The sequence below is a fragment of the Hibiscus syriacus genome, unplaced genomic scaffold, assembly GCF_006381635.1.
Source record: "Hibiscus syriacus cultivar Baekdansim isolate YM2019G1 unplaced genomic scaffold, ASM638163v2 tig00117002_pilon, whole genome shotgun sequence".
NCBI classification, from domain to species: Eukaryota; Viridiplantae; Streptophyta; class Magnoliopsida; order Malvales; family Malvaceae; genus Hibiscus; species Hibiscus syriacus.
In genome coordinates, this window is record NW_024063518.1 from 329,794 (window position 1) to 401,882 (window position 72,089).

A 72,089-nucleotide genomic window follows, 5' to 3' on the forward strand; every position below is an offset into this window, starting at 1 on the left:
GCCGATGCGTTTAATAAGATTTTTTTTAGGCTTTTAGTTGGACTAGTTTATGTTTCTAACTTAATTGTTGGAATGGGCTTAAAAAGCCCATATTCAATTGACATAAATCTCTAATAAAATGTCACCTGGTTGCTACTTTCCTCCATCGAGCTTTCCCCCCTACTATTGAAGATATGTCTGCTGAGTGCTACCATTAAAGAAACTTGAAGGTAAGTCTCAATTTTTTTTTTACATTTATCCTCGATTTTACTGTTTCTTTTCATCCCTGCCACTCGCAATAGACTTGACAAGAGGCTGCTGCTATTTTTTTCATCCCTAAGTTCTTATGTGTACTAAAACAAGTTGTTTTTTGTTGCTTAAATGAATGAACTGTTTTTACGTCCTATAGATAAGTTCTTTTTGTTGCAATAGCTTTTAGTTGCAAAAGCTTTTAGCTTTTAGAAACATAAACAAGTTGTTTTTTGTTGCTTAAATGAATGAACTGTTTTTACGTCCTATAGATAAGTTCTTTTTGTTGCAATAGCTTTTATTTGCAAAAGCTTTTAGCTTTTAGAAACATAAACAAGTTGTTTTTTGTTGCTTAAATGAATGAACTGTTTTTATGTCCTATGATTTTACTGAAAAAACTAAATCAAGAAGCTTTAATGCCGCAATAGCTTTAAATTGATTTTACTGAAGGTTTAGCGAAGAACTGTTTCTTTTTGTTGCTGGGGTGTGTGATTGTTTTGCTACTTGCTACTTGTTTAAGCTTTTATATGTACTAAAACAAGTTGTTTTTTGTGATTTTTAGTATGGAACTAACTCCTAGTGCTACCTCAACGGGTTCAAATACAAACACAACCAACAAATCAACTAATCCAGCTATGAAATATTATACGCAAGAGCCTAGCAACAGAAACAATTTCCGTTGCCATTTTTGTCCTAAAGTAGTGAAGGGTGGTGTGTATCGAATGAAATGGCATTTCATTGGTGGTTTGTCGGATGTTACTAGTTGCCCAAACTGTCCAGAGCATGTAAAGGAAGAGGTGAGGTCTTTCATGCAAAAAAAAAAAGAAATGGAAACCATAGAAAAAAAGATGAACTCAACTTACTCAAGAAGATTCGACTATAGTGACTATGATCTTGATGAAGATGATGATTATGTTGAAGTGCAAGGGGATAGTACGAAAATGTCTCAAAGGAAAAAGCCAAGACAAAAAGGTCCTATAGATAAGTTCTTCGCTCCTAATCCCGAAGAAGTTGTCAAAGGAGGAAAAGTTGGAAAATGAGGGAAGCAACAAACTATCAATGTCACGGTTCAAAAAGAGTTGAGGGAAAAAATTTGTAAATATATAGCACGGTGGTTCTATGATGGAGTCGGCCCATCAAGAAATGATAAAGGAAAAAGACCCGCTCTTGTTGATGAAGATGAGATAGAGGAAGACATTGGAGTGACTGATGATGATGAGGGAGATGGAGACGTGCTCGGGTTTGATGATGAGGATCTTGGAGACATTTAGTTTGTGACTATAGAAAGTTTGGAAAACTATGTGGGGGAAGGGAAGTGGGAGCTATTGTTGATTTGTCTTTTGATTGTTTTGATTTTCCTAAGCGTACTTGTCTATTATGTTATTTAACATTTATGAAGTATTATTAAACTACTTTTGGTATTAATTGATGTATTTTTTATATATAAGTATTTACAGGGTATAAAATTAGTTCAAAAGTATTTTTTTTTGTGAAAATTAGCACATCGAGTTCATGATGCGAGCGCATCACACATCGCGCATCACGCATCGGCTCTCGGGACACTAAACGCATCAAAGCGCATCTCGCATTTTAAAACCAAGGGTACGAGACATGTAGTTTACCTTACATTATTAAGGCCAAAATAAAACATCATGGAATTAGTATGATTTTTTATGCGTCAAGTGAGGTTGAATAAAAGAATGGATTAAGAGGCATTATGAAGTTAGTATTTTTAAAGGAAGAGTGAATAGGCGCATGTTATACAAACAAATCCATGAATTGGGATGAATAAATTTATATTCAGATCCTAATTACTACATTCCAATTCCTTTCTTTGCCACTTAAAGTACCTACGACATCTTATGGTCGTTTCAAAATTTCATACCTTATAAAATCGCTTAATATCGGCTTTTAGCCATGCTTGATCGATCGCCCCAAACAAGATTCGACTCTCATAATTTCCGGGGTTGTGAGATACCCCTGAGATGCTATACATAATCCATACACATTAAGGACCATGTAAGCATTTACTTTTCAGAACCATTCTCGACGAGGGGACTTTCATCGGCAACAATGACCTCGACTGGGTTCTGCTCTCCCCATACAGCTGCATCAAGATATCCCATCTGAAAGAGCCTATCAAAAATTTCATCTTCTCCCGGCTCCCTAGCCCATTTCAAAAGCTAAGAGTGATTGTCAACAAGGATTCATTGGCTTATACTAGAGCAAAACAATTAACATTTGCATATCTATGGGATTACCTCTCTTCTGGTAGCCCTGTTCTCAGGGTTGCAGTCTGGACTAATCTCGATTCCTTGCAATCTGAACCAACTGGCTGGAAAAGCACAAACTCGGACCTGCAAAGACAACATCAGCAACCATAGCACGGTATCACCATTAGGAGTAAGTTTGAGTAACCATTTTTTTCATCATTGCTTGATTTTAGGTCCAGTGATAAGAAAAATTAGATAAATAAGAGCAATAACACTAGAGATAAATTTAAGCTAATCTGTCCCTATAAAACTTAACCACTAATTAAAAAAAACAGTGCATTATCATACAACTATTTTCAAATCTTAGCAATAACCACGGAGAATGCGATATACGGATCTTAAAACAGGTTTCACTGAATCCTAGTTTTGTATTCTACAGCTACAAAATATTTCAGTAACTCTTGAAAACACAAATATTATTGAAGTGATACTCTATATCAAAGTGACACTTTGCAACCTTGCAATTCAATTCAAACCCGTTTATGATATCCTTGTTTCAGACCAGTATCCATTAAACATAGAATATCTTAGGACAAGTAGTTTCCCAGACATTTTGGAGACAAGTTCAGCTCTAAATGTTCTCAAGAAAATACCGTTTTAGAAGCAGATGTTGGGGGCATAAATAATGTCAAACCCCCATCAACGCATAGACGATTCCGAAAAATTGTTGCTGGGCGAGGAGCAGCATACCTGCAAAGACATGTTGTATTGGGTTCAGGTAACTTTATAGCAAGCGTTTGAATACAGAACTGTAACTAAATCAATTACCCGGGAATGAAGGAAGACGCAACCACTGCATTGATTAGATCTTCTTTAGAATCAAATTGATCCACAAGTAAACCCCTAGGCCTCCACAGTATCTGAGTTATAGCAACTGACATAATAGTTGCGAATAAAAGGAATGTTAACATTTCAAAGTGGTGGAGCTTGGCAAGTCAAATTCAGACATCCATGTTATGCAAATCTCCTTATAAAGAATGTCAGACATTAAAGAGAGAATTTATCTTGGAAAGGAGAATGGTGAATCATGTAAAGAAAACTGAAGCTATTGGGACACCTCTCCTTCACCTTGTTTTTTTTTTTATAGGAATGGCAGGCCTCGTTAAAAACCCCCTTCATGATTGATGGATCATAAAATGCTCCTTAATCAGCGGAAGGAGGAAAAGAGTGCCTTCTAATTCATTAAAACACATAAATTACATAATACTTAGGGAACAATCATATAGACTCCCTATACACACCAACCCATAGTAAAAAAATAACAGACCCAAACATAACCAAAAGGCTAAACAGCTAGCCAATACCAGCCTTTGCTAAGGCATCAGCCTCAACATTAGCTGACCTAGCAACCCATTGAATGATGCCTCCCAAACCTCTTAACTTAGTAATAATTTCGTACACAAGGTCTACATATACATTGGGACATCTATCATAGTTCTTGATCCAATCCACCGCAACTTTACTATCGGATTCAACAATCAAGCGATCCTCAAAACGCCGCTGGATTGAAGCAAAGAAAATCAAGCCCTTCTTAATTGCCATAAGCTCTATCAAAATGGGAGGACCCGGACCAGAAGCCTCTTGAAAAGAACCCACCACCGAGCCATTCTCCATTCTTAGAATTCCCCCAACTCCACTTTTCCTCCAATCTGCAGTAACAGCTGCATCCACATTCAATTTAATATAACCCTTTGGAGGCCGAGTCCAGGCCTTGATTTTAATGATTGAAGATCTAGAAATAGCGCAACAATCCCCAAGCGAAGGATCACAAATAAGACAGTCCTTTAGAATAGACGTCTCCTTATAGACAGCTAAGAACCATGCAGCCAGCCTACATCTTGCCATGAAGAACAAATCAATCTGATCTAAACTCCCCTTATCAAACACAATCGCATTCCTACATTTCCAGATTGTCCAAAACACCACTCCCGGAATGAAAGTCCAGATTATAAAATTAGGCACCAAATCTCCCCAAGCTAACAAGAAACTTTTAGCATCAGCTTGTAACACTGAACAAACTCCCCAAAATCTCAAAAAATTATTCCAAACAGACCACGCGACCGAGCAAGTTAAAAATAAATGAGAAGAGGATTCATCCACCTTCTTACATAATGGACAAGCAACATCAACAATTGCTGAAACTCCTCTCTTCTGTAATTCAAGTTTAACTGGCAACCTTTGATACACCACCTGCCACATGAAGATCTCCACTCTAGGAGGCACCAAACCCCTCCAAATGTGCTTCATCCAAAAAGGATCTGCTGTCAAAACAGGACAACAAGACTTCAAACACGAATTAACAAAAAAAATTCCTTCCCCATTCCCTCTCCAAACCATACCATCTGGCATCTCATTATAAAGAGTGAAGTTATGGATTACAGCCATTAACTCAGCAAACTAATCCAATTCCCATTCACTTAAATTCCTTCTCAATTGAAAATGCCAAACCCAACCTGAAGACCGAAACTCCCCAAACTCATTAAGCTTCCCATTTTTGTTTATCGAAAGAGCAAACAATCTTTGGAAAACCACTTTAAGAGGGGAATCAAGCGCCCAACGATCAAACCAAAATCTGATACTCCCACCATTCCCCGCCTTAATATTAAACAAACTTCGAAACTTAGTTCCAAAGTGATCCTCATTGAAATGGTTATTGACCATCGATTTCCAGATCCAAGAAGCATTAGTAGGTAGTTTTTCATTGATCGACAAAGAACTAGAATCCAAATTATATTTACTGCAAATTACCTTTTTCCACACTGAATCGCAGTCATTAGCAAACCTCCAACTCCATTTCCCAAGTAGAGCTCTATTCATATAATTAAGATCCACAACACCAAGACCACCCACCCGTTTATCAGAGCAAACTGTTGACCAATTAACCCAATGAATTTTTTTGACCTCAACCCCTCCTCCCCATAAAAATCTAGCCATGATAGCATTGAGTTTATCATATACCGAAACAGCAATCTTGAACAAGGACATATAGTAGGTTGGTAAAGAACACAAAACTGCCTTTAATAAAACCAATCTGCCTGCCATAGACAGAGTCTTAGCCTTCCAACCTGTTAATTTGTTGTAAAACTTCTGCACTATCGGATCCCACATCTGCTGAGAATTTCGCTTAGCACCAAGAGGAAGCCCCAAATATTCCGACGGGAAATGACCTACTAAACAACCTATAGCATTAGCCCACTGAGTAACCAATTCCTCAGTAACATTAATCCCAAATAATTTACTCTTAGTGAGATTCAATTTAAGGCCTGACATAACTTCAAAAACTCGAAGAACCCTCTTAACATTAAGAATCTGAGTCTTCGATGCATTGCAGAAGATGATGAGATCATCTGCAAATTGCAGATGAGACAAATTTACAACATTCTCGTCTTTGCCAATTGTCAGGCCGCAAAACAGGCCTGACTGGACTGCTTGGATAATCAGAAGATTAAGCAATTCGCCAACAAGATTGAACAGCAATGGGGAGAGGGAACATCCCTGTCTAAGACCTCTAGACAACAAAAATTCATCCGTAGGAACACCATTAACCAGCACTGACATCGAAGCAGTAGAGACACACATCCGAATCCAGCTACACCATTTTGATCCGAAGCCCATTTTATCCAAAACTTTAAAGAGAATGTCCCAATTTACCGTATCATAGGCCTTCTTAAAATCCACCTTAAAGACACAAGCCTTCAAACCTTTCTTCCTCCATAAGTCGATACCTTCATTAGCAATAAAAGAACAATCCAAAATTTGTCGACCCGGAATAAAAGCAAATTGTGAGTCACTGATAATATCCTTGATGCAACCTCTCAATCTTCTCGACAAACACTTGGAAAGAATCTTATACATCCCTCCTACGAGAGAAATAGGTCTGAAATCATCCAAACCCCCAATATTAGAACCCTTCGGGATTAAGGTAATGAAAGAATGATTAATGCCATTCTCCCACTCCTTCCCCAAAAAGAAATTATGGAAAAACTTAAGAATATCCCTCTTCAAGTAAGGCCATAATTTTTTGAAAAAACCCATATTCAACCCATCCGGCCCAGGAGCTTTGTTACTATCACACGAGTTTATGGTATCCCAAATCTCTTCTTCCGTAAACTCCTTCTCTAGCAACAGACTCTGCTCCAGAGAAATTCTTGAAAAATTCAAATTAATATCCTCCACTTCCAAGGTAGAACGATGATTAAAAGCTTTAAAAAAATGTTCTCTAATAGTAGACTTAATAACCGGATCTTTGATAATTTTACCCTCAACGTGAAGTGCATTCATATAATTCATCCTCCTCCTAATGGAAGCACTTGTGTGAAAAAAATTAGAGTTCCGGTCTCCATCTTTCACCCACTTTTCTCTTGAATTTTGAAACCAAATTTGCTCCTCAACTCTATAAAGTCTCCACAGTTCATTTCTCATTTTCCTCAACTCTGCCGCATTGACATCTACATTGGCACTCTGATTTTGCTGCAAACTTAATTCAAACTGTTGAATTTTATCTTCCAGAGCAGCAATATCCAGCCGTGGAAACTGTTTCCTATCCCCAGACCAGCTCTTAATGGCTGACTTTGTATTCCTTAGAATGCTCAAAATTCCAGATTTTTTCTTCTCCTCCTTAAACTCCTTAATAGACTCAACAACCTTCTCTTCAAAACCATCCTCAGACAATAAATAATTGAAAAATCTGAAAGGCCTCTTCCCCCAATAATCATCCCCACTCTCAAGAACAATAGCATTATGATCCGAGATGGACTTTGGCAGTAAAAATTGGTTGATACAGCAAAATTCTTCTGAGAAACTGACATTAACCAGGAACCTATCCAGTTTAACAACAGTTGGAACATCCCGATTGCTGCTCCATGTAAATTTCCCCCCCTATTAAAGGCAAATCAATAAGTCCCGATTGCTGAATAAAAAGCCTAAAAATTTCCATCGAGTTCCTATTTTGAGCCATATCATCCTTCTCATCTTCTGTTAAGTAGGCATTGAAATCTCCTCCCACACACAAAGGGACATTGGAACCATTAATGAATAGTCCCAGTTCTTCAAAAAAACCTGCCTTCTCTTCTTCCACAGAAGGACCATAGACGTTAATAAACCCACATTTAAGTTGGCTGGACTTAAATTTCCCAAACACTGCTAAAAACCTCTTATGAATATGATGCTCTTCTAACACAAAAACAGTCTCATCCCAACAACTAAAAATACCTCCTGAAGAACCTTCTGCTGGAGACACAACAAAACCTTGCAACTTATTCAGTCCACTCCTTCTTAAAAAAGCAAATGGTAAATTCTCAAGTTTTGTTTCTTGAAGAAAAAGGAAAGATGGTTTTTTCTTAGAAACTAATTTCTGAACAGCTCTCTGCTTTTCTTTTTTTACCCAACCCCCTAACGTTCCACGACAAAATAATAAGCCTTTGCATTCTAAACTTATATGACAAACCCAGAAAATCCTATGAATTGCCCCCGACCTCAGCTGACCGCACTCGAGCCTTTTTCCAAGTCCATAATCTTTTGTAAAAAAGCATCCTTCCCTTCCTTGAAGGAAACACCCAGAATCTTACTGATTTCCCATGTAGCAACAGCTTCGTCCAACAGCACAGGAAAAGCTGATGAGGATAATGTGGACACACTGGCATGTTCCACAGCTTCCCTAAAGAGTGATCTTCTAAATCTCCTATTAAGACTCCTCATCCTTGGGCCATCATTGTCCCTTTCTGACAAACCAGCAACTACTGGAATTTCAGAATTACCACCCTTAGAACTTGCAGCCCTACTTAACTCCTTACTGGACTCCCCTCGAGAACCCTTCTTACAAGCCTGCACGTCTTTAATCCACAACTTTCTTCTCTTAGACCTGCAGTAAAACCTCTTGAAACTCCTAACTAACTTCCTGCGAACCGGGCCAGACTTCGCAGAACTTGCAGACCGAGGCTGTGAACCACCTGATGAACTTACCACCTTAACCACTTTAACAGACCCCATACCATCTTCATTCCCAGCTGGATCATTAATATTATCTGCAGCAGAACAGAATTTTTAACCAATATCTGGGTCCAGACCACTCATAATGGGTTTGTAGCCACTTCGGTATTTTAAAATGCAACGTAAACTTTAGCAGGCATCTCTCTAACATTATGATCTGAACAATTTTGCACGTTACCATCCCAATAAGGCCTATCTACTTTCTCTTATTACCAACTTGATCCAAATTCCATAAGTCTAAATGTGTTCATGATCTAATGCATGATTCAAAGATTCCGATTGTAGGATGATAAATATTATTTTGTCATATGTTTCAAAGTAAATTAATCGTCAGCTGTGTGTACTCCTCATTTAAAATAACATGCATAAAGTCTCTAGTTTGTATTCAAATTATCATACTCAATTACTCACCACGAACCCTCCCATTGGACTTGGTATGAGTGTCATCAGGTAGATGCTCAGCAAGAAGATCTCGAAGAGCAGCCTGTCGATTTTAGAAAAGGATAAGTTAACATAAAACTTGATCAGAAGCTGATGAAGAAATATGAATTCTTCAGTGAGATATTAAGCAAATGGCCAAAAAAAACATTACGCTATGCCTACACATACCCCAAGACGGAATGCAGTCCCATTAAGCCGGCAATCATTACCCAGGATTTTACCAACTTTTAGGGCTTCATCCATTGTAGCTCCAGAAGCAATCACCGCGGATACTATGGCACCAGCAGATGTACCAGCCAAGGGTGTTGTCTCCTGTGTCAGTGTGGAAAAAGAGTGCCACTATTGTCAGTAACTCAAGAGTGTATTTGCCTAAAATCCAAACTTTCCAAAGCCCTTTCTAAGGTGAAAGCTGTACTCCATATCTAAACTGGACCCATTTAAATTCGTATTCTCCTTTCATATAGACGCCAACAGTGGCTGTTTCCAAAGCGCAACATAATTTAATACTAAACTTTATATGGTTAAGCTAAAGATTCTTCAAACTGAAGTGATGAACAATCAAAGAAGCAATTTTCGTAAAGGGAGAAAAGATTAAACCTTTATGTAACCCTTTTCAATGAGAAACTGGGCAACTCCAAGATGGTAAGGAAGCAAGAAGCCACCACCAGAAAAGCTAAACCCAGGGCTTGTAATCACTCTTCCTTCTTTCTCGGCTTCAATATCCTTGACTCTTTGTTCCCATATCACATCTGGTTCTATCTCATTCTCCATCACTGCCCCAATCCTCTCCCTCTTCCTGGATCTGCGAGAATCAGGGATTGTTGAATCTTCATAACCCGGACTGCTCTTGATGAATCTCGATGCAATTCCCAAAAAAAATTTCCCCGTGGCTGCGGCTAAAGACACTTTTTCTGAAGAATCGTTTTCATTTTTATCTTCTGAAGGTGGAGCTGTGAAGTTATTGTTGTTTTTGGAGTAGTTGACGGAGGGAACGAGGGCGTGTGTGGGAGAGGGGAAAGGGCGAACCCACGGCTGAGGCCAGAGTGGCAAGGCAAGCCGTGGAAAATTAAAAGACAAACCATTGAAGGAATCGATGAGAAAAAAATTGAAACAAGTCGACAACTAATGGCTCTGTTTCCCCATACCATTAATTGAAGAACAACGTAGAAAATACTTAAAATGTAGGCTTAAACAATTCAATTTCACACGTATTTATTTACAATATTTATTACTCCTTACAACCACGCAATCCAACTGTAGTTAACCACTTGTTCTCTTCTTAAATAGTCTACCCATTCATTCCACTTTTAAGCCTTTTACATATTCTTTGTTTATTACCCTCATTCCGAACTCGAGATTTTTTTATTTTATTCTTTTCGTATTATTAAATGTGTTTGTTATTAATTTTTAAACAATTAAAATTTTTAAATTTTAATTATGATTATTTTTAATATTTAAATAATTAAATTTTATAAAATATATATTTAGAAACTACTTGATTTAAAGTTTTTAAAATATATTTTTTTCATATTTTTATCAATAATAAATTCATAATAATAATAATTTAAAGTTAAAAAATTTGATTAAAAAAAGTCAACAGTGAATATATTTAATAAGACAGAGAGTATATATTTTACTGTTACAACAACTTAATAGTGGTTAAACAATACTCTTATTAGCTCTGTATATTATGTGTAGAATATATAAATGATGACTTTAACTCGATTAACATTACATATAAAATTAAATATATTTAAATTTAAATAATATAAATATCATATAAAAATTTAATTTTTAAACTAACTTTAAAAATGTATAAGATATATGAGTATCATTTTGTTAACTAATTATTTAAAATATTTTTGGTAATACAATTATTGATATTATTTTTAATTTAATATTATTATATGTTAAAATATTATTATTTTATCAAATTTTTATTAAATATAATTATTTTATTGTTCGTAATATATGTATAATTTAAATAAAGTAATTTTATTAAGTTGAAATTATTTAATTCCGTAATCATTTGTGTTGAGTTAATCGATTAACGGAATCGGCCAAGAGGGGGGTGAACTGACAATTAAAATTTTGGTGGAAGCTTTTGCAGAAAATTGAAAGTAATTGCACAGCGATTTAGAGTGGTTCGACTTTATCAACCAAAGTTTATGTCCACTACCTTAGCTATCCACACTAAGGATTTTCCAACAAATTCACTAATTTGTTCTTTCTTTTGAGGACAAAGAGTAACCTTACAGCCCCCTCAATAATTATACTCCAAATTCTTGAGCACACTCTATTTCAAAGAGAAATACACAAATTTGCAAACTTACAAGGAAAACCTCACAAGGTAAGATGTTTGCACAATTCTAGAACAAGAAAAGAACACTCACAAATAATTACAAATGAGCACAAATGGTGTTCTTTGAAAGCAAAATGAAATATTGAAAGGGAAATTGGCTTGATTTGCACAAACTTGGTGTTTGATGCTTTCTCTCTTGTTTCTCTATGATTTCTTTTTTGATCAAAGGCTTTAGAACTTGTTTAAATACACCTTGAATCACTTCTGAACGTTGGGTATGATTAGTGAAGATCATATAGCCGTTTTAGTGTGAAAACAATTAATAAAACAGCTTGGAGCGTGGGGGGAATCGGTTCCCCTATAGGGAATCGGTTCCCTAAGTGTAAAATTCAAATATTTCGACCGTTATACAAGGGGGAATCGGTTCCCTCCGAGCATGCTGGAATTCTCGGAGCCAAACCATTCAGGGGGAATCGGTTCCCTCTGAGCAATCTGGAATTTTTGGCTTTGAAATAGTTCGAAATACTTTGTAACATTATTTTGAAATTGTTTTAAGATTAAAACTTAATTTTACACTTGAGTAAGGATTAAAAATGATTTTTGAAAGATTTGGAGTAATGTTTTGATATTCGAATAGTTATATCGAATATACTTAGAAAATCATTTGGAAAATCTTAAAATTCATTTAACTTAATTTTTTATATCGAAATATCAAAATGTTTTCAACAATCTCCCCCTTTTTGATATAACAAAACATTTTAGTAATTTTAAGATTTTGAAATCAAGTTTTGAAATTACTCCCCCTTACTTTAATACTTCTCCCATTTATCATTTAAAACACAGTTAACACTTCTCCCCCTTTTTGTTAAATCAAAAAGACATTTTAAAGAATTTAAACAAGGTTTTGAAATTATTTAGCCAATTGATTATATATAGTATAAGCTGCTAAGATCACAAGCAAGAGAAACGTTAGCCATTAGTTTCATAATCAATATTCATAATTAATGTGACATGGCAAAATTGGTCATATATCTAACATGAAGTAAATGATGCAATAATTAATAAATTTAACCACACCAAATAGATAAGTTCTCACCATTCATAAATCCAAACAAATTCAAAAATCAATCAATCCATAAATTCAAACATTCCAAAATATTCAAAATGTTAAAATAATAAGTTTGGAGTTCAAAGCAAAACATAGAATCACATATCTGGATCAGGAGGAGGAAAACGACTCGCATAGCGGCCATTTCGTGAGTGAGTTCATTAATACGCGCGTTGGTTGCTTCGTTGTTTGCATGCATCTCCCGAAGAATTTCTAATTGTTGAGCTCCCATTGTGGATAAATGAGACTCTATAGAAGTAAAGCGCGAATCCATGGTAGCATATCGGAAATCGAATGTCTCCATAAAGGATTGAAAATATGGAGGCATTTGATGCGTTTGTTGTGCTTGCTCCTCGGGCTGCTCAGGCTTATCTTCGGCTTCATCGATGTCTCGCATTAATTGCTCAAGCTCGGGATCGTCATCAGCTTCTGGTGGAGTTCGTGAAGAACTAGCTCCCGGAGTATTTGCAGAAAATCGAACCCATTCACCGGTTTCCTTATCCTTTATTCATCCCGCTCTCGTTAAGGAAAGAAGATTAATTTGTTTCTTAAGGGGGAAAACGGCATCTAGACCGACTCTAAGCCCAGCTTTGGAAAACAGATTACTCAAAATGCAACCGTAAACTAGAGATGAACATAGTTTCTTGTTAGGAACAAGATTTACGGTTTCAATAATTTTAGCAAAAATAATTTGAGGTAGGTTTATTTTAATATTGTTTTCGAAACAATGTAACCACCAAAGATCTAAGGCTCTAAGGGTAGAATAACGACCTCCGGATGGTCGAAACCACCAAGAAATCATTAGATGAAGAAAACGTTCATGAAGGTCTAAGACACTTGCACTATCCCTTCTTTTATAACGAGATCCTAAGATTTGTTTTTCATTTGAAATACCATCGTTATCTAATCCAAATGTATTGGCTATGTAAGCCGAGTCAATATATAAGAATTGTCCTAGGAGGTAGGAATGAATTCCTATGGTTTCAGTTTCAGTTTGGTTTTTAACACAAACGGCATTAGAATAGAAAATACGAACAAGTTGATGGTAGACAATGGGTTCAAGATCAAAAAGTTTGTCAAATTTTCACTCTTGTAAAAGAGGAAGATATTTAAAATTAATATCTAACATAGCTTGACGAGAAGGAATACGTTATTCCCGTATTTTGTAAGAGTCGAAATATTGATAATACCAAAAACAATGATTTCTAGGACCAGGATGATTGAAGCACGAATTTTGGATAGTCAAATTAGGATCAATGGGATTAGGATTAGGAATTGTATTTTGAGGATTTGGAGGTGGATTTGATTAACGGTGTGAGCGACTAGATGATGACCTAGCACGTTTAGGATTGGACATGGTTTAGGAAATCGGAATAGAATAGATAACCTGCAATTTAGAAAACACTTGTATGCAATTCAATCAATCCCAAAACTCAATTGAGTCCTCAATATTTCAAGGTTCTCTAAATCAATCCTAATGGGCAAAGTTTTTGAAAACTTTTGAAAAATACGGTTTTGAGAAACAATATATGTATAGTTTTCATAACAACAACATAATTCAATCAAAACACAATAATTTGAAAATCAACATTTTTTTTATTTCAAAAATTTTTAAAAATTTTGGAAAATTCTTGTGTTTTTGATGAAATTAGTTGTAATATCTAGTTTCTAATCACTAAACAATCAATGTTCGATCTAAAGTTCATCCTAGAACTAATTAAAACTAGTTATATGTTCATAAATTGATGAAATAGAAGTTTTGGAAAAATACCTTGAAGGATTTCAGATTTGAGTGAGATTAGATGAAGTTTGCACGTTTTTTATGATTCCAACAGGTTTAAAAGATGATATTTGAAGTGAATTCAGATTAAGAACGTTGATTTGAGGCAAAATGGAGATTTGAGAGAGTAAAAGAGTGATTGGCAGCAAGGAAGAGAAGAGAAGAGGGTTTAAAGGGTTCTGCCCGTGTATATCCAGAACCCCAGGGGGTATCGATTCCCCTGTGGGGGGGAATCGGTTCCCCTTCAAAGGGGGAATCGGTTTCCTCATGGGGGGGATCGATTCCCTCTGCACCAAAATGCTAAAATCCGATTTTAAACACCCAAAATGCTAAATTAATTTCATCTAGTGGTATTGGCAACTCATATATTGAAAATTAATCATGTTCAAACAATTAAATTAATCTTTAAACGATATTTGAACATAAAATTAATTTTTCATCAAGAATCATAAACTCCTCATAACTAATAGCAATGAATACAATCAAAAATTACTATTATAAGCATTTTTCATTTATTCTTAAAAGTGCTAAAATTATTTTAAACACTAAGTGAAGATAGGTTGGTCAAACCTTATTCTCTCCTAAGTGTCCAAAATATTTCCTTGTCTAAAGGTTTTGTAAAGATATCCGCCAATTGGTGCAAAGTATCAACAAATTCTAGAACTACATATTCCTTAGTGACATGGTCTCTAATGAAGTGATGTGTAACACCCTTAACTCATATCCGACCCGAATACAAGTCCGAGGTGTCACATTGACTTTTCAAATCTTTGACTCTTACAGAAAATCCTGGGAATTTTTAAAACTTTCATTAAAACGAAATACATTAATTTACATAAGACCATAAAATACAAAATCGATCAGAGTATTCGTAATTAACACTTATTACATACCAACACTCTATACATAATTAAGTACATACTTTGTCAATTTACTTCTGATCTGATCTCTTAGTAGTATTGCTGCCTGTGCTACTTCTATTTCCACTCTTCCTGATTCTTGGTACCTACGTGTAAATCACTTACACGCTAAGTCATAGACTTAGTGAGGCAATAAATGAATATGCAACGATAAACTTATGAATGTTCATACTTACCATTGGATCATGACATTTCAATGTGCATTTATTTATCACATGATAACATATAAAATCATATAATGCACATACGAAACTTACCTTCTTGTATCACTTTCACTGTAAATCGGTATTTCAATTGCATTGCCCATGTATATTATTGAGAATAGAGGTATGTGAGTACATTGAGGTTGTGCACTAATGCTGTCACCACAGCTCGTATCAATTCCCTCATGGGGCACCGAACCTTAGTTCAGTATTCATCCCGTAAAACTATTATCTATATCCCGTAGGACCATTACATCCCGAAGGACTACATCCCGAAGGACTACATCCCGAAGGACTATTATACCCTCGACTCTTGGCATGCCAACTACACCTATAGTTCTCATATCGTATACTATGGGCATTATTCTTATTTTTCATATGTTCATGTACCCATCTCATTTCTCTTGTGATCATGTATCTCATATCACTTCATATCGTGTTCTCATATCACATGTCATATCACATATCATATCACATGAACATATACATGTCTTATGCATGTATTACAATAATTATCATGTATGCATGTTCACCACTATTGTATTATAAAAATCAACATAGGGATTAGACTTATCACAAGTCTTATTCCATTATAATATACATCTAGTATGCACTCACCTTAGCTTTGCTTTGTTTCGATTCTAATCCTTTGATCGTTCCGGAATAAGCTTACTTTTAGTATCTACATAATCGCACATGGATCTATATCAGTATTATAACCAATATACTCTAATGATTCACTCTTTAGACTAAGAGAAAAGTCAATTTCATCTTTTAATGAAGGTATGCATCGATGCACTACTGATGCATCGATGCATAAAAGGTATTCGATGTAGTATTATTGCTGGGATGCATCGATGCACTCCTTATGCATCGATGCACCAATTGCATTCGATGTTTCATTATTAATGGGATGCATCGATGCACTACTTATGCATCGATGCATGAATTGCATTCGATGTCTTTATTTTAAAAGAGTGCATCGATGCACTACCAATGCATCGGTGCACATTCAAATAATTTCTGGGTTTTAACCTTGATGCATCGATGCACCATGAATGTGCATCGGTGCACTCTGCCCAGAATCCTCTTTTTGAACCCGAAAGTTCATTCATTTGGATTAAATCCTTCATGTTTAATCCCCTTTTTCATTCTTAACTCTAGTACACATCCTTAAACCAATTTATACTCATTTATTTCATCTTAAACCTCCAAATCCTATCCTTCATATGTAATTCAATAATTACATCGATTTTCAACATGTTTGAATTCCACTTTTAATACTTCGTATGTCTTAACTAGATTGATGACAAGTCAAATTTAACTTTCAATTCTAGTTATAAACTCTAATCCAATATTTCATTTAAGAACTTCACATCTTAAATCTCTCCTAACTCCATCATCCTTTGATGTTAAGATAACTTAAGCTTTACTTAAGCTTAGTTATCATCTAATAATCAAAACCCAATATTAAATTTAACAAGAAACTCAATAATCAAAAATCTTACCTTTGCTTTGGTTCACGCGTGCAAGGAAGAAAGAAGAAGAAGATAAGTCTGGAAGCCTTTGGTTCTCTCCTTTTCAACCCACTTGTATTCATATATATCCTTATCCCTTGTTTAATTAATTGATCCTTGCAATGACTCTTTTGCCCTTCCATTCCTACTTCCTTTCAATTCAATCCTACACAATCATTTACATATATATCTTTATACTATTCATTCATTCTATTTTAATCACCAAAATTTAAAACTTTTCAATTTAGTCACTAACCCGGTATTGAGGATGTTACAATTCTCTCCCCCTTAAGAAAATTCGTCCTTGAATTTTCATTATGTAAAGAGGTAGGGATACTTAATCCTCATGTCCTCTTCACGTTCCCATGTTGCTTCCTCTACTTTGTGATTTCTCCACAAGACTTTAACCAATGGAATAGTCTTGTTCCTTAATTGCTTGACTTCATGAGCTAATATTTGAACAGGTTCTTCCTCATAAGTTAAATCTAGTCGAATCTCAATTTCTTCAGTAGTCACAACGTGAGATGGATCAGATCTATATTTCCTAAGCATTGAGACATGAAAAACATTGTGTATCTTTTCCATTTCAGGTGGCAAAACTAGCTGATATGCTACTGATCCTACCCTCCTAGTAATCTCATAAGGTCCAATGAACCGAGGACTCAACTTTCTTTTACGTCCAAACCTCAATATTTTCTTCCACGGAGACACTTTCAAGAACACTTTATCTCTGACTTGAAATTCAATTTCTTTCATTTTTAAATCGGCATACGATTTATGTCTATCAGCTGCAGCTTTTAGATTATTCTGAATTACTTGAACTTTCTCTTCCGTATTCTGAATCAACTCAGGACCAATAACTTCTCGATCCTTAAGTTCATACCAGTTCAAGGGCGTACGACATTTTCTTCCGTAAAGAGCTTCATAGGGAGCCATTTTGATGCTTGACTGATAACTATTGTTGTATGCAAATTCAGCAAGTGGTAAATATTTTTCCCATGATCCTTTGAATTCAATGACACTCGCTCTAAGCATATCCTCCAGAATTTGGATAGTTCGCTCGGATTGACCATCAATTTGAGGATGAAACGATGTACTGAAATTTAACCGAGTTCCCAATGCTCCATGTAATGACTTCCAAAACCGTGATGTGAATCTAGGATCCCGATCAGAAACTATGGAAATAGGTATACCATGCAAACGTATAATCTCTCTTATATACAATTCAGCATACCTATCCATGGAGAAATCAGTTCGTACTGGAATAAAATGGGCTGACTTAGTCAATCTATCCACGATTACCCAGATTGAATCCTTTTTGTTCTGAGTTAAAGGCAAACCCGTCACAAAATCCATCGTTATGTTTTCCCATTTCCATTGAAGAATTGAAATTGGTTGTAACAATCCTGACGGAACTTGATGCTCAGCTTTGACTTGTTGACAAGTCAAACACTTTGATACAAATTCCGTAATGTCTTTCTTTATTCTCGGCCACCAATATCGACTCTTGAGATCCATATACATTTTGTTCCCTCCTGGATGCATTGTCAATGGGCTACAATGAGCTTCCGTCAATAATTCCTTCTTTAATTCATCATCATCTGGAATTACTAATCTTTCTCGATAATACAAGTTCTCGTCAGACTTAATCTCATAATCCATACCCTCTCCATTCTTTATCTGTTATATCCTCTTTAAACACTTTTCATCTTTAACTTGCAATTCTTTAATTCGATTTAGCCATACTGGCTTGACAGTCAGTTCTGCACAAATTGCACCATCTCCTCTTAACGATAATCTAGCATCCAGAGCTCGCAAAGCTGCAAACGTCTTTCGACTCAAGGCATCAGCTACCACATTTGCCTTTCCAGGATGGAAATCAATCACCACATCATAATCTTTGAGAAATTCCACCCACCTTCTTTGTCTTAGATTCAACTCTTTCTGAGTCATCAAGTACTTTAAACTCTTGTGATCCGTATACAAGTAGCACTTTTCACCATACAAGTAGTGACGCCATATTTTTAGAGCGAACACTACTGCAGCCATCTCCAAATCGTGTGTCGGATAATTCTTCTAATGAGGTTTTAATTGCCTCGAAGCGTAGGCCACCACCTTGCCTTCTTGCATTAACACGCATCCCAAGCCATTATGAGACGCATCACTATACACTACAAAATCCTTGCCAGACTCAGGTTGAACTAACACTGGAGCTTCTGTAAGAATCTTCTTTAACTTTTCAAAACTCTCTTGACATTCTTGAGTCCAAACAAATTTTATTTCCTTTTTCAACAATTTAGTCAGGGGTAATGCTATAATCAAAAAGTTTTTAACAAACCTTCGATAATAACCAGCTAACCCCAGAAAACTTCTAACTTCCGATATATTCTTTGGAACTTCCCACTCCAGAATAGCTTTAATCTTTTGGGGATCCACTCGAACTCCTTCTGCCGAAATTACATGTCCAAGGAATGCCACTTCATTCAACCAGAATTCACATTTAGAAAATTTAGCATAAAGCTTTTTATCTCGTAATATCTGTAAGACAATCCTCAAATGCGAACTATGCTCTTCCTCTGACTTTGAATATATTAAAATATCATCAATGAACACCACAGCAAACTGATCCAAATACGGTTGGAAAATTCTGTTCATTAAATCCATAAAAGCAGCTGGTGCATTCGTAACTCCAAACGGCATCACGATAAATTCATAGTGACAATATCTTGTTCTAAACGCCGTTTTTGAAATGTCTTTTTCTTGAATCTTTAATTGATGATAACCCGAACGTAAATCAATTTTTGAGAACACTGAAGCCTCCTTTAATTGATCAAATAAATCGTCGATTCGGGGAAGTGGATACTTGTTCTTGATGGTTACTTTATTGAGTTGTCTGTAATCAATACAAAGACGCATGGATCCATCTTTCTTCTTAACAAATAAAACTGGAGCTCCCCAAGGTGATACACTTGGTCTAATAAACCCTTTGTCTGATAGCTCCTTTAATTGAATCTTTAATTCTTGCAATTCTTTTGGAGCCATTCTGTATGGTGCCATTGCAATGGACGCTGTTCCCGGTATTATCTCAATCTGAAATTCTACCTCTCGGTCAGGAGGTAAACCTGGCAACTCTGCAGGAAATACATCGAGAAACTCTCTGACTATAGGAATCCCTTCAATCCCTTTCTCCTTGGTTCTAACATCCAGTACATAAGCTATAAACCCTTGACATCCCTGTAGCAGTAACTTCTTTGCAGTCATCACTGAAATCACATTTGTTAACGGATTCCATCTTTCACTAAATACAATAATTTCTACTCCTTCGGAACTTCTCAACGTCACTCTTTTCAATCTACAATCGACATCAGCGTAATAACGATATAACTAATCCATACCCAATATCACTTCGAATTCATCAAAAGGTAATTCCATCAGATTAGCAGGGAATTCTATTCCCTGAATCCGTATGGGACACCCTCGGCTCACCATATTTACTCGGGCACTGTGCCCTAATGGATTCGTCACTATCACCTCCTTGCTAGTAATTTCTAACGGAATGTTCAATTCTTTCACTAACTTACTAGTAATGTATGAATATGTAGACCCGGGATCAATCAATACAATAACACCTTTGTCAAACAATAGAAAGGTACCTGTTATAATATCTGGGTCATCACAATCATCATTGGTCTTGAGGTTGTACACCTGAGCAGTGGAGTGTATCTCTTGTAGAGCAGAGGACTCTGACTGACTTCTTCCTCTGCCTCTACCTCTTCCCCTCTGGGTTACCGAAACAGACCTCTCAGGCTGTACAGGTTCACTAGTTGACATTGGACAGTCTCGAACGAAGTGTCCGGCGTCTCCACATCTAAAGCAGACTCCAGAAATCATCTGGCATACCCCTAAATGATTCTTTCCACAATGCGGACATTGTCTGGCTTGACTCTGATTAGTTCTCCCAGCTCCCGATCCTGCTGATTGAGTTTGTTTGCCTCTCATCGGATTTGATCCTCTAGCTGAGGATACCACTGACTCCGATTTAGCTTGAGGTCGAGAACCAGCATCTCTACCTCTTTTTGATGGTGCGGAACTCGAAGAAGCACCTGTTCTCTTGACTGTTTGAGTCCTTGAATTTTCAAATCTCTCATTCTGAGCTCTTTCCAAAGCTTTGGCACGATTGACTACCTCTTGAAATGAGGATAGATTTAATACAATCAACATCTCCTTCAACCGAGGACGTAATCCCTCTACGAACCACTCACAAGCATCCTTCTCAGTAGGAACAAGCTCGGCAGCAAAGCGACTTAACTTATTGAATTCACACTCGTACTCATATACAGTGTGATTCCATTGTTTCAGATTCATGAACTCTTGCTTCATTTGACGAACAAATTGATCTCCGATGTACTTATGTTTGAATTCTTCTAAAAACAATGACCAAGTTACTTGGACGTTAGTCATCCTCAATGTAACATTAGTCCACCAGATCCTTGCTTGTCCTCTCAACAAGGAAATTACTCCATCTAGCTTCTCAGCATCGGAACAATGAAGTCCCGTAAGCATGACCTTCACGTCATTAAGCCAAAGGTCCGCAGTAACAGGACCTTCATTAGCTTCCCCTTTAAACTCTGGAGCTCCTAATCCCTTCAACTCTTTCGCAACATTTATTTTTGGAGTTGAAATAACAGGAGGTTGGAAACGCGTCAATACCGCTTCTAACGTTCTAAAGAATATATCTTGATCATTGACAGGCATTCCAGAGGATGTATGTTCTTCACTCTGCCTGGCCGGGGCAGGTGAATTACTGCTTTCAGCAGGTATATCGTCTCCCGCTTCATTTCTAGATCTACCTTGTCCGGACATCTATAAAAATACAACCATATAGTTCTATTAGCAAAACAGCATACTTACTATTCCATCATATTAGAAGTTTCCACTATTTGTTGGCATGTATACCTTATAAGACACTCTAGACTTCAGTTTATGCCGAGAATCGACTAAACCGTAGCTCTGATACCATTAAATGTAACACCCTTAACTCATATCCGACCCGAATACAAGTCCGATGTGTCACATTGACTTTTCAAATCTTTGACTCTTACAGAAAATCCCGGGAATTTTTAAAACTTTCATTAAAACGAAATACATTAATTTACATAAGACCATAAAATACAAAATCGATCAGAGTATTTGTAATTAACACTTATTACATACCAACACTCTATACATAATCAAGTACATACTTTGTCAATTTACTTCTGATCTGATCTCTTAGTAGTATTGTTGCATGTGCTACTTCTATTTCCACTCTTCCTGATTCTTGGTACCTACGTGTAAATCACTTACACGCTAAGTCATAGACTTAGTGAGGCAATAAATGAATATGCAACGATAAACTTATGAATGTTCATACTTACCATTGGATCATGACATTTCAATGTGCATTTATTTATCACATGATAACATATAAAATCATATAATGCACATACGAAACTTACCTTCTTGTATCACTTTCACTGTAAATCGGTATTTCAATTGCATTGCCCATGTATATTATTGAGAATAGAGGTATGTGAGTACATTGAGGTTGTGCACTAATACTGTCACCACAGCTCGTATCAATTCCCTCATGGGGCACCGAACCTTAGTTCAGTATTCATCCCGTAGGACTATTATCTATGTCAACGTAGGACCATTACATCCCGAAGGACTACATCCCGAAGGACTACATCCCGAAGGACTATTATACCCTCGACTATTGGCATGCCAACTACACCTATAGTTCTCATATCGTATACTATGGGCATTATTCTTATTTTTCATATGTTCATGTACTCATCTCATTTCTCTTGTGATCATGTATCTCATATCACTTCATATCGTGTTCTCATATCACATGTCATATCACATATCATATCACATGAACATATACATGTCTTATGCATGTATTACAATAATTATCATGTATGCATGTTCACCACTATTGTATTATAAAAATCAACATAGGGATTAGACTTATCACAAGTCTTATTCCATTATAATATACATCTAGTATGCACTCACCTTAGCTTTGCTTTGTTTCGATTCTAATCCTTTGATCGTTCCGGAATAAGCTTACTTTTAGTATCTACATAATCGCACATGGATCTATATCAGTATTATAACTAATATACTCTAATGATTCACTCTTTAGACTAAGAGAAAAGTCAATTTCATCTTTTAATGAAGGTATGCATCGATGCACTACTGATGCATCGATGCATAAAAGGTATTCGATGTAGTATTATTGCTGGGATGCATCGATGCACTCCTTATGCATCGATGTACCAATTGCATTCGATGTTTCATTATTAATGGGATGCATCGATGCACTACTTATGCATCGATGCATGAATTGCATTCGATGTCTTTATTTTAAAAGAGTGCATCGATGCACTACCAATGCATCGGTGCACATTCAAATAATTTCTGGGTTTTAACCTTGATGCATCGATGCACCATGAATGTGCATAGGTGCACTTTGCCCAGAATCCTCTTTTTGAACCCGAAAGTTCATTCATTTGGATTAAATCCTTCATGTTTAATCCCCTTTTTCATTCTTAACTCTAGTACACATCCTTAAACCAATTTATACTCATTTATTTCATCTTAAACCTCCAAATCCTATCCTTCATATGTAATTCAATAATTACATCGATTTTCAACATGTTTGAATTCCACTTTTAATACTTCGTATGTCTTAACTAGATTGATGACAAGTCAAATTTAACTTTCAATTCTAGTTATAAACTCTAATCCAAGATTTCATTTAAGAACTTCACATCTTAAATCTCTCCTAACTCCATCATCCTTTGATGTTAAGATAACTTAAGCTTTACTTAAGCTTAGTTATCATCTAATAATCAAAACCCAATATTAAATTTAACAAGAAACTCAATAATCAGAAATCTTACCTTTGCTTTGGTTCACGCGTACAAGGAAGAAAGAAGAAGAAGATAAGTCTGGAAGCCTTTGGTTCTCTCCTTTTCAACCCACTTGTATTCATATATATATCCTTATCCCTTGTTTAATTAATTGATCCTTGCAATGACTCTTTTGCCCTTCCATTCCTACTTCCTTTCAATTCAATCCTACACAATCATTTACATATATATCTTTATACTATTCATTCATTCTATTTTAATCACCAAAATTTGAAACTTTTCAATTTAGTCACTAACCCGGTATTGAGGATGTTACATGATGTCTTATTTCAATGTGCTTAGTTCTAGAGTGTTGGATGGGATTTTTAGTGAGACAAATAGCACTAATATTGTCACACTTGATAGGAATGGTACCAACTTCAATTCCATAATCAAAAAGTTGTTGTTTCATCCATAAAACTTGTGCACAACAACTACCCAGCTGAAATGTATTCGGCTTCAGTAGCAGATAATGCAACACAATTTTGTTTCTTTGAAAACCAAAAAATCAGCATATTTCCAAGGAATTGGCAAGTACCGGAGGTGCTTTTCCTATCTAATTTGCATCCTTCATAATCCGCATCAGAAAAAGCATGCAAGCTAAAGCTAGAGTCTCTAGGATACCAAAGTCCTAAACTAGGAGTGTCTTTAAGGTATCTAAAGATTCTCTTAACAGCTAGTAAATGTGATTCCTTAGGGCATGATTGAAATCTAACACATAAGCAAACACTAAACATAATGTCTGGTCTACTTGCAGTTAGATAAAGTAGAGATCCAATCATTGACATATATAATTTAATATCTACACATTTACCTCCTTCATCTAAGTCAAGCTTTGTTGAAGAGCTCATTGGAGTGTCATGAGGTTTCCCATTTTCCAGTCCAAACTTCTTGAGTATATCTTTGACGTACTTAGCTTGATTGATGAATATGTCATCTTTTCTTTGCTTGATTTGGAGTCCCAAGAAAAATGAGAGCTGCCCCATCATGCTCATCTCAAACTCACTTTGCATTAGCTTAGAAAATTCTTGGCAAAGAACATCATTAGTAGAACCAAATATTATATCATCAACATAAATTTGAACTACTAATAAATCTTTACCTTTATGCTTTAAAAACAATGTAGTGTCAACATTCCCTTTTGAAAAACCTTTTTCAATTAAAAAATTGACAATCTTTTATACCAAGCTCTAGGAGCTTGTTTTTAAACCATAAAGAGCTTTTGTCAATTTAAGAACATGGTCCGGAAATTTTGAATCTTCAAAACCTGGAGGTTGTTCCACATACACTTCTTCCTTTATAAACCCATTTAATAATGCACTTTTAACATCCATTTGATATAATTTAAATTCATGAAAACATGCAAATGCTAATAACATTCTAATTGCTTCCATCCTAGCTATGGGAACATATGTTTCATCATAGTCTATGCCCTCTTCTTGAGTATACCCTTGAGCAACAAGTCTAGCCTTGTTTCTCACTATATTACCACTCTCATCAAGCTTATTCCTAAATACCCATCTAGTACCTACAGTAGATTTATTACTAGGCCTTTCAACTAATGTCCATACTTTACTTCTCTCAAATTGATTTAACTCTTCTTGCATAGCCATAATCCAATGTTCATCATTTAATGCTTCTTTAATATTCTTAGGCTCTATGAATGAGATAAATGCAACATAATTACAAATATTTCTAAGAGAAGATCGATTTGTTACCCCTTTGGATGGATCACCTATAATTTCACCATCCTTGACATAGTTTTACTCTCTTGGATAAGATACTTCCCTTTCTTCAATGGTTGGATTCTCAAGAGGATCATGAGTTCCCCCATTTTTCGTTTCTTCCTTTGATGATGGTTCTCCAACGTCATGTCTAACGTCATTTGTATTTATAACACCTACATCATCATTCACACAAGAATCCTTCCTCAGAAGAGGATTATCATCGAAAACAACATGTATAGACTCTTCTACAACTAAAGTTCTTTTATTAAATACTCGATAAGCTTTAGAATTTAAGGAATAACCCAGAAAAATTCCTTCATCACTTTTAGCATCAAATTTGCCAAGGTTCTCTTTACCGTTGTTTAAAACAAAACATTTACATCCAAAAGGATGAAAATAGCTAATGTTAGGCTTTTTATTTTTTAAAATTTCATATGAAGTTTTCTTTAAAATTGGCCTAATCATTACTCGATTTATAACATAACAAGCGGTATTTGTGGCTTCCGCCCAAAAATATTTTGGCAAATTATTTTCACAAAGCATGGTTCTAGCCATTTCTTCTAAAGTTTAATTTTTCCTCTCAACAACTCCATTTTGTTGAGGGGTTCTAGATGCTGAAAAATTATGGCTAATACTGTTAGAGTTACAAAATTCAGTAAATCCAAGATTTTCAAATTCAGTTCCATGATCACTCCTAACACTAGTTATAGAGTAACCTTTTTCATTTTGGATTACTTTTGAAAACGTGATGAATTGTTCTAATGCTTCATCTTAGTACTTAAAAATAGAACCCAAGTATATCTAGAATAGTCATCTACCAAGACAAATGCATATTGTTTTCCACCCAAGCTAGTAGTCCTACTTGGCCCAAAAAGATCTATATGGATCAATTGTAATACTCTACTAGTTGATACGTCATTAATGGATTTAAAAGAAATTCGCTTTTGTTTTCCTTTAGCACAAGCATCACAGATTTTATCATTATCAAATTTAAGCTTAGGCAACCCTCGAACTAAATCACCTTGAATTAGTCGTTGCAAAACACTCATACTAGCATGTCCTAGTCTCATATGCCATAACCAACTATCATGTTCATCCTTAGCAACTAGGCACAAATTAGTCATATCAATAGAATCTAAATGCACCATGTATATGTTTCCTATTCTATGACCAACAAGCATAATCTGATTAGATGTAATGTCAATGACTTTACAACCATTAATATCAAACATGACATTGAATCCCTTATCACAAAATTGACTAATACTTAATAGATTATGCTTTAATCCATTCACATATAAAACATTCTTAATTTGTATGGAAGAGATATTACCAATAGTACCAATACCTTCAATGTGACCTTTTGAATCATCACCAAAAGTCACTTCTCCTCCATTTTTGGCGTTAAGCTTAATGAACCGGCTTTTGTCTCTGGTCATGTGTCTTGAGCATCCACTATCAAGGTACCATGAGTTTGAATTTGTTTCCCGTGCCTTGTAGCAATGCTCCTTTTCCTACAAACAAAGATTAATTTCTAATTTTTGGTACCCAAATTATTTTGGGTCCATATTCATTAGTTTCCAAAAATTATAGTCCCCTTAGGTATCCATTTGTGTAGGATATCCTTATCTTTAGTATTAATGAGCTCTTTAGAAACCCATATACTTCTAACGATTTTTCCATTAGAGGTTCTTTGGGGACCTCTATGATTGTAGTTTTTAAAACTTTTTCTAACAAAGTTGGATTTAGAATTTTCTACACTTTCAAAACGTTTTGTTCCAACTTTATCAAAAGAAGCTTTAAGATCATCAATTTTCTTTTGATGATCATCATTGACCTTTGAAAGTAAATTTTGCAAATCTAAATTTTTCTTTTCAAACTCTTCTAGTTTGATTTGCAAATCTTTGATCTTACTTTCAAGATCGTTGTTGGTTTTGGATATGAGCTTATTTTCATTTTTCAATTTTGAAACATCATTTTTATATTTTAAAAACAATTTCTCATAATCCGAAGTCAACCCATTATATTCCTCTAATAGCTCATCATAGGATAAATCATCAAAATCAGATGAGTTAGAGGTTACCTTAGAATCTTCCCCGAATGCCATCAAGCACAAGTTTGCTACTTCTTGTTCCTCTTCATCGGAACCTTCTTCGTCGCTCCATGTAGCCACATGAGCCTTTTGCTTATTCTTTGATTGACCATTTCTCTTCAATTGTGGGCAATCATATTTGACATGCCCCGGTTTTATGCATTCATAGCAAATGATTGGGTCCTTCTCTTTTGGTTCATTTTTGAGGCCTTCATTTCGTTTGAATTTTCTTCCTTGGTAAGGTCTCATCATTTTTCTGAACCGTTTGGCAAACAATGCCATTTCCTCGTCATCGTCATCTTCATCCGAATCACTCTCATCTTTTTTGTGGATTTGAGAGCAACTCCAATGTTTTTCTTCTTCTTCTTCTCCTTCTCCTTTGGTGTCTCTTCAATCTTATCAAGGTCCACCTCATCTTCAAGCATCATTTCATGAGTGAGGAGTGACCCAATTAGCTCTTCAAGAGTTAAGGACGTTAAGTCCTTAGACTCGATGATTGCAGTCTTCTTTGATTGCCACGATTTTGGGAGGGAGTAGACTAACTTCCTCACAAGCTTTTCATTTGAAATGATCTCTCCATATGACTTGAGACCATTGACAATCGTTGAAAATCTATCCGTCATAGCTTTGATATCTTCATTTGGTTTCATCCTGAAATTTTCATAGCTATGCGTTAGAATACTAATTTTAGATTTCTTTACCTCATCGGTACCTTCATGAGTGACTTGAAGTTTGTCCCATATTTCTTTGGCGGTTGTACACGATGAAACTCTTCCGTATTCATCTGGTCCAAGAGCACAAAAAATGATATGGATGGCTTTGGAGTTGAGCTGGAACATTTTTGTCTCTTCTTCACTCCACAATCTTGGATGAGTGAGAGGCTTGATGTATCCTTCTACTACGACATTCCATGCTCCCATGTCACTTGCTTGAATGAAGTACATTATTCTATTCTTCCAAAAGGCATAGTTAGCTCCATTGAAGAAAGGAGGCTTGTTGACGGGCATCGAATTGAGACCGGAGTCGAAGTTTAAAGCGGAGGCCATTGATGACTTTGATTATCGATATAACTCTTCCCGAATCGACTCAAGAGGCGATTAAACCTTCAAATGAGTTAGCCTCTGATACTAATTGTTGACTTAATCGATTGACAGAATCGGCCAAGAGGGGGGTGAATTGGCAATTAAAATTTTGGTGGAAGCTTTTGCAGAAAATTGAAAGTAATTGCACAGCGATTTAGAGTGGTTCGACTTTATCAACCAAAGTCTACGTCCACTACCTTAGCTATCCACACTAAGGATTTTCCAACAAATTCACTAATTTGTTCTTTCTTTTGAGGACAAAGAGTAACCTTACAGCTCCCTCAAGAATTATACCTCAAATTCTTGAGCACACTATTTTTCAAAGAGAAATACACAAATTTGCAAACTTACAAGGAAAACCTCACAAGGTAAGATGTTTGCACAATTCTATAATAAGAAAAGAACACTCACAAATAATTACAAATGAGCACAAATGGTGTTCTTTGAAAGCAAAATGAATATTAAAAGGAAAATTGGCTTGATTTGCACAAACTTGGTGTTTGATGCTTTCTCTCGTGTTTCTCTATGATTTCTTTTTTGATCAAAGGCTTCAGAACTTGTTTAAATACACCTTGAATCACTTCTGAACATTGGGTATGATTAGTGAAGATCATATAGTCGTTTTAGTATGAAAACAATTAATAAAACAGCTTGGAGCGTGGGGGGAATCGGTACCCCCTATAGGGAATCGGTTCCCTAAGTGTAAAATTCAAATATTTCGACCGTTATACAAGGGGGGAATCGGTACCCCCTGGGGGGAATCGGTTTCCTCCGAGCATACTGGAATTCTCGGAGCCAAACCATTCAGGGGGAATCAGTTCCCTCTGAGCAATCTGGAATTTTTGGCTTTGAAATAGTTCGAAATACTTTGTAAAATTATTTTGAAATTGTTTTAAGATTAAAACTTAATTTTACACTTGAGTAAGGATTAAAAATGATTTTTGAAAGATTTGGAGTAATGTTTTGATATTCGAATAGTTATATCGAATATACTTAGAAAATCATTTGGAAAATCTTAAAATTCATTTAACTTAATTTGTTATATCGAAATATCAAAATATTTTCAACAATTCGTTTTATAGATTATTGAGAATAATGATTTACTTTAATCCTATTGTATATTTTGATTCTTGAACAAAATCAAGTATGTACCCCTTTCATGCCTCGACCAAATAACAATGAAGTGGAGAGCAGTGGCGGATCCAGAAATTTAAAAATGGAGGTCTAAAATTTTAATTTTTTTCTTAAAAATAATGGGTATGCAAAAACTTTAATTTTTTTTCTTTTTTTTCTTACACATTAAACTAAATTTAACAATTTTTCTAAAATAATGGGATGCACTTGATCCCTATAAAGGCTTAGTGCATCCGCCACTAGTGGAGAGGACTAGGGTGTAATCTACATAGTTGAAATTTGTTAATATAGTCTCAAAGCATGCAAATGGAATCATCCAACTTTTTTTTATCGTTTAACATTATATCGGCAGTTTTCAAATTCTCTTCCTTCATGCAAGCGGTGGACCACCCTGTCGTTTTTAGTTTTATTTTATTATTTTTATAATAATAATTTCTTGTGATCATTTTTCTTGTAAAAGGTATCATAACTATAGGTATTTTTGGATTCTAGATGCATATTTATTTTTATTGATTGTTTTCTCGACGTCAATTCCTCTGTTTGTTTGTACAAGACAGTTCGTTTATGTACGTCGCGATTGGTTATAGCTTATATGTGTCGGATGAGATTGTTGTTAAGGAGATATATTTTTTCCGTTGGCCATTTTGATTCTTCTTTAAGTTTCTCTCCTCCATGTTTGATGCTCGAAGCCGTTGGTGTGTTCAGTTTATATATTTCGTTGCTTCACTTGTTAATCCAATATATATTAAAAATATGTTCCCATAATTATGAATTTTAATCCAACAAAGACACCATACAAGACACAACTTTAAGATAATATTTATTGTTTTATATCTATTTTATCTCATTCATGAATATTACTCAAATCAACCAATGTTTTTACTGTTCTTTTTACAATTCCATTCATTTCAGCGAATAGTGTACTTAATATTACTTCTTTATTTCATTTCAGTTAGTTATTACATTCTTTCTTGTTATCTTCTATCAATGGTACCACGAGCGGCACCTTCCATGAAGGTTTTGTTGTCTCTTCAACATCGTTGATATCTTTATTGATCAATATCAACTGTCCGAATCAAATCTTGTTCACATAGAGAGTTTTGTGGCGATAAAGCTCCTCGAAAGACACCGTTTGATTTTGTTGAAAATTTAGGTTTAAAAATTAGAGATAATATTATTAATAGAGATGGTAATAAATTCTAAATATTAATTATAAATTAAATAGATATAAAATAGTTCACATATATATTTTTTAAAAATAATTTTTTGTAAGTTATAAATATAAATAAAATAAGATTTTATTTTTGAAAAGTTGAAGTAGCATCGCCCATTGAGCAATGAATTTGGCAAGGCGTGGATAAAAGAAATTCATAGGTGACCCAGTCGAAAGCATTTATCGAATGTTTTGCTCAAACTATGTGTATGTGCTCAGCTTGCCGAGTCCAACTTTGAAAAGATGCGGAGCCTAATTTTTCGTTTTAACATTCTAATAATTTCGTTTTAGTATAAAGGGAGGCTTATATATTATGCAACGTATTAAGGCTGCCCATGGTACAGCAGAAAATTAAAAAGATGAAGGGGAGAAAGGAAAATTCGAAAGAAAAATAAATATAAATAGTACTTGGTAGAACATAAAATACAACGGATAAATGTAGAAAGAAAGGAATTTTTCTTTATCAACGTATAAAATATTTTATGTCCAATTTAAGCGAAAGGGAGTAGAAAACTAAAACAATATAAATTTTAAAGGTTATTTTATGTCCAATTCGAAAGAAAACTCATGGTTTATTGCATATGTTTGTTTCATGGTTCAAATAAGTATTCCCCTCGGCACCTATCGTCGTGAAAGGACAAAAGACTAGTCTTTGCTTAGCACGCAAAAATGGCAGTTTGATTTAGACTAAATTGTCCCAGGGTCGTACCTTGCAAGTTTGGAGAGTTTATATAACCAGACTTAGCCAGCCTTAGCAACCTAACTTGCCCCCATCAGTTCTTCTGCTTAATGTCAACTAAATATTTCCGATCCTTACTTTGTCACATACATAAATTCTAATAATTCCATCAAAATACGAATGATGTAATGCAAGAATTTCATGTTGATACGAAATAGGATCCTGTTAAGTAATCAAGTTAGCATGGAGTCCCTGTCGGAACATTTTGCAGGGCACGTAGAATGAGGGGTTTGTTTTCGCTTGGAACCCTCCCTATATAAACCACAAGCCATCTTATGATTTAGCATCTCTCACAACATACATTTGTTCCTGAATTTGACTCGTCTCTAACAATGGCTTCCACAAGTCAATGTTTCGTCTTACTCTTTGTTTTGGGAATTTGGGCTTCTCAAGTCTCTTCCCGTTCTATTCCTTAGGTATCCGTGTCCGACAAGTTTAAACAATGGGCATCTAGCTATAGTCGAGTTTATCAAGATGAAACAGAGGAGGAGAAACGTTTCCAAATTTTCAAGGAAAATGTGGAATATATCGAATCCCACAATGTTGATACCGCTAAAAAGTACAAGCTCGGTGTTAACGAATTCACGGACTTGACGAATAAAGAGTTTAAAGCCATGAGAAACGGTTATAAAAAACGCGACCTTCCAGCACTTTTCCAGCTTCCAAAATATCTTCTTTCAGGTATGAAAATTTTACTGCAGTTCCATCTAACATGGATTGGAGAAAGAAAGGAGCTGTGACCGGTATCAAAGTCCAAGGCCAATGTGGTAAGCAAAAGAATTTGTAGAGAACTTGTTATAATTTGACTCCATAATGCTAATTGTTTCTTTCGGTTCGGATGGTATAGGATGTTGTTGGGTGTTCTCAGCTATGGCAGCCCATTGAAGGGATTACTAAGCTCAAAACCAGTACATTGATCTCACTATCTGAGCAAGAGTTGGTTGATTGTGATGTCAATGGCGAAGACCAAGGCTGCAACGGCGGTCTCATGGATGATGCATTTGAATTTATCATTTCAAACAAAGGACTTACTACCGAAACCAATTACCCCTATGAAGGAGTTGATGGAAAGCTGCAACAAGAAAGAATCAGCCAACCGTGCGGCTAAGATCACCGGTTACGAAGACGTTCCTTCAAACAGCGACTTGGCGCTTTTAAAAGCTGTGGCCAATCAGCCAGTTTCAGTTGCCATTGATGCTGGTGGTGTCGACTTCCAGCACTACAAAAGTGGTGTCTTCACCGGTGAATGCTCCTCTTTCCTAGACCATGGGGTTACAGTGGTTGGCTATGGACAGGATGATAACGGGACCAAATATTGGTTGGTGAAGAATTCATGGGGCACTAGCTGGGGTGAGGATGGATACATTAGAATGGAAAGAGAGATTGATGCCAAAGAAGGTATTTGCGGTATTGCAATGGAAGCCTCTTTTCTAACTGCTTGAAGATAAATGCACAATACATCATGATGATGTCTATGAAGCATTTATAGTCCTCTCTTAGTATCCCAAAGGACTAATTAGTCACCCTCAAAACAAAAAACACCCTATGTACTTAAGCTTATTCCTACGAAACTATTCGAAACAACGCTTTATATGTATATCTTCAATACAATTGTTCTGTACCTTTTATAAACGTCTTGTAAGTTGAAACAGAAAGAAAAACCTACACTTCCCTTCGATTTTTCTACTTGTATATATATATACCAACAGCATTCTGAACGAGTTCAGTAGACATGTAGAGAATATTAATGGCATCAGCAAAGTAGGCCATTCTTGCAGGTCATCTCATTATTCATCCCCTCCCCCCACAAGTTTTTACACTCAAAACTACTAAACCAACTGCATGATCATCTCCCATTTGTTCTCAGTGGTTTTATACCTTGAAAGAAAGAGGTTTCTTCAATAATTATCCTCTTATGTTTTATTAGCCTTTAGGGGATTTTCTGTTAATAGGTCAAGAAATCCCTTGGCAATCAGCAGTTTTAAACAAGGAATGTCTCTGTTTTGGTGCCATGCTATATGTTACGTAATTATTGCCAATCAAATGGAGTTTGAATAGTAATTAGATCATCAAATCAAACACTTTATTGCTGAATTTATTTTACAGTTTCCTACAGGAAGCGTTGCTAACTTAACACAAATTTTACAGTAGTTTTACAGTTGAGCAAAATAACATGATATTGATATTGACAGGTTGCAGCTTAATATAATAGTATCTAATAATATTTCCTTCTTTCATGCAATAGGATAAGAAGCTTTCATGGCAACGCCACAAAGACCTTCCTTGGCAGCAACATCCCTCTCGAGCCTCATAGAACTGTTCTCACCCCAGCCAGTGCCCCATGAATTTTTCACCAACCAGTATTTGGTGCCATCCGAGTTGGTTCCATACCCAACAAGCGTGACAGCATGGTCAAGGTAAGTGTCACACTCCCCCAAGAACACCCCTCTTGTAAAACTGGAAAGACCATCCACTTCCTTCTATGGCAACGGAAACTGGTTGGTTTGCCACTGCTTGTAACAAGGCCTTCTCGTTATTAGGCGGCACATCTTTGTAGCCAATTATAGTTGCTGCAGGAGTTGCTTCCTTCTTTTTGCAGATTCCTTCTGAACCCTGGTAAGGGTAGCTGGCTTCTTTTGTTAAGCCATGGTTGCTTTTGATGAATCGAAATGTGGTGCCTATGAGGCCACCTTCACATCCTTGGTCTTCCCCATTGATATCACAGTCCACAAGCTGCTGCTGCTGACAGTGAAATTAACTTCCCTTTCTTGATTTGTGTTATTCCTTCTATAGCCGCCACTGCTGAAAACGCCCAATAACATCCTGTATTTGTATACAAATATAACAAGTACTATATGTTAACCTGCCATATTATGATAAAGGAATAAACTGATAACATGCTTGTAATTCATGAATTCTCACTCACCGCAGGTGTCTTGATCCTTGACAGAGGTCACGACACCCTTTTTCCTCCAGTCCACAACAGCTTGTGCAGAGGTTACGTTTCCATAGCGAAAATATGAGGGTTTTGAATTCGACATCATCGATTCAAAGGACCCACGTTTGTAAGTTGTAACAGGTGTGTAGGGAACGGAACTCCTCATTGGTTAAGTCTGCAAATTTGTTTACACCTAGCTTATATCCTTTTTCCACACCATTATTAAAAGCTTCGATACATTCAACGTTTTCCTTAAATATTGCATAGCGTTTCTCCTGCTCGACTGCATCTGCCTAGACGCGGCCGTGCATAGCCATCCATTCCTCATCTCTCTTCAACATGTGTTCCTCAATTAGAGGGCGACAGTAGGCATGGGAAATCCAGATGAACAAAACATGGAGATAGGCCAAGCAAATGTTTCGGAATAAATTTGTAGCCATTGAACTATGACTATCGAGGATTATGGAAGTGAATAACTCAATATGAAGCTTTATGCAATAGGCACACTAATATCAAACGAGCTATGAGGGTTTTATAGACAGCATTTTCTCACCAGTCAAATTATCACCCTATATCCCCACCTCACTAGTGCTTTGGTGGGACATGCTCCAATTCAACTTGCGATAAACTATGTTCCGCGAATCATAATGGAATACTCTGTTAAACTAGTCACAATTGATAACAGTTAATCAAAGCTAAAAACCATAATATTAAACCTCATAGCAAGTAATATAAGTGGAATAGACGTTTAAAGCACAAGGAGGTTCTATGTAGTTAGAAGTATGTTCAATGGATCTTGTGTTTGTGGTTTTGTAATGAAACTCTCTCCAAGGAAGTTTTATTTGAATTAGAGTGCTTACTCTAACATTACGTTAGATCGACATCGAACGAAGGGAAAACAAGCGACGGAGTAAAGTGGGATCAAACATCAGAGGGTCCAGACTACAGTCTACGAACACATGAAATCAGGTTTGACAAGCAACACATATCAAAACAAAACAGCAGTTAGTTCGCTTTCATTAAGTCATGTTTGACAAGCAATATGCAGAAAGACGATTATGACAACTTAACCAGGACTATTAGGTTCTCAACCATGAACACAATAGTTTTAGGACTCATCAAAAGTTAAATGAATGTAACAGTAGCAGTACTTGCTGAGGTGAACCGTGGTGCCCGACAAGAAAAGAAGGCCCATAGTCAGAGTAAACGAACTGGTCTTGCGTTGCCAACACAGATTTCCATCTCTAAAATTAATACAAAAGAAGTGATTCCGTTGTGTGGAATCTGCAAATTAAGTTGAAGATTAGAATGTAGTGAGACACTAACGACTGCGAGTCTGCGATACCATTTTGAGGAAAATAGTGCCGCAATTTCAACTGATTGGTCTATATAGAAAGCCTCCAGAATCGCTAGCTTATCCGTCAATCATTACAACGTATTGACGCTTACACCTTGAAATCAAAATCATACAGATTCCATCACAATAAGACTCCATAATAGAAATCTCAGCAGGCCTGAGAAAACCAAGTGATGAAGTGAGGTTGTCCACATGAAAACCATCTTTGAAATACTAGCCGTGCAAGTCAGATCCCTCCTTTTTGTGAACTTTATCCTTTTTCACAACAGAATTAATTTGTATGTATCACCCATCAATCTGGGAGAGCAAACTTTATTACGTTAAGTATGCTCCAACTCAAAAAGGCTGGGATGATTGCAAATTCATTTGTTTGGGTTTTTAAGTTTTAACACGCTGGCTTTACACCATTGGAAATTTATCCATGATTTGTGGACGCCCTTTCTCAAACTTCATTTTTTATTAGCCTTCACTCAATTATTAGTTATTACTCATTTTCTTTATAGGAAATTCTATTGGGATTTCATCGAATCTCTGAAGGTAAGAGTCCACAAAAAACAAAATCTTGAATTATTTTATTATATTTTTTTTACTAGTGACGTCTTACTTACTGATAAAAAAACTCGTATACTATATTTATATTAATGTATCAAATATAAATCTATAAAATATAATAGATGCATGAATTAATCATTAATCCAAATATTTGGATGCATGAAAAGGGAGATCTAAGAAACATCAATACATACATCAAAAGAGTCCTACTCTTTTTAAGAATTATTATGTCATTGTTACGCTTCTGAAAATTGAATTAAATTGTAACAAAAAAATTGAATTAAATTTATATTATATTAGTTTTCATGTTATGTTTTAATTAGTTATTATATTATGTTCATGTCATGTATTATTTCTTTTATATTTGATTATCTATTATTGTAATTCAACTCTGATATATAATTTTGTGTTAGAGTCTTATATTAATTTATTATTTATTTTTACAAAATATACACACTAATTGAAACATTTGTATTTTACCAGTTTATGCTATGTCACATATAAAATATTTTTTTAGTGATATATCTTATCATTCCAATCTATATTTTATATATAATTATTTCAGTATATAATACACGAACCTAATTACCCAATACTTCCTTTTTGCTGTTAAATCGAAAGTTCACCGATCAGTTATATTTGCTTATAAACCAACTGTTGAAAAATCCAAATAGTATAACAATAAATTAATTTTGCTTGTTGGAATGGATGCCATGAACAGATCTACACAGGAAAAAAAAAAGTCTAATAACCTGGTATGGAAATGGCTATAATGTATTGTTCATCTTAGAAAGTTGATTAAGAAGCTGACCCATGCTTCTCCATATCCAGTGATTTCAGTGTCCCATGTAACCCATACACCTTGCGAAACCAACATGGATAAGAGGGAGAAGTCCCATTGGGAGCCCAAATTCTTCCAAAAGCCCAATAGCCATTTTCATTTCCTCTTCATGCCCTTTCTTCACAATATCTCCTTCCTTCTCTGCCATTGTTAATGGATTTTACAACTTTCTTTTTTATTGCAATTGCTTGCTGTTTTGACTATTTGTTCCGCTAGCAAGCACACTAATGACAAAAGTGAAGGGGAAATAGAGGTCAACTGCATTGCGTGCGCCATTGCAACCATACGGATTTTTCACTTAAAACCGACCATTAACGTTTAAATCCATGATTATTTAACATCCATTTGGTGTTTGGGCGGGGGGGGGGGAACCAAAAGGGGAAAGCCTATTACTAGTCTGTTGTGCACTTGCAACTTGATCTCATAAACACTAACCACTGTCAACTGATGTTTAATATGTAAGCTATCTCAAATTACAGGGAAATGTTGGTGCCGAAAATGGATTCAAGGATTTGAAAATAGTATTTAGTATGTTCCAGTTGTACGTATCGCTCGATGTACATCGTTTTTGCAGTTATTGTCCGGGTTCTTTTGTTATTTAGCCATCTCACAAAGGAAAACTGTATGGCCTGCATCAATAAATCAGGGGGAGGGGATATGAGAAGGAAATATCTGGGCCTAATTTGTTCTGGGCTGATCTTCGGCTGATAATCTGGGTTTTTTTTCACTTTTTTTAAAATTTTATTTATTTATTTTTCAAATTTAAAATTCAAATAAATTATTAAATTTTGATCAAATACAAACATCTTTTTTTTTTCATTTACATGGTTATCATATTTGTATTTTTTTCTTCTAATTTTAAAATGCCACATTCGTGAACTAGTGCCGTTGTCATGTTATCTCGGCACTTTCAAATCTATTAACCTAGAGGTCCTAGACATATACCTACTTTTATCAGACAAAACTGATGTCGCATAATACTAAGTTTTGACTCGATCTCCCACACGTATAACAATGATTAATTAAAAAATTTGCATGCAGGCGTATACTATAAGTAAGCAACAATTAGCAATATCCTTAAGTAACTGATTTACTCGGTTCAGGAGCCTCGAAAGGATTGCGGCTTGAATTACTGTATTTGTCAACAAAATCAATCATTCTTAACTCGATATATTTACTTGTTGTGCTTAAAATCATTAGGCAACAACGGAGAATCTTCCCGATAGTTTGTTGACTAGTGTTTATGAAGCCGGTTGGCTAATATAAATATTACTCTATTAAATTACTTGTACTGTTAGGTTTGCGAAATGCTATTAATTAGCTCCTTATTTAATTTCGAAGCAGCTGCCAAGCTTTTTCTACAAAGCTTGCTCCCCAAGAAGCATTTTATGTGCTGGCCTTCCCTATAAATAAGTACGTCCCCATGGCTCTCTCATCTATCAAGTTTCTATTCTGAAGACAAAGACCATAGATACTCACATGGGGGTTAGTTCATGATTCTTTCGTTTTTCATATATAATATACATATTACCAATGAAAAAATAATTTTAGCACCAAACTATTGCCTAATTACTTACATGATTGAAATTTTTGGTCTTCTTTCTCCGCAGATGATAGAGATGAGAGTACGTATGGATTGCGAGGGCTGCGCCACCAAGATAAAGAAGGAACTTGGAAAACTCAAGGGTATGTCCAACTTTCAACTTCATGCATGATATTAAACACTAATGCAAAGCTTTAATTGTCGAAGCTCTGTGAATGACATAATTTGGGTGTTTTAATTTCTTTCAGGAGTGGACAGCGTAGACGTAGATATGGGGATGCAAAGGTAACGGTAATGGGTTGGGCAGGCAGACCAGAAGAAGATGTTGAAAAAGTGAGAAAAATGGAAGGAGAGCTGAGCTGTGGCCGTATCCATACAGACCTGAGAACCAATTTTACTACGAATACTATGAGAGACAACCCATTGTTACTTACAATGCAACTGGACGTTCTTCATCCTACAACTACTACAAGCATGGCTATGACGGACATGACCATGGTTACTATCACCCACCGCCTTATTCAACTCTTATTGATGAACAAGCCAGCTCTATCTTCAGCGATGAAAACCCCCATGCTTGCTCCATAATGTGATGTATTGTACTCGTATACATATGTTTGTGTGTAATATAAACTTATAATTGAGCATTGAATTTCCCTTGAAAGAGGTGCTTAAATTTTGTGCGTTGAAGATGAAGAATTATATCAAGACCTATTTAAATACTTTTTATTGCATTTAAAATGTTTTTTTTAACTCTGCAACTAATCTGCACAGTATGACCAAATCACATTCTAATAAGATTCTTGCCATCCACTCAACCAATCTAACACCTGTTCAAGAAGATCCATCTCAAATCTATCATCCCATAGCCAACTACTCTCAACCTGCCTTGAATTGAATGTATAATGTGCTGTTCTAGCCTGTCCAACCAAGTTTATATTTAATGTATTGGTCATGTAAATCTATATATTATTGAAAAATCAAATTAATATTTTAAAAAACAAATTTACATTTTTAATAAATATCAATATATACTCATAAAGCAAAATGCATGAAATAAAATTAAATGGTCTATTGTTGATGTAAAACCCATTTTCTTAATTCCGATTAGTGAAGCCCAAATCATTTACTGGGCAAAGTTTCAGTAGTTAGTAGTTACAAAAACTGACCGGTAGATTTGGGAGGTTTAAATATTTTTCTTTCCAACAGTGTTGAATAATTTCTGTGTTTTAAAGGTAAACTTTAAATTCATTCAAAAGTTGACCTGTCTCCATCATTGCTTTCCTATCTAACTTCTCAAGTAGCATCACTCTCAGAACAAACTATTACAACCCAAACTACTTCAAACGACCACGTAACAATGGCTATTTCAATAGAGTGTACACCACAGCCCTAGTGTCACGTGGGACATTGACATTCCAAATAGAGGCCGAGCAGTATGTCTTGTCACCGCTTCCACTAAACTCATCTTACTTCTCCCTGATTGGTGCTCCCCAACCAACACCAGAAAAACAAAAAAAAAACACGGAAAAGAGAGATCATTTTCTTCCTCTCTGGCTCTGCATCTCTTCTCCTTACTTTTTTTCATTTCTCGCTTGTTATCGGCCATGGATTTCTCCAAAGAACGTGAAAGCTTGGTTTATGTGGCCAAGCTAGCTGAGCAAGCTGAAAGATTTGATGGTCCGATCTAACTAAATAAAGTCACAAACTTTGGTTCTTTTTTTCTTTTAACATTTTAAAATTGTGGGATCTTTTTTGTGTTCTAGATATGGTGGTTGCTATGAAAAAACTAGCCGAGCTTGATGTGGAACTGACCGTAGAAGAACGGAACTTGCTCTCTGTCGGCTTCAAAAACGTGGTCGGTGCTCGAAGGGCATCGTGGAGGATCTTGTCTTCGATCGAGCAAAAGGAAGAGAGCAGAGGGAATGAGCAAAATGTTAAGAAAATCAAAGGGTATAGGCAGAAAGTGGAATTGGAGTTGTACAATATTTGTAAAGATATTATGGGAGTGATCAATGAGCATCTCATTCCTTCTTGCTCCGGTGAAGAGTCTACGGTGTTTTATTATAAAATGTGTACTTTTATTGGGTTTTCTTCGTTAATTGATTGATTCTAATGTTGTTTTTTTCTGAAGATTTTTTTTGGGTTTGTTTGGTTGCAGGAAAGGGGATTATTACAGGTACATGGCGGAATTTAAGACGGGCAATGAGAGGAAAGAGGCTGCTGATCAGGCCATGAAAGCATATCAGGCAAGTTCAATTATGTTTAATTTTGATTTATAAAATGTTGAATATGTACATCTTTTGCTTACGAATTGTGGTTGGTTGGTTGATGCATGTTCGGTGTTCCTTATGGTATGGAGTGAAGAAAACAACAGAAGTAGGAAAATGGCTTTGTTCAACTTCATGGCATGCTTTTATTAAGAACTTCATGGCTTTTGCATTATTAATTTCACCAATGTTTTAATTACTTATGAACCAAATGTCATTTGTAGGGAATTTGAAAAAAGAATCTTCAGATAGATGTTTCTTTTAAGAATAAAATTGTCCCCATGTTTTTTCCCGACTCCGAGACTTATCCTATGATATTTTGGTTGCAGTCTGCAACAACAACAGCAGAAGCGAAGTTTCCTCCTACGCATCCAATCCGGTTGGGTTTGGCCTTGAACTTCTCTGTGTTCTATTATGAAATTATGAACTCTCCTGAAGGTACGCATGCATGTTGTTTCCTATGTGTTAATATTCTGGTTGAGCTACTTGTGGATAATATTAGAAAGGCATGTTACATGTTAAACTTGTAAAGCAGGGCCTGTCCCTTGCTAGCAAGCTTTTGATGAAGCTATCTCAGAGTTGGATACTTTAAGCGAAGAGTCATACAAGATAGCACTTTGATTATGCAGCTTTTAGGGACAACCTTACTTTATGGACTTCTGACATCCCAGAGGATGGTAACTCTGTGGATTTGCACCGTTGAATAGCTTTACTACGAATCGCGGCCTTATTATTACACCTAGTATTAATAAAAATTATCATACTTCTTAATTAGCAGTGTCATGCATTTGTTTCATTACAGAAGAGGTCGCAAAGCTTGGTGCTGCTAAGGTTGCCGACGGAGATGAATGAAACTGTTGGAGTTAACCAGTTTTCGAAAGAGATTCAACTGCTTTCACTCATTTCAATGGCTATTATTTGATGTTTGGATTGTGCATTGTCATTGGCTTTTTTTTATACTTTTCTCTCTTTACACCCTTCCCTCTTTGATAAAATAAGTGTTATTTTCAGAATGTTTTCTTTTCTTTTCCTGCTTTGTTCACTGAAATTCCAAACGCATTTCCAACCTAATTAGTACTGAGATGCAAAGCAAAAAGTAAGTAGTAACCTATAGACAGCAGGTATAACGGAAACAATACTCAAAGCTATCTTCTTCCTTCCCTCAGCCCTCTGCATCTTATACAGCTCGTGCCAATGAACCTTCCCCTAAATTCACGGCGGACATAAAGTTTTGTGGTGACAACTGCCATTTGTAATCCGAATAAGACATGGCAGTGTATAAATACATATATAGTTTGAAGTTGGTAGTATGGATCTTCCATTATGCTTTTAACTTCTTGATATGTTCAAACACTACGATTTCTATGCTTGACCGGCAAGTGCATTGGTTCCTGATTTAATGTTTTCTTCATGCGCTGTAGCTACAAATTCTTCAATGGTTGCCATAAAGCAAAGAGAAAATGGATGCCAAATTCCTTATCAAAATTTAAGAATCCGGTGATCGCGAATGAAAGAAGTTCGTTAAATAAAAGTTCTTGAGTTCCAAAAATTAAAAAAAAATTCTTTGGATAAATATACATTGTGATACTTGAACTTTTTTTAAATATCAATTTGGCATCTGCACTTGGTTTCTTAATTTAAATTGTACCTAAATCTAGCTTCTTTGCCTCAGTTTGAAATTTATGTTTTTTGTCCAATTAGGCACATTAATTTGAGGTGTTGGTTCAATTTAGATTATTTCATATTTAGATTGTTCAGGTCGATTCAATTTAAGCAAATTCAAATAATATTGAAATTTTATCAAACATAAATATTTTTATTTCGAATGTAATAATTAATTAGACTGAAAACTCATTCACTGCAGAACGAAACCAATAAGCTAAGTTCAAGGACAAAGTTAAAGTAAGAGGCCAGATTAAGATACCCAATTGTATCTCAAAAAATTGTAAATGTCGAATTGAATCAAAAAATAAAGTTTAATTACCAATTTAAATCAAGTAAGAAGTCATAGAAGGTATATTTATCCAATGCATATTTACCCAGTTTCTTTAATGTCGTCATTTCTTGATTATGAAGTATTGTATCTGAAAAATATTTAAAGAAATAATAATTTCAAAATTACAGTGAATATTACATTAAAGTTATCATTGTAATTGACGATTTAGTTTTTCAGATTGAATTTTTAAAAAATAAAAGTGCAGGAATAATGCACATAATTATACAAATCTTTGACCAGTTCATGAGCAAGAAATGTAATGTCAAGTAAGTTTTATACTGTGACAAATGCACTTTGGTTGAGAGAGGTCATAGAAGGTAAATGTCCAGCCATTTCACTCACTAATATTCTTGAAATACATTTATAGACCACTGTAAAATAGGATGTGGTCGACTTTTGTTGTTGTGTATGTATAAATTGGAAAGTTCAAAAGTTAATTTTTATGCATGATCAACAAGTGCATTATATTCAACCTATATTTTGATATATAAAAATTAAAAGGGTTTTTAAAAGAAACAAGTTTTTAGACTTGATTGAATTTATTTTAAGTTTTCAAAATTAATTCAAAATTCACAAAACTAGCTAGAATATGAATACAACGATTTTCTGGGTAACTAATATTGGTATTGTTCTCACGGTATCAATATCGTATGAACAATATTGATATTGTTCTTACAGTACCGATACCAAAGGTGAGAGAAGTATCAATACTCTCATGATAGTGTCGATACTACCTGTTATTTTCAAAGTTGTTCAAATTCTAGAATGTAAAATTGGTAATGATACTTTACGAGTATCGATACTACTTTATACAGTAGTATCAATACCACAAACCCTAGTATTGATATTACCCTTGTTCGACGGTTATTAATGGTTAGTTTATTTAAATATTATAAAGAGAGTATCGATACTCAAAAAGGCAATATTGATACTCCATGTTCTGGACAGTTTTATTTTGTAGAAAATTAAGTACCAATAAATCTAAATCATCCCTAACAGCTAGAAAAGAACACAAACATATTTCAACTTATAAAAACAACACAAGAACACTTGAAGAAGGCTACAACACATATCCAAGAAATCTAGATCAAGAAAAAAGTACAAATGTGTGAGCTCATTGCATACCTTTTAATTATTTTTCTTGTGAGCTTAATTCCTCTAAAAACCTACCTTGTGAAATTTTCTTATTTACATTTCTTATCTTTTGTAAAAATGGAGTGATTCTAGTTTAACCTTTAAAAAACTAGAAATTTGTAAATGTTACTCTTGAGCATAGAAAAAAATAACAAATTAGTAAATTTGTTAAAAATCCTTACTATGGAGCTAGGTAGTGGATGTAGACAACATTGAAGAAGTTGAACTACTACAAATTATTGTGTAAAATTTTCAATATTTATTTATTTCACACCATATTTTTTAAAAGGTAAATTTTTTATTTACCTTAAAACAAGAAAGGGAAAATCAACGCCAAATTCGTGAAGGGGAAGACATTCGTAAATCGTAATCATACAAGACAGAGGGTAAATCCAACGGCTGATACAAGTCGTGAAGAAGGGCTAAATACTTAAAGAGTTAAAACCGTTGGTTTTACATACAAAAAGAATTTCCCCATACAAAGCTTTCAAGATTCCAATTGTCACTTCTTCAATAACTTTGATCTTCCTATTTCCAGAATCTTTCCGACAGTTAACAGTGCACTTTGTTAATGATAGAAGAGAAAGATAACAATAGCAGTGATGAACTGGAAAGAAAAAGGAGAATCAAAGCAAAAAGAAAGAAGATGAACACTGTAAAACTTTACTGAATGATAGAAAAACGAACAGGTTCAATAAAAATAACAATTCACCCGTTTCATGAATAGTGGACATGCCCACTATATATAAGACCATGCTTAACTAACTAGCTCAACTAACCAGAAACGACCCAACTAACCAGGAACAGTTACAACAACTTAACCAGAAACAGTTACAGCTAATCAGCTTTAGACAACTGCATTTTATATTCTAATATTCTCTGGGTTTTCTACTAATCTGAATTGCCAATTCAACATTTTCTTGGCATCTTCAGACTTGCTTGACATGGCTGGTACCATTGATCTCAGCCAAAGACTTTACACCAAGACGAGAGCGCATGTCACCAAACACTACAGGTGGCAATAGTTTGGTGAGTATATCAGCTACCTGTTCTGCAGAAGGAACAAAGTTAACACTAAGTTGTTCAGCCAAAACTCTTTCCCTCACAAAGTGAATGTCAATTTCTACATGCTTTATGCGAGCATGATGTGTTGGATTCGCTGCCATAGAGATTACAGAGGTGTTATCACACCATACAACTGGCTTTCCAGTTACATTAATCCCTACTTCACCAAGTAACTGCTCAATCCAAACCAACTCAGAAACAGAATTAGCAAGACTCCTATACTCTGCTTTTGATGTAGACCTGGAGACAACACTTTGCTTCTTAGAGCACCACGCAATTGGATTACCTCCAAGGTATACACAATAGCCTGTTGTGGACCGTCTGTCTTCCACCGAGGCTGCCCAGTCTGCATCAGTGTAGCAGACAAGATTGAAATTTTTAGCTTGTGAGAAAAACAGCCCATGCTCAAGTGTCCCACTGAGATACCTCAGTATACGTTTCACTGCCCTCCAATGAGTATCACATGGACTGTTCATGTACTGACAAACCTTATTAACAGCATAGGCTATGTCAGGTCTCGTTAAGCATATCTACTACAAACCTCCCACAATACTACGATAAAGATGAACATCACCAAACAACTGTCCATCATTTGCCTTGAGTTTAGGAGCAACAACCATGGGAGTAGGAGTGGGAGTTGACTCATCTAGACTTGACCTCTTTAGTAGTTCAGAGATATACTTCTTTTGATTCAAGAACAAGCCTCTTTGAGAACGTTCAACTTGCATTCCAAGAAACAGCTCTAGCTGACCCAAATCTTTAAGAGAGAACTCCTTGTTAATCGCTTGCACTACGACATCCACTTCTATCACCTGACTTCCCGTGATAACTATATCATCTACATTTACCATTAACCACACTTGAGAACATGCTGAGTTTCTGATAAACAGAGAAGAATCAGCTTTTGAAGCAACAAAGTTCAGGCTTTCAATCAGGAACTTTCTCAAGGTCTCAAACCATGCTCTAGGTGCTTGTCTAAGCCCATAAAGAGCCTTCTTCAAGCAACATACCAGCTCCTTCCCATCTTCACTTCTTTGCTCAAAACCAGGAGGTTGACACATGTATATTTCCTCGGTTAGCCTCCCATTAAGGAATGCATTGTTGATGTCAGTTTGTCTAAGTGGCCAATCTTTCATTACAGCAACTGCCAGTATAATTCTTATTGTACTTGCTCGAACCACTGGACTAAACGTCTCGAAAAAATCTCTTCCCACCATTTGAGAGTACCCCTTGGCCACTAGACGAGCCTTAAGCCTTTCAACTGAACCATCAGGCTTCTTATTGACTTTAAAAAGCCATTTACAGCCTGCTACTTTTCGTGCTGGTGGCAGAGGCTTTAACTCCCACGTATCATTCTTCATAAGGGCAGCATATTCACTTTGAACAGCCTCACACCAAGCATGATGTTGCAATGCTTCATAGACATTTGTTGGCTCTTGAGGACTTGTCTCAGCAAGCAGCACTTTAGGCTTAAAAACACCAGTTTTGCCACGAGTGATCATAGGATGAACATTCTGAACTAGCCGAGGTGCAGATGATGATGATGATGGTGAAGGTAGTGGTGATGGTGAAGGTAGTGGTGATGGTGAAGGTGGTAGTGGCGATGGTGATGAATTAGTAGTTTCAATCGGTTCTAAGGTGCATGGTGAAGATGATGTTAATGGTGTAGTGGATGAAGGTAGTGGTGATGGTGAAGATGGTGTGTTGTGGTGTAGAAGATGATGAATTTGAACGAGACGAATTTGGAGAAGAAAACGGAGATGTGATGAGTTGTTGTGGTGAAGATGATACATTTGGTGAAAATGATGATGTTAATGGTGTAGTGGATGGTAAGATTGACTTGTGATTGTGTATGCTAGTAGGAATGGAAAGAAAATAAGGATAAAATAAACTGTTTTGAGAAACATTGTTGACACTTGAATGCTTTAGATTGTTTAAACCTGACAAACTAGAAACAATGGGAAAACTTTGGTGTTGCTGATATGGAAACTCATTTTCTTCAAATCTAACATGTCTTGACACATAGACACGACCACTAGAGTTTAAACACTTATATCCCTTGTGAGCAGGTGAATACCCCAAGAAGACACATGCAGAAGAACGAAACTGAAATTTGTGCTGATTATAGGGTCTTAAAAAAGGGTAACACGTGCAACCAAAAATTCTTAAAAAATTGTAATCTGGTGCTTTATGAAAAATTTTCTCATATGGTGATATACCAGATAGCACATATGTAGGTAATCGATTAATAATAAAGACATCACTGGAAAATGCATCATTCCAAAAACTTAAAGGCATACAAGCCTGAGCTAGCATAGAAAGGCCTACCTCAACAATCTGTCGATGCCTTCTTTCCACCAAACCATTCTGTTCTGAAGTATGGGGGCATGACAGTCTGTGTATTATACCTTGCTTCTTCATGTAAGGTTGAAGAGCTCCAAACTCACCTCCTCCATCAGACTGAAATACCTTTAGCTTGACACCAAATTGCCTCTCCACATGTTTATGAAACTGAAGAAAGACAAATTTAACCTCAGACTTTTGTTTCAGAAAATAAATCCAAGTGTACCTACTGTGTGCATCAGTAAAGGAAACATAATATCTAAATCCATTAGAGTAAACAGGGGCAGGGCCCCATACATCAGATACTATAAGTTCTAGTGGATGTTCATAAACAGTGTGTGAGTCATAAAAGGGCAATTTGTGTGATTTAGCAAGTTGACATGCTTTGCATAACACTTGTTCTTTATTTACATTAGAAGGAGTTACATTGTAATGTTTTAATGCAGAAAGTAGCACTTCTTTAGAAGGGTGGCCAAGTCTCTTGTGCCATATATCTACAGACACTCTAGTATTAACAATGTAACAATTTATTGAAGACAAAGAGCTATTATTAAAATTATTAACATGCATTTCATCATCAGTAAACATGCAATTATTATCAGTGTTATTCATGGAAATATTGAATTTGTACAGTCCTCCATCTTGACTTCCTCTTAGCAGCACTTTTCGAGTATGCAAGTCACGAACCTGACAGAAATTAGGGTAGAATTCAAGCAAAACCTGATTGTCCTGAGTGAATTTAGAAACAAATAGCAGATTTTTAGTAATGTTAGAAACATACAACAATTTATTTAAACGAAATTTATTGGAATTAGTACAGAAAAATGACTGACTAGTGCACTATATTAAAAGAGTATTACCATTGCCTACAACCACACTACCTGTTCCAGGGTGAGTTTCTTTAACCTGCAGGTTACTGAAGTCTTTAGTTATGTGATGAGTTGCTCCAGAATCTGGATACCAAGCATTATCATCCACTATTTCAGGTGTAGCTATATAAGCTTGAGATGTGAGATGAGGTAAAGTAGCAGCAGGGAGCTGATTTGTATTTCCAGAAATAAAAGAAGGCATGTTGTGAGAATTTGAATAAATTTGATGTGGAAAATTAACAGAATAAGCTTGTGGTGGAAAAACAGAAACTTGAGGCATATGAGAGGCTGCTGCAGAAACTTGAGGAACAGAAACTTGAGGACCAGAAACTTGTGGAACAGCAGATACTAAGGGTGAATGTGTGTAATACACTGAACTATAAGGACTGAAATTACCACTGCTGGGATTATATGAGCTGACATTGGCTTGGGCAGTGGAATAACTTTTATTATTACTGTTTTGTGTAGGTCGAGAGGATTCATTCTTATAGTTCATATCAAATCTGTAATAACACCTTTCAACAAGATGTCATATTCGGCCACACAATTGGCACTGTGGTCTAGAGGAAGAAAACCGTCCTCGACCTCTACCCCTATTACTATTGTTACTGTTACTGAAGTTTTGACCAATATTATCAACAAGTTCACCCTTATACTGATATTCAGAATGTGAATCACTATTAGGGGTCACTTGATCACTTGTAGCTTGAGTTGCAATGTGGGCACAAGCTGTTACATGACTAAAGGTTTGAGACTGTCTAGTGTCAGCATCCAATAATATGGTGCTGACAGACCTTAGATCTGGAGGAGTGGGAGTAGCAGTTATAACAGTGATAACTGACTCAAACTCAGGTGGCAGTCCATTCAATATAGCAGTGATGTGTTCATGTTCAGAAATTATCTCTCCACAGCTAGCTAGGTTATCACAAACAGACTTGATTTTCATCAAGTAATCTCTCATACTCAGCTCTCCTTTCCTCTGAGAATGTAGCATTCTCCTATAGGGCATTAACCTAGAAGTGGTCTTGCCACTGTATAGCCTATGCAATGTATTCCAAATTTCAGCTGCAGTGTTAAGACCTATCAGATATAGGCACACTTCCTCACTAACAGTAGAGAGCAACCATGAGGCAAGAGCTCCACCTTGTTCCTCATACAATTTATATTCAGGGTTCAAACTAACTACACCATATGAAGTAACATACTGTGTAGGCCAAGAAACATGAGGATCTATATACTTTTGCAGTCTATGTGTTTTAATAGTGAGAAAAACCTGTTGATGCCATATCAAGTAGTTGTGATCATCTAAGGTAACATTAATTTTCTTAGTAGAGAATAACCTATTAGGAGCAAGAGCTCCTATAGGACATTAACCTAGAAGTGGTCTTGCCACTGTATAGCCTATGTAATGTATTCCAAATTTCAGCTGCAGTGTTAACACCTATCAGATGAGGCAACACTTCCTCACTAACAGTAGAGAGCAGCCATGAGGCAAGAGCTCCATCTTGTTCCTCATACAATTCATATTCAGGGTTCAAACTAACTACACCATCTGAAGTAACATACTATGTAGGCCAAGAAACATGAGGATCTATATACTTCTGCAGTCTATGTGTTTTAATAATGAGAAAAACCTGTTGATGCCATATCAAGTAGTTGTGATCATCTAAGGTAACATTAATTTTCTTAGTAGAGAATAACCTATTAGGAGCAGAGGAGGCAGAGCCACTAATGGCATTTAGAGAATTTTCATCAACGGAATTCGCCATTCAAGAAACAAACACAATGCAGAAAGCATACAGAATCCAAAACACAAAGTAGATAACAGTCCAGACACAAGTCTTCAACCAGAACGCAGAAAGCAGGAAGCAAGAAGCTAACCAAATAAGATATAGGAAAGGTCTCACCAGTATCGAAGATCCTCCGAAGAGCGAAGGCAAAGCAACGATCAAAGTCATAATAGAAGAACAAACCACCAACGATGTAACAACCAGAACACAATTAGGGCAAGAGAACAAGGCACCGACAATGAAACACTTAATCTGAAAACAAGCACAGACGGAAGTCAAATTGATCAAGAGACTGAAGAAAATTCACCAATTTTGCATCAATCTGAGCAATTAGGGCAAGCGAGGGCACATCAACAGAATTGAAGCAAAAAACGAAATTGAGGAACGCCGAAAGAAAAATAGGCGAATGAAGAAGCAGTACACACGGTCAATTGAGAGAAGTAAAAGAACAATCTCACCAGAATCGAAAAGAGGATCAACAGAGAAGAGAACACGACGAAACACGAATCCCAAATCGCGAGCAACCGGAGTGAAATTGATAAGAGAGCCAGAGAACCACGCAGAACGAAAGCTATAGGCCGCAGGAATTTAAGCGACTGATACCATGATAGAAGAGAAAGATAACAGTAGCAGTGATGAACTGGAAAGAAAAAGGAGAATCAAAGCAAAAAGAGAGAAGATGAACACTGTAAAACTTTACTGAATGATAGAAAAATGAATACAAGGTTCAGTAGAATACAAAATAACACTTCACCCGTTTCATGAATAGTGGACAGGCCCACTATATATAAGACCAGGCTTAACTAACTAGCTCAACTAACCAGAAACGGCCCAACTAACCAGGAACAGTTACAACAACTTAACCAGAAACAGTTACAGCTAATAGTTAAGGCCTTAACCCCTTCTTGTTGAAAGCTGCATAGGAATGGCTTTCAACATCAACAACTGGGTGGAGATATGCAAGAAGGAAAAGGGGTTGTCGAGCATCTATTATTCGGCAACTCTTTCAGCTGCGGTAGGAAGAAGCAGATACTTGGTACGTTACGAGACCCGTTTAATCCCCGACGGAACACGTTTCCTCACTGAAGTCGTTGACGCCGATGAAGTCCGGCCTTTGTCCCCTGATAGTTCTTACTTTGATTTCATGGTTTCTCAGAGGGTCGATGCCTTTATGGACAAAGCTTGGAGGGTTGGGACCGTCACGAGAAAAGTTGACCCCAACTACTACGTCAAGTTGGATTGCAATGGGAATGAAGTGCATTGTCCTTCCTTTAAAAGTGACAAATCAGCAGCTCCAGGGGGTGACCCCGGAAACTAAGCAAACATGAGGGAAGAGACTGATTAGTTTAGATATTAGTCTGTAGCAGTGGATCTGAAACCCCATTCTATTTCTTTGTTGTTGTTTCATATGTTCTTCCTCTGCTTTGTCCGAAACATGAAAACCTTGCAGGCATATGGCAATTCATTGTTCTTTTGAATCCAAAATTCTCAATACTTTCTAGCGTGATTTCAGGCATGCACTTGGCAGGAATCTTGTCACCAGGGAACTTTATTTGACAAAACAGATATAAAGAAAAACAAGTGTGTAGGAATGCTATTCTTTGTTCTTTCTCAAGTTACATGCTCAGTCAAAGCACCTGTTTAAGCTTAAAGACACACTAGTCCACTAATCTGAGTGATAAGATGCCTAATCCTATAACCTCAAGGCATCTGTTTTCCCTACCGCAACATCTGTACATAGTATATATAATATTTATTTTAGTTTGCTTTTTTATATCAAAATCTCTGATGATTATGATTTGATAAGATAATGCTATCCATTTACATTAGCTGAAGTGTTTAAAGAAATTATCCCTTTGTCCGAAGAATCTGCCTGCTCCCATCTTATTCGTCAAAATTTGCCATGTGCTTATATCAAAGATGATTCTGATGCCGATGTCAATGCGGGTGATGGTTTCGCTTTCAATAGCTGATTTGGATCAATGAAATTGGATGATGGACTCCTCACTGCTGGGTTGATTGTGTCCTACTGGCATACCACATGAGTCCCCGTCATCTGCCAATACCACATTTCTCCTAATTAAATTTCAATTTAATCATTGATTCTCCCCCTATGCCACAATCTAATTTGATCTTATTGGTTCTTTTGTTAACATATCTTTTAAATGATTAGTAGTAACAGTAGGAGACTTGAAAATTCTTCAAAGACCAGCATGTAGCTATATTAGTCTATAATCATAATATAATCCATACAGTTTTCTAATCTTTTTGTTGAAACTTCTGCACACACAAAATAAAAAAATAAAATGAAAGAGATCTTAGATCAATAAGGTGACCACCTGAGCAACTGATTCGCCTCCGCTTCATCGGGAAAACTTGCCGGAAACCACCATTTTCTGCCGTTAAGCGCCACTCATCCAACACCATCCCCTCCAACTCAAACCGGTGCACCCCAAAAGACGCGTCATGCAAGCTCCCCTCCGGAAACCCAGCAAGACCATGACCCGGTACTGGCTTGGCTTTACGACGACCAGCCCCCACCGGAACGTTCCGAAGAGCACCACCAGCCGTCCAGTACCTCTGGCAACCTTTACAGAAATGTCTAGGCTGATTGACGTTGTAGTTATTGAAGTAACAAAATTTGGTCTCCATGCTCTTGCATCTAGGACAAGGTATAATCGTGTCAGGCCTCTTGTCGACCGTAGGGTTGTCAGCTTGGTTGTTGTGTTCCTCTTTTACTTGTCTTGCATGCAACGTAATCGTTGCCCCGAATAGCTTGATCCCTTGCCCTTGTTGGCTAGCCATCACCATTTACAGAAATAAGGGACGATAAAAGAAGAAAGAGTTTTGTTTGGCTTGGGGCGAAGGGGTGTTATATGATTATATATATGGGAAGAAAGGGAAAGGGAAAAGAAAAGTGGGTGCAATTCAAAGGAAAAGAAAGAGCAAGGCATGTGATTGAAGTAGCCGCCAACGCCATAGAATTTACCAAGTTGCGTGGAAAAGCTGATGATGAGCTTTTTCTCCAAATCAGTACTCCAACTCATCCACAAATATATTAGTCCTACATGATCATTATTTTCTTAAATTGCTTGAATACGATGTTTTAAGTTTAATTAAATTACTAATTAAATAAGTTTTTAACTAGTGTCTACATGCACTTATGATTCGCAATTCTTATACATAAATATCCAAAAGTGGGTCCAATCCAAGCAGGTTTGCGTACAAAGTGTCGAAGTGATGGAGAATCGGTGCATAAATAAAGAGAGTTTTGGTTCTAATGGCAATGGCCAATGAGGTTTTATCTTTCAATTTTAAAATTGTCTATTTTGGATAATGGTTTGATAAAATTACAATATTTTTTAAACTTCAAAAGTTACTGTATGAATATATTTTAAAAGAATATAAATAAACAAGACTATGATAGTTTTTGCAAAATTTAATATAAATAAACAAGAATATGATAGTTTTTTGTGAAATTTAAATATCATCTGTCAACTTCATTAATGTACGGATAATTATTATTTAAAAAAAAGGAGAGGTGTGTATTAAAAGAAGAAGGAAACCTTCCAATATTGGGTTTGAAAATCTACAATTTTTTTACTATTTTTACTTTTCACGGATATCTTTCAAGAAAAAGAGAGAATATAAACTGCATGCTAAAGAGAAAAAGAATAGAAAGAATTCCACTAGTTGCATGAAATGATGGATGCATTGCACATTAATTTGACATGGAGAAAAAGAATACACTATGGTTCTTTAATAAAGCATAAGAACTTGGTTCTCTTGAAGAATTCCCCCCCCCCCTCCTTTTGTGACAATATGATGTATCATAGGGTTGGCTGCTACTGTGCTGGAATTCGATTACCAAATCAATGGTAATTAAAAATGATATATGTTGATTGATAATGAACGGAAGATACTTTTTGTGCTTTAAAATTAACATGTCCAATCAGATTCCACCAACAAAGCTAACTTGCTTCCCAGCATGCCATGCATCATCACTTTACATGTCAAAGAACAACTTTTTAAAATGAATGGGTCAGAATTTCCAATCATGCTTCGTATTTAGTAAGACTTGTTTAGTCATTAATGGATTATATAAATCCAAATGTATTTTCGTTAATCATGTTTAAATATAAGGCGTAATTACATGAACTCGTTAATTAAAACATTAATAATAAAAGTTTTAAATTTAACAATTAATATGACTAATTAAGGATTGTTATAAAAACATTTAAGTGGATGTTTTATCTTCCATACTTAAATGTATGGTAACTTAATAAATGTAGTTTTAATAACTTATGGGTTTTTTTAACCTATAAAAGGATATACCTACAAACTTGTAAGATATGCTTAATAAAAGACTATTATCTACTCACATAGTATTCTATATGTATGCTATAATTTTATAACACGTCACGATTATGCTTAAAAATCTTTTACAAAAAAATGAGTATCGTCTCTATCTAATCTAAGGTAAATTATCTATCTTTTATTAATTTTTTTTCTTTAAAAGTTCATATTAAGTTTATGTCATTGAATAATTTTAAATAATAAATAAAATTTAAACATTTCAGGCCGTTTAACTTGTTTTCTTTTATGTCCAAATCGTTGAATATTTATTATGCTTTTGATCAATTTATTTTATTGTTACGTTATTATATTTTTATTTTATTAAAGTTTATATTAATAGATATTTATTAATAATATTTATCATTTATTTTAATTAATTAATTTGTTTTACGTTAGTATATCAATGACAAATATTGCAAAATTATAATTCATGGCTCTAGACATTTCGGAAAGAACTATTTGTCATGGATTTTAAATGTCGAAATACACCTAGATGCAAATGGTCTATGTGACACTATTAGGGAAGGAATAAAGAATCTGCTCAAAATAAGACTAAAATCTGAATAATTGACTGTTTAAGATCCCCTTGTTCTTCGGGATAATCTAAAAGAGAGGTATGACCATCAGAAAATTGTTATACTTCCTAAAGCTCGATATGATTGGTTGCATTTGAGATTACAAGATTTTAAATCAATAAGAGAATATAACTGAGCCATGTTTCAAATTACTTCACAATTGAAATTATGTGGTCAGAGTATCACTTATGAGGATATGTTAGAAAAAACATACTCCACTTTTCACGCAAATAATATTGTCTTACAAATGCAATATCGTGAAAAAGGTTTTAAGAAATATTCTGAGTTGATATCATGTCTTCTTATCGCCAAGCAAAACAATGAATTGTTAATGAAAAATCATGTGTCTCGTCCTATTGGTGCCAATTTATTCCCTGAAGTGAATGCAACATCTTATAGTGGAAAAAAATAAAGGCATCACCAACAACCGTGGCCATGGTTATGGACACAGTCGAGGTAATTATCATGGTCGAGGACGTGGATGAAGTGGTCATTTTAAGAAATCTTACAACCACCAGAAGTGGGTTATAAGGATAATAACAGTGATAAAGATCAGATTAAGAAAGCAAAATCTTTATGCTATCTGTGTCGTGGTACAAACCATTGGTCTCATACTTGTCGTATGCCAAAGCATCTTGTGTACCTTTATCAACAATCAATAAAAGATAAAGGAAAGAAATAGAAACAATTTTGTTTGTGGAAATGACAAAAATGAAAACGACATGGATGGTGAAACACACTTAAATGTTTCTGATTATGGGATTGTTGGTCAAACTCACTTGGATGTAGTTGACTTCTTCACCACCCTTGAAGGAATAATTGACATTTCAATTTATTATTTACAAGAATAATGCTTATGTTAATTTACTTTTTAAACACCATAGTCGTTATGTTTAAAATTTTAAAATACTTTTATGTTTTGAATATTTTTATGATATTTATTTATTTTTTCTTTGAATAATATGATTACTTCTCAAATACAGTATGCGATAAATGGTTAAGATTTATGCTTAGCAGACAGTGCAACTACTCATACTATACTTAAGCATAAGGAATAGTTTTCTCATTTAACAAAGCAACAAGCTAATGTTAGTACTATATCTGGAAGTACCTATAAAAACAATTCGTCTTGATAATGTTGGTGAATTTACTTCTCAAGCATTCAATTATTATCGTATGCCAATTGGAATAAGTGTTGAATATCTTGTAGTTCATGTACATGCACCGAATGGTTTTACAAAGTCATTTATTAAACGCCTTTAATTAATTGGAAGATTGTTACTAATAAAATCAAAACATCCAATTTCAACTTGGGGTCATGTTATTTTACATACAACATCATTAATTCGTATCAGACCAATAAGTTGTCATAAATTCTCCTTATTACAAATGGTTTTTGGTCAAGAACCAAATATTTATCATCTTATAATTTTTGGGTGTGCGGTATATTTTCATATCTCTCCACCACAACACAAAAAGTTGGGTCCTTAGACGAGACTGTGAATATATGTTGGATTTGAATCCCCTTCAATAATTAAATATCTTAAGTCTTTTACGGGGAATTTATTTACAGCTTGATTTGTTAACAATCATTTTAATGAGTCGGTTTTCCCAACATTAAGGGGAGAAAATAAACAATTAGAAAAGGAAATAAGTCGGAATGAATTATCATTATCTCATTTTGATCCATATACCCAACAATGTGAACTGAAAGTTCAAAGGATAATTCATTTACAAAATTTAGCAAATCAAATGTCAGATGCTTTTATTGACCCTAAAGGAGTGACTAAATTACATATACCAACAATGAACGCTCCAATTAAAATTGATGTCACAAAGAGACAAACTCTAGTTGCTAATGAGTTGCTGGCACCCCTGAAAATTTTCTAATGATGGTCTAAAGATAAAATCCTTGAAAAAGAAAATGAGCTATATTTAATGATGATAAGATCGAAAAATCTAAAAATTTCTAGAATATATTAAAAGATCATAAGAGAAATTTGATATAACTCAGGTACCAGATAATGAAGAGATCTCAATAAATTATGTCATGTCTGATAATAAGTGGAACCGAAATCAAATCGACGTCGATGATATATTTGTATGTAATATAGCATTAGAGATTTTGAATGATGATGTGGATCATGAACCTGTATCAATTGAAGAATATGAACAAATAAATAATTGGCCAAATGAAAAGAGGCGATTGAGACAGAACTAAAATATGTTACAAAGAGAGAAGTATTTGAACCTGTAGTCCGTACACCAAATGGTGTAAAACCCGTGAGATATAAATGGGTTTTTGTGAGAAAAAATAAATAAATTAAAAAAGAGAAATTGTGAGATATAAAGCTCGTTTGGTTGCATAAGGATTTTCACAAAGATCCGAAATCGATTATAAAGAAACATACTCTCCGGTTATGGATGCAACTACTTTTAGATTTTTATTAGCCTGACAGTAAAAAAGGACTTAATTTTCGCCTAATGGATGTTGTTACAGACTATTTATATGGGCATATTGATAATAACATTTACATGAAACTTTCAGAAGAATTTAATTTGCCAGAAGCAACTAATCTTGATTCTCGGGAACATTATTCGATCAAATTAAATAAATCTCTTTATAGATTAAAATAGTATGGGCACATTTAGTGTAATCGACTTAGTAAGTTTTTATTAGTGGAAGGTTATAAGGACGATCTGATTTCCCCATGTATTTTTATAAAGAAATTAAACTTTGGATTTATCATTATTATTGTGTACGTTGATGATTTAAATATCATTGGAACTTCTGAAGATATCTCAATAGCAATGGAATACTTAAATAAAGAATTTGAAATGAAATACCTTGGAAAGACAAGATTTTGTCTTGGATTACATATTGAGCACCTAAGGGATGAAATTCTTGTACATCAATCAACTTACATAGAAAAAATGCTAAAGAAATTCTGCATGCATAACGCACATCCGTTGAGGACCCCGATGGTTGTTAGGTTTTTGGATGTAAATAAAGATATTTTTCATCCTCCAGATAAAAATGAAAATCTTATTGGCCCAGTTGTACCATATTTAAGTGCTATTGGTGCATTGATGTATATTTCTAGTCATACACGACCTGATATATCATTTGTTGTCAATTTATTAGCAAGATTTAGCTCATGTCCAACCCGAAGACATTGGAATGACTTGAAACATATATTTTGTTATCTTCAAGGTACGAAAGATATGGGATTATTTTTCCCCGATTTTATCCAAAATAGAATTGGTTGGTTTTGCAGATGTAGGGTACTTATCTGATCCTCTTAATGTGAGATCACAAACTGGTTATGTATTTACATATTGTGGTATTGTAATTTCTTGGTGCTCTATAAAACAAACAATTACTGACACTTCCTCAAATCATGGTGAGATTTTGGTTATCCATGAGGCTAGCCACGAATGTATGTGGCTAAGGTCTGTAATCAATCATATTCGAGAAGAATGTGATTTATGCTCCAGAATAATAACTCCGACAATCTTATATGAAGATAATACCCAACTCAAAAAAGGATACATAAAGGGTGATAGCTCACCAAAGTTCTTTTTCACTCATGGTCTATAAAAGAATGGGAACATTAATGTCCAACAGATTCATTCAAGTTAAAATTGGCAGATCTATTTTCTAAGGCGCTTCCTACAGTACATTTGAAAAGTTAATTTTCAACATTGAATCACGTCGTTTAATAGATCTTTCATGATGTGTTTATGAGAGGAAGTAAATATGCGTTGTACTCTTTTTTTCTTATCCACGGTTTTGTTCCACTGGGTTTTATTGGAAAGGTTTTTAATGAGATAGCATGTCATGCGTATTGAAGGATGATGTACTCTTTTTTTCTGGGTTTTGTCCCTCAGAGTTTTCCCATAAGATTTTAATGAGGCCTGTATTTTTTACTGAAAACATCCAAGAGGGAATGTTATAAATAATATTTAAGTGGATGTTTCATCTTCCATACTTAAATGTTGTAACATATAGTTCTAATAATTTATGGGGTTTTTTAGCCTATAAAAGAATGTATCTATAAACTTGTAAGATATGTTTAATAAAAGATTATTATCTACTCACATAGTATTCTATATGTATGCTATAATTTTATAACAAGAATGTAATTGATCTCATTTTTAAGAATTAAAGAATATAATAAAGTGTAAAGTATACTTTGTTTAATAAGATTCAATAATTATAGTGTAAACAATACAAATAATCCCTTAACTATAGGGTATTACTTTGTTGAGTCATTCGATAATTAAAAGTTATAAAATGACCCCCTGATTATAAAATGTTATTATGTTGAGTCCCTCAACTATTAAAAGTTACAAAATGGTCACCTAACTATTCATATGTTTCAAACTCATCTTTTTTTGAGATAGACGTTAACATGTTGACTAAGATATGATAAAATCTAATTCGAGAACCGTTCGATCTGTATCTTGTGGATCGACTCTTTATTTACATTATGTCGCTGAATCAGTTCTTGAAATATTATGTTGTTCGAGCTAGTGCCTAAAGCAACGGCGATGCATGTAGACATCATAATGTAATTTTATCATATCTCAAACAACAAATTAACGTCTAGCTTAGACGCCCACCAATTTTTTAACGCAAAAAAGACGAGTTTGGAATATATGAATAATCAAATGACTATTTTGTAACTTTTAATAGTCAAGGAACTTAGCAGAATAACATTCTATAATCAAGATATCATTTTATAGCTTTTAATAGAGACTCAACAAAACATCATCCTATAGTCTAGGATAATTTGTATATTTTACCTTTAATTATAATTATTTAATTAATTTTTAAACAAGTCTCGAATAAGTACTCGTACAGATGGAACTGCAACTGCTTTTTGCATCCTATCTTTTTTGGGGTCCGATGGATTTTGAAATTTTGAGTGATAGCTTTGTTGCAAATAGTTTTCCCGGTGTGAAATTAAAGTAGACTAATTAATTTATTTATTCAATCTTTTCTTTAGTAAAGGAATCATTAATGCAATGCTGCCTCATTACCATCACCCTCTCCAATTTTATAATGTAGGGAAAAAGAAAAGTAAAAAGATTCACTTTTCCTTTTCGATGATTTGTACCTCTTTTTTTAAATGAGATGAATACTTGTTCTTTAATATATTATAATGTGGTGAATTTAGAATGACAAAATATTATTATTTCAGATATGATAAACATAATTTATTGATTTTGAAATTACATTTTATATTTTCTATTTATCTATCTATCTAGATAAATAAAAGGAGCATTATTTTACAAAATAGATACACTAATATTCTAACATTTGTCATTATTATCTAAAAACTAAAACATCATAAAAGAGTATTATTTTGTTTTTTTATGAATAAAGTAAAAGTGATAACTCTAAACAGTTTATTTCATTAACACGAGACGAGCGTAGATAGTGAAGGGTTTCTTCTGAAAATGGTATTTCCATTTTTCTTGGGGTCAAAGAGGAAGATGAAGAGCGACGCGAATGATTTAGCAAATATAATATGATAAAAAAATATAGATAAACCAAATGATTAAACACACAAGAAAAGAATAAAGAAATTAGTTAAAAAAATATGAAATTTTGTTGTTACCAGAGAAGCAATATCAAGCTACACTGCTCAAATATATTCTTTGAAACAATGAGCACACCCAGAACAAATTTATGGAAGAATAACAATTGATCAAACTTTCAAACTCGTTGAATGTGTTTGTGGGGTGTAACATCTCTATACAATGAAAAGTAAGTAGCTGTTTCTGGGCTTTTTCATATGTACAAGTGATGGTTGTTCATATCAAAATCCCTACATATATCATCCATGGATAACCAACGACTTACTTGAATCGTGAAGCTCCTTTAATAATACTAGAAAACACATCAACCCACGCCATTTAAAATAATGGGTAACCAACGACTTATCAGTTGATAGAAATAATGGGTAACCAAAATAAAAACAAGAATAATCAATGAGACGAGGAAGTTTTTCCATCTGAAAAGAAAAGCGCAACGGTGGGGAAGATAAGATTCACGGTAAAATGAAAAGAAAATATATATTTTTTTTACTGTGAGTTGGGGAAAAAATTTATGGGTTATGAATTTAAATTAAATCTAAGTTATTTATTGATCTGAATTTAATAACTATAAATTAGTGTAAAATTTCTTAATTTCATACAGTGTAAATGGATTCTATATATAATGGCCTCCATCGTGAGAGTAATTTTTTAAAAATAAATATTTGTTTTTTTAATTAATATATCATATTATTAGAATAATCGGTGATGAATAAAATTTAATGTATGTTAATTATACATATAACATAAAAGAGAGTGTCTATCAATAGATCAGATACTAGTGATTATAAAAAGAATGACTTAATTAAGTTTGTAAGATAGTTTTAGTTTAGGATGGGGTGATTGAGTAAAATAATAAATGTGGAGTTGTTTTAGTAAAATTAATTTATTAAGAAAATTTATCGCCATTACTTTATTTAATCACGTAAAAGCATCTTTTGGTTCTGAACAAACTTCAATTATTAAAACAGGAGTAATCAGTGGGCAAGCCATGTCTGATGGAAGAAAAAAGTCTCGAGGCTCGTAGCAAGAGAAAGGTTCAATTTAAGTGGAACCCAAATACTTTTGTTATCGCAAAGTTTTAAACAGTGGATGGACAAATCGCAAAAGCTTCATCCATGCTTTTCCGTGTATCGTGTGCGTTTCTAAAGCTAATTTCTCTCGAATCTTTTTACTTTTTCTTGACCATCACCAACATTCAAAAGCTACAAACTTTTAAAACAAAGTATGTCTGTCTAATCTTTCTTCCAAAGCTCGTGTTAATTTCTTTACTTTACACTACAATGGCGCATATAATAATATTAATTAATCGACTTTGGTTTAGAGGTAATGATCCTTTCCATAGTGGCAACAGAATAGCAGATGCCTTGGCGAAATGGGCATGCATGAACTCTTACAACCTCCAGAAGAACTGGTGCTCAAGTTACAAGAAGAATAAGCTGTTTCAGACTGAGCTGTAACCCCTCATTTCTTAACCAAAAAAACAGTCACCATAGATTAGCATTTGGATACGAATAAAATTGGAATATAGTTTTAACCCGACTCTTCCCTTTCTTTTTCTAAGAAATCTAATAAGTTAGCCCCTTTGCTCTTAAGTTTATTTCTTCTCTCAAATTTCCAGCTGGATACAGGGTCTCAGTTCCTGATATAGCGAGTGGCGCATACTATCCTATCCATATATGAATATTATAATTTAAAAAATTAATGTATTGCGTTGTTATCTTGTTTTCAGTATTAGTGAGAAATTTTATTGTTATCATTTGATTAGGATCTTCAATAATTGAAAATGTATAATTTTTTGTTTTGGGTATGTTTATGTGTGTTTTAGTCTTAAATTTTATCTTCTAGTTCTAAGATCTTAATAATATTCTAGAAAGGAAAAGCACCTTCTAAGATTATTGTGTGATTCACTCCGGTTGACATGAAACGGAGAGTAAATCTCCAAGCGATTTTCAATTAGATCTCATTGATAAAATTTTGAAACTAAAATAACTGGGAATAAAACAAATTTACTGCGATCAATCCAGAACAAATAAAGAGAGCCTTCCTGCATCTAAAAGAGGAAGGCACAAACCATGTCTTCGCAAATTTAATCTGAATTTTTGGTACGGAATGTTATTTTTAGGGTTGACTTCTAGGGATAGGTTTGACTCAACTAATTTTATATGCTGCATGCAAGTTGCAAATAAAATGTGGTTAGTTAATTCACCCAGAAATCCCATGGGTTTATAATTAATCTAAACTCCAGCGCATAGGAAGACTGGCTGGCATCAATTTTGTCAACTCTTCCGAGTTTTTTTTTTTCTCTATTTTTTTATTTGATGGTGGATTGTTATCTCTTGATTCTCGGCATTATAAAAAGAAAGCAAATTAAACTGAATAAGCAAAACATACACCGTCATATGCCACACTAAGCAAATCGGAAAACCCAATATTCTCATCATTTGCCTTTGTCTTGAAGCACTCAAATTGAAAATATGAATGCAAAGCAGTGATTTCTTTTGAAGCAATCACGCGGCACTGCTCCTCCCTGTTTTTGCTGCCGCTGAGATTATACTTTAACGCAAGACAGAAAGACAGACAGGCAAACAATTGCAATCATTCTTTATTTGCTTCAACACCAACTTTTCCTTCTTTTTAACGGCCTATATGAAATGATTCCTTAGACACATGGACGAACTTACCGGACACTGAACAAGTTATCTATATCAAATAATTGTAGTATAATTTCTGAAACTGGTTTTAGTCACAAAAATGATAATCTACCACTAATCAACGTTGCAAAGTACCGAAGCCAGTTTCAATGGCTGTAGCCTCGAAGAAGAAAATACACGGAGAATTCCGAGCACGGGTGGTGTTTGTTAAAGAGTACACCCAGAAAAAGGAAAACACAACTCAATAGGCTACCATATTATCATGCATTATGCATGAGTGAAGCCTCAATTTTGTAAATTACCTTGCATCTTGATTCAACTAAATACCTGTTCGGAACATTAACTATTCCATAAATGAATGCAGGTAATCACTATAAAAAACAAGATAAGCCCCAGTAACTAATTACAAGAAGAAACAAGGATAACACACAATCAAATAGCCTCACCCAAATTTGAAAACCTGAGACTCGGAGAACTTCAGATTAACTTTTGCATCCGTATTCCAAAATAATTAATTGTCACTCCAATTATCATCATCATCACTCCCAACAGCCTGAACAAGTTTCAAAAGTATTAAATCAGGTTGTCATTCATAAGAGAACAAAGGAGGGGGAAAAAGAAATACGAGGAAAAAGTGAAGGAGCAATTGGAGACCTGGCGAATTGCATTTGCTTTCTGCAAAATTGCGGTAACTTGGACATTTGTAGTGGGACCAGAAATAACAGTTGGTCTTGCAGTGACTGTGGGCCTTAGGTTGAAAGACTGAAAAGGCAAAAAGATGTAAGTGAACGAATTATACTCCATTTATCACAGAAGTCATCAACTGTAGAGAATACACGAAACCACGCATTTAAATTTGGGTGCCTAGTAATTGAAATAAATGAAACAAGATCCAAGTTCTACAACATGATGATCATATAGTAATATCAAGATATTCACAATCAAAGAGGAACATAAATGCACAAATTACACACACGGACACCGACTCGTTCTTGTACCAAAGGTACTTCTTTCTCTCTTTCCTGTTCTATAGATAATAAGAGGGAAGAGAGGCAGGAAACTCTTATATTTGAAAAAACAAATCCATAGGGCATATGAAATTATAGTGTTAAATTTGAAGTGTTGACAAACAAGCCGTGAAATAATCAATGATATTTTAGTATTTACATAGATATTTGCTGCCTTTATTTTTTCAGATTTTGATCAAATAAATGTTTTTTCAAACAGTGAAATTCACATTTGTAAAGGAGCATCTAAATTAAGGAACCATTGTTCATTTGGATGATGGCTAGCGACATAACAAGAAAGAAATAACTACTCACTTTAGTTCTGATCTGATGCAAGAAATCTTCCTTTTCATCCATTTCCCGGCAGCCACTAAGCTGGTTTGCATCTTTCTGCCCATTCACATTCTCTTGTCCCGCCTGCCACATTCATCATTTTTACGATTTATACACAACCATGTCCACTTCACAACATTTATTGAAGAAAAAAAAACAGAATGGCACCATTACTAAAGTACCTTACTCTCAGGCTTTAATGCAATTGTCTCGTCATTCGTTTGTTGTTGAGTAACTGAAGGGGGCTCAGGCTTCTGAGAGACAAAAGACCCCAAAAGTTTCAGATCAAGCTCATGTCTAAGTGACTCTGATAAGGCATGTTGTCTTTCCTCTGCCTCATTGAAGCAGGGTTTGGAAATCCGCCACTGTGCAGGAGGAGGAGGTGGAGGCACTGGTTTGAGCTCTGTTGTATTTTGCACATTTGGATTCTTTTGATCAGAATTGCTTTTGGATTCATCATGTAGTATAGGGTTAATGATATCAAAACTAAGGAGATCAAGTGAAATAGAAAGTGAAGATTCTGCATCAGACCCAGTAACTATAGTTTTATTGCCCTCGTTAACACGGATTCCACTGTTAGCTGGTTCTTCAACATGAAAACAGCTTGAAACAGATGCCATTGATGACAATCTGCTTAATGCATCATACAGCTCAGGGTCCTTGCTTTCAGGTGTTTCACCAGATTCCCACTGCTCAGAATTTGAGTCGGAACAATTACTAATGCAACCATCAGACATATAAGGCGATGATCTGCAGAAAGTATCATCATCAGAGTCTGAAGCAACAACGTGTGCTGGAATAGCAGGCACTGGGACCAACTGAAATGAAGGAAACATGTCTCTAATGTTTTCGTGATGATGATTCCCACCAGGAAATTGCAATTTGAGTTTAGAAGTTTCAAATCCATCTATAGGATTGAAAGATATTTTCATATGTTCAAGTGGAGGAGAAGAAGTAAGTGAATTTACTGGAGACCCGTTCCCAATCTGCCCATTCAAGGTTGTCCGAGGAATTTTCTGACCTGATATGCCCTGCTGCCAATTCCTTAGCTCCAGTACCCCAGTTTTTGTAGAAGTTGCTGGTTCAGATTCATCATCACGGCCAATCACCATCTTCCTGCGAAAACCATTTACAAGTAATTTATGGCCAAGTCCAAACATACTAGATGAGCTGTCATCATTCTCCTCGTTAGATTCAATAGATGGAGCCTTGATATCAAAATTGACTGGATGCTTGTTTCCGTGTGGCAATGAAGTGTTTAGGCTCAAGTCAACACCATTTAAATTATGAAGACCATCATTATAATGAGAATTAACAGGTTTTTCAGGGTTGGCACCAAAATCAGTTACCAGATGGAATGTTTTCTCACTACATAATCCTGGAACCTTCTCATTCAAATCCGCGTTCTCAACCACTGTACCTGAATTTCCTTTGGGTCCATCAAGAGAAGGCATCAGAAATTGATTTGGAGGACCCGATGCTTCACTAGTTTTAGCTGCAGAACCCTGACCTCCAGCTGATACGGCAAAATCAGGAGGTTTCGATGGCTGAAGTCCCAAAAGGCCACCATTTGTCCAGAACCCAACTGGATGCACAACAGAAAATTCAGACTGAGAGTTTTGAGAGTCATTAACACCGGTTATGATCGAATCACTGGCCTGATCATGCATATTATAAACTGTGGAGCCAGAGGATGATGGTGGATCACTGATAACAGGTTCTGATTGTGAGCCACTGCGGATTTTATTACTCATGCCTAAATCAGCACTTGGTGAATGATCAGGTTCAGAAAATTTGCCAGAGATTTGAGGTATCTGTTCACAGGAAAATTTCTCTCTGTGTACTGGATCGGGTGAACTGTCAGAGATCCCCTTGATTGAAATAATAGAGGACGAGGCAGGCTGTTCAATTACAGATGAATTATGGTCTGCGTTATCATCCATAACCATCTGAATTTCATCTTCTCTCTCATTACCGAAAATGTTAGCATCTTCAATCTGTTCCACTTTCCATTTTGTTTGGCACTCAACATCTTTTTCAGAACAAATTTCCGCTTCCTGTTTTCTATGGCACTCAATATCATTTTCAGATTCCGACTCTATTGTGTTCAGTGCATCCATGTAATTATCTGGTTCACTTTCAATTTCATCATTTTGGCTCTCAATAGTGCTTGATTTAAGGGCGTCCATGTCATTAAAGGGGATATCCATTTGGTCATCATTTACAAGATTGGAAGCTCCAATTTCCTGCACATCTACATCAAAGTTTGTCTCAGGAACTTCATTAATATTCCAATATCCTGCTTTAGACTCCACTATTTCTGACTTTTCATCCCATGTTACACAAGATGCACTAGGGCCAATCTGCTCTTGCGATGAACTATGTGAAAAAGTATCATCTAGAACCTGAGTTTGTTCGACAGGAAAATTGGAACCAAGGGTATCTGTTTCTTGAATCAACCTAGAGGACAGTTCCTTGGATTCCAGTTCCTCGGGGTGCATGGATGAACCCAGATTGAAAGCACATTCAATATATCCAGACCCAGCTCTTGAGTCAAAAGGACTTGAATGCTCTCCCACATCAGATTTCGGCGCCATGTCGACCATAGATGCATTTTGAGAGGACGTTCGTCCATTAGCAATTGGAGAAGTAAATTGCATTCTGCAAAGTCCATTTTCAATTAAATCAAATCGTATTCAGCACAATAATTTAAAAGTAAATGTATACATCTTTGTGTTTGTATGCTAGTCTGCATGAAAGTGAGCATTTTATATACATATACATACACAAGAATTACCTGCCACTTTGACTTGATAATGATGCACTGCGTGGTAGTTTGCCATTCCGGTGGGACGATCTTTTTTTCTGTACATTTTTGACAAAATTGATTCAGAAATTATTCCAAATTAAAGGACATGTAGCTTATTCAGTTGCAACATGAACCTGAAAAGGTTGCACTTATACAAAGTGTACCTCCATGTCATAGGAGTCCCGGGGACAAATTCATATGAAGTATTTGTGGAGTGAAGAATTTTATTCCACTAAAGATTAAATTGTTTAATAAATAAATTAAAATGAACTGAGTCGATTGAAAGGGGGTACAAAAATTGACTCAAAACAGTCATAATTCTCTGCCTGGATGGTTAATAGAGTAAATGATACCTTGCTTTTACGAGTCCTCTTATCTCTTGGGACTTTTTCGGCATCTTCTTCGGGGCTACCTGAGGCTCTCTTAAAGAAGGTCGGATCAGAATATCTCTTTAAACAAGATCCCGGGCCACCAGCATCAAATCTGATTGCAAAGCAGAAGTAAAAATCCAAAACAATGTAATATACACATCACAAATATATTTCTTAAACATGATTGTCGTTGCTAAAATGAGAAAGCGGGTGTAAATAACGATACTTGTCAAGCAAATGGAGGCGTGGAGGATCGCAACAAACTTCATAGGAGTCCATAACAAATCGTGGCAAATCATTGTAGATGAAAAGATTTTTCTCATTGCGGATCCGTGGGTGCCATTCAGAACCTGCGGGGCAACTGCTTTTCATAAAGATTTGAACAGAAAGATGAAGAATTCCCAATAGCTAATACAAAAAATTCAAACTTGAAATATAAAAATTGTAAACTTGAACCTAGTTTGTGTCCAAGTAAGAAGCAACATCACTGTTTTTCTAGTATCTTGAATCTTAAACATACAGGTGTATTGTTATGCAATGACCACAAAGAAAATAATATCAAGATTACATGCAGTAAATATATATATTGATGAAAAAAATAATCATTTAAAAAAATATCTAATCCATTTAATCTATAATCAATGGAAATCATCCCAGGATTTAAACAAATAAAGCATGTTTTGCATCGAACAAGTTTCCATTGCCATAGATCTACTTTCTTTCAATAGAGTCATCTACTATAATACTGCTTCAGTTGTCAACAGCAACTGACAACTGATACCGCATGGTTAACTAAAAACAATGTTCTTGAAATTAAGCTCTTACTGAATATTTGAACCTCAGAAAATAAGACGTCCCTTTTTATGTAATTCATCAATAGCAGTGAACTTATGGTCTATGTCTTGCTGGCACTCAGCCCTAGTTTTGGCAACAAACGCCAGAAGAAAGCATACGTGTCTATAACAAAGAAACAATGTAATATGTACTGAATTCATATATCTCGGTATCCGCAAAATCAGTGCAGAAGAAGCAATATCTACCAAAAACAATCAGAGGCTTTGCAATCAAAAGACATGCACAGAGGCCATACCAGCCGTGTAAGCAAAGTGAATATGACTTGTTTGGGCAAGAACTGCCTTCTCAAGAGGCGGAAGTGCAGCTTCAATCCGTTGCACACGAATTGACAACTTACGACTCCTAGAAGCTGTGTTCATTACTTGCTCTTGTAATCCATGAAAAACCTCTGCAGCAAATCTGCATCATATAAACCACACCGCAGTTTAAAAAATAGCTAACATTTTAAAAGCAAAAAAGAAGTAAAAACTTAAGTAATCAAAGATGAACATCCTATGATCAAAAGATTAAACGTTCATTAATCAAACTCTATGGCTTCCAATTTCTATTAATTACAACTAACCAGAGATATCCTAAAGCCTATAAAACGAATAAAATATTAAACGTACTCAGAAAGATCCCCTAACTGGCGCAAGATCCCAACGAGGCCAGCGACGGCGACGCCGTCGAGAACAGCTTTTGGATCTTCTCTATTAGCTTCCTTGTAAAGCTCCGGCTGACCAAGGCCGTATTCATTCCTTACTTGAGCTCTAACCAGAGGCATTTTCGTTTTTTGCTCTAAAAATTTCAACAGAGAAAAAGGGGAAAAGAAAGGAAAGAGAAGAAGAGTTATGTTCTAACAGCAGCAGCGAATATATAATTTATAACACTACTACTTCGAATTAGGAAATAAAAGAAGGAAAAATACAAAAATAAATTTGAGGTAATCTATTTTCGTATTTGCAAAAGAGTGAGTGAAGAGATTGGAGCAGCTTAACTAACTGCTGAAAGAGAGAGAGAAGGAAGAAGCAGCGGAGCCAGCACTGAAAGCCGTTCCCTTTACCTGGAAATCCTTCTGTTTGTGGAAAAGACGGGATTAACCTTCCATTTCCAAGGAAATTAATCGGGAAGGGGGTAATCTGGGTTGTGTTTAAGGTTGATAATTCGATTGAGTCGAGTTAAATTTTTTTAAATTATTTGAGTTGACGAGTCGTATTTACAACTCGAATTTATTTTAAAAAAATTTCAAATCGAGTTAAGTTTAAGAAATTTGAGTCGAATTATTTGAGTTTCTGTACTAATTTTATTATAATTATTTATAGTATTATGTCAATGATTTGTTCTAATTTTTTGATTTTATCTATATATATATATATATATATTATTCTTTCATATTATAATGTTATTTAATATATCAAATACAATATAAAATTATGAAATATATTCATAATATTATATTTTAAAGAAAGTATTTTGAGGGTAAAATATTGATGAGAGTATAAATGAGTCAAGAAATTGATGAGAATAAAGAATTTACAAACAATTGTAGTCAAAAGATCAAATTGAGTAAAATGCAAAGTTTAGTGATTAAATAAAAAAGATAGTTAAAAAAATAGCAATTAAAGTTACATATGTATTCTATTGTGGTATATGAGCATGTGATTCAAATTTGATAAAAAAAAATTGATTTAAAATAAATCACAAATTGAAAGAACGAGGAGATTATGAAAAATTGAAGGACTAAATTAAAAAAATTGTTATCAAAAATAGGAATTGAAAGTACACGTGTATTCTACTATGGTTTAGGAGCAAGTGGCTCAAATTTGATAAAAAATGGACTTAAAATAAATGACGAATTGAAGAAATAATGAAATCATGAAAAATTGAATGACTAAATTGAAAAATAAAAATTTTGTTATAAAAAAGAATTGAAAATACACATGTATTCTAATATGGTTTAGGAGTATGTGGTTCAAATTTGGTAAAAAAAATAGACTTAAAATGAAGGATGAATTGAAGAAATAATGAAATCATGGACTAAATCGTAAAATTATCAAAGTACTGGGTCAAATTGTTGATTTTTCGAGTAACTCAAAAATTCAAAATTTTAACTATATTCGAACTCGAAAACCGAATTTATAATTAAAGTTAACTCGAATAACTCAAAATTGAAAAAAAAAATCGATTTTTTGAGTCAAGTCGAGTTTTATTCACCCCTAATTGTGTTGGTTGCACTGCAGCAAAAGTGTTCTATAGCGGTGTTTTTAGGAGCGTTTTTAGGGTAAATGCCACAAAATTTAAGCATGTAGCGACGTTTACTATCCAAACGCCACCAAATTATACTTTAGTGGCATTTTTCCAACAAACGTCGCAATAGAGTGGTAATTTCGCAATGTTTATAGCTAAAACGCCGAAATAGATATGTTTACAGTGGTATTTTTTCAATAAACGTCACAATAGAGTAGTAATTTAGCGGCGTTTGTATAAAAATGCCGTAATATGGTTGTTTATAATGGCGTTTGTCCAACAAACGATGCTATAAAGAATTAATTTAGCGGCATTTATCAAACAAACGCCGCAATAGGTTTGTTTATAGTGGCATTTGTGCAAAAAATGCCGTAATAGATTAATAATTTTGCGGCGTTTGTTCTAAAAACGCCGTCATATGTTTGTTTATAGTGACGTTTTTAAAAAAACGCCGTAAAAACGTGTACTACAGTAGCGTTTATTTAAAAAACGCCGCCAAAGGGTCAATATATACTCTACCCTTTTCTCCTGCCTGATCCCTAAATTCATTTCAACGCTGCTTCCCTAAAAGGGATTTCTCTGGTACAACAACAGTACTCACACGATTCCAAGCGACGTCCTCTTCTGTCTGTCTCGGCGGCCAAATCGGTCCTCTCACCGACGATTAGTTATCTCACGATTGCACGGTTTGATCCCTTCTCTAAGTACAAAACTTTTTCATTTTTTGGTGGTATTCTGAAAATGGGAAAAACCCAGAAAGCTGGAGTAATAGAGAAAAATAATATCTTTCGAATAGGAAAAGAATATCTATACATATTGTTTTACTGGTTTACTGCTTGGGAGCTGTGTTTTTCTGCTTTCGAATACAAAAATAATAGCTTTCGAATATGAT

At 35.1% G+C, this 72,089-nt stretch overlaps 5 protein-coding genes, 1 long non-coding RNA gene and 3 pseudogenes across 6 annotated transcripts; 4 read left to right on the forward strand and 5 right to left on the reverse strand.

The window, feature by feature from the left end:
* Window positions 1–791: 791 nt before the first annotated feature.
* On the forward strand, window positions 792–1,499 carry LOC120194843. The gene is made up of 2 exons (XM_039197026.1): window positions 792–1,200; window positions 1,336–1,499. The coding sequence occupies exons 1-2, from the start codon at window positions 792–794 to the stop codon at window positions 1,497–1,499; spliced, it is 573 nt and encodes a 190-aa protein (XP_039052957.1).
* Window positions 1,500–2,007: 508 nt separating this feature from the next.
* Window positions 2,008–10,274, reverse strand: LOC120194844 (1-acylglycerol-3-phosphate O-acyltransferase Pnpla3-like). Its single transcript, XM_039197027.1, has 8 exons — window positions 10,269–10,274; window positions 9,528–10,052; window positions 9,099–9,242; window positions 8,901–8,973; window positions 3,270–3,375; window positions 3,095–3,191; window positions 2,490–2,585; window positions 2,008–2,411 (listed from the first exon to the last, which is right to left on the reverse strand). Exons 1-8 carry the CDS (start codon window positions 10,272–10,274, stop codon window positions 2,256–2,258), a joined length of 1,203 nt encoding a protein of 400 aa, XP_039052958.1. The 3' UTR covers window positions 2,008–2,255.
* Window positions 10,275–21,820: 11,546 nt separating this feature from the next.
* On the reverse strand, window positions 21,821–42,163 carry LOC120194820. The gene is made up of 3 exons (XR_005523008.1): window positions 42,051–42,163; window positions 37,685–37,694; window positions 21,821–21,857 (listed from the first exon to the last, which is right to left on the reverse strand). It is a non-coding gene; the product is annotated as an uncharacterized LOC120194820 (long non-coding RNA).
* LOC120194817 lies at window positions 32,009–33,221 on the forward strand (annotated as a pseudogene).
* Window positions 33,776–35,150, reverse strand: LOC120194816 (annotated as a pseudogene).
* LOC120194819 lies at window positions 38,837–39,549 on the forward strand (annotated as a pseudogene).
* Window positions 40,492–41,755, forward strand: LOC120194818 (14-3-3 protein 8-like). Its single transcript, XM_039197008.1, has 4 exons — window positions 40,492–40,620; window positions 40,707–41,013; window positions 41,102–41,189; window positions 41,540–41,755. The coding sequence occupies exons 1-4, from the start codon at window positions 40,548–40,550 to the stop codon at window positions 41,738–41,740; spliced, it is 669 nt and encodes a 222-aa protein (XP_039052939.1). The 5' UTR covers window positions 40,492–40,547; the 3' UTR covers window positions 41,741–41,755.
* A 9,853-nt stretch (window positions 42,164–52,016) lies between the features above and the next one.
* On the reverse strand, window positions 52,017–53,273 carry LOC120194830 (dof zinc finger protein DOF1.5-like). The gene is made up of 2 exons (XM_039197015.1): window positions 52,747–53,273; window positions 52,017–52,463 (listed from the first exon to the last, which is right to left on the reverse strand). The coding sequence occupies exons 1-2, from the start codon at window positions 53,216–53,218 to the stop codon at window positions 52,387–52,389; spliced, it is 549 nt and encodes a 182-aa protein (XP_039052946.1). The 5' UTR covers window positions 53,219–53,273; the 3' UTR covers window positions 52,017–52,386.
* Window positions 53,274–63,770: 10,497 nt separating this feature from the next.
* LOC120194870 (protein SCAR3-like) lies at window positions 63,771–70,064 on the reverse strand. Its single transcript, XM_039197047.1, has 10 exons — window positions 70,014–70,064; window positions 69,580–69,748; window positions 69,207–69,370; window positions 68,343–68,466; window positions 68,099–68,228; window positions 67,734–67,801; window positions 65,119–67,597; window positions 64,919–65,020; window positions 64,251–64,358; window positions 63,771–64,149 (listed from the first exon to the last, which is right to left on the reverse strand). The coding sequence occupies exons 2-10, from the start codon at window positions 69,732–69,734 to the stop codon at window positions 64,108–64,110; spliced, it is 3,372 nt and encodes a 1,123-aa protein (XP_039052978.1). The 5' UTR covers window positions 69,735–69,748; window positions 70,014–70,064; the 3' UTR covers window positions 63,771–64,107.
* Window positions 70,065–72,089: the final 2,025 nt, after the last annotated feature.

Coding starts and splice junctions, on each gene's coding strand:
- LOC120194843 (XM_039197026.1), top strand. CDS start 792: ATGGAACTAACTCCTAGTGCTACCTCAACGGGTTCAAATACAAACACA. Junction 1,201..1,335: donor GAAAAAGCCAAGACAAAAAG/GTCCTATAGATA, acceptor GTAAATATATAG/CACGGTGGTTCTATGATGGA.
- LOC120194844 (XM_039197027.1), bottom strand. Junction 9,243..9,527: donor TTGAAAAGGGTTACATAAAG/GTTTAATCTTTT, acceptor ACACTGACACAG/GAGACAACACCCTTGGCTGG. Junction 3,376..8,900: donor GTCCAATGGGAGGGTTCGTG/GTGAGTAATTGA, acceptor CTATTATGTCAG/TTGCTATAACTCAGATACTG.
- LOC120194818 (XM_039197008.1), top strand. CDS start 40,548: ATGGATTTCTCCAAAGAACGTGAAAGCTTGGTTTATGTGGCCAAGCTA. Junction 41,014..41,101: donor ACGGTGTTTTATTATAAAAT/GTGTACTTTTAT, acceptor GTTTGGTTGCAG/GAAAGGGGATTATTACAGGT. Junction 41,190..41,539: donor AGGCCATGAAAGCATATCAG/GCAAGTTCAATT, acceptor TTTTGGTTGCAG/TCTGCAACAACAACAGCAGA.
- LOC120194830 (XM_039197015.1), bottom strand. CDS start 53,218: ATGGTGATGGCTAGCCAACAAGGGCAAGGGATCAAGCTATTCGGGGCA. Junction 52,464..52,746: donor GAGGCGAATCAGTTGCTCAG/GTGGTCACCTTA, acceptor TGGTATTGGCAG/ATGACGGGGACTCATGTGGT.
- LOC120194870 (XM_039197047.1), bottom strand. CDS start 69,734: ATGCCTCTGGTTAGAGCTCAAGTAAGGAATGAATACGGCCTTGGTCAG. Junction 68,229..68,342: donor CGCCTCCATTTGCTTGACAA/GTATCGTTATTT, acceptor CTTTGCAATCAG/ATTTGATGCTGGTGGCCCGG. Junction 65,021..65,118: donor CATTAAAGCCTGAGAGTAAG/GTACTTTAGTAA, acceptor TGAATGTGGCAG/GCGGGACAAGAGAATGTGAA.